Genomic DNA, 60,948 nt, shown 5'->3' on the forward strand with positions numbered 1-60,948 from the left:
ATGTTGTCACCTGCAGAGAGACCTTTCGGATGTGCACACTTTAAAAAGCTTTTCTGAACTTGCACCAATCGCCATAGTAGCACAAGCGCTCTCTATCCTTCACTGAAGTATCAGACACATCATGCCAGGTAGGCACTGGATGAAGATGGATATTACATTACATTAACGACGTTTCTTATCCAGAGCGACGAACAGGATACTAAGCAGGAGACAATCCCCCCCTGGAGCAATGCGGGGTTAAGGCCCAACCATAACCACTACGCTACAGGCCACTATGCCACAGAGAGAATACACTCTCGTGGTGCTGTTCTTGTACCTCAATCGTACCACAATGATCAGAAAAGAACAGCTATTTATTAAAACACATAGTTAATAATCTATCAATCACCCGCTTTCTCATTGGAGGAAGGTCTTTGAGAGCCACAGGGGGGACTGCTGGACAATCCAACCGCTTCTGACATGCTTATCCCCCCCCCTTCCCCCCCACCCTCTCTCTCTCTCTCTCTCTCTCTCTCTCTCCTGCTGCACACATTTATAACTCTGCAAAATCCCAGCTGTCAAAAATGTCTTCATGTTTGTTTGGGTGGTGATGGACCCTGAGCAGGAGGCTTGGCCGTGCAGAATAAGTGCCTCCTCTATAGCTGTCCTCTGCTCTTGGACAGCACAGCATCCGTCCATGAGGTCAAAACCATGCGAACCAATTAAGTAATTAATGTCGTTTCACAAGAGCTCTCAAGCCACAACGGCTGCATCATCTGCACGTGTCATAAGTTTGCATCACTCACAGGGACTTCATCTGAGGCCTTCAGCACTGCTAACTCCACCAGACTGATTTCTCCTAAGGGTAACGGACACAGAAGCGTGTCGCCGTGCGGATGGAATCAGTCAGAACTCGTACGCATGTGTGCATGTGAGACCACACTACTGTGACATCATCGTCCACAGCGATCAATCAGCGGAGACTCATTTGCATATTCGGCCTGGGTGGCAACAAACAACATTTCGTTTGTCACTGTGTTGTTCCGTATACTGGCATACCAGGTAATATTCGTTCCTTGTCGGTTTTGCAGTATAAACCTGGAGAGTTCACGGTGGGGGGTTCGGTGGCGGATTTTGAAGGCTTGCACTTGCATGCAGGCAGACACCCAGCCGCTCGGCTGATTCCGCTTGATTTATGCATGTTCTTGGGGTGATGTCCTGCAAAAACTGACTTTTAGTCTTGTATTGAGACTTAAACTACTATCTTGTAGTAATGTAGGAAGTAACCAAAACACACCTAGCTTAAAAATGCCGACCATTCATGTATAATTAACTGGCAACATTGAGATGATTTGAATTAGGTTTACTTATTCATGTTAATGCAGTGTTGAAATGAACAGTCAGTTAGTGTTAGCATGGAAATAGGTTGTTAACCAGCAAGCTAAATATCCCGTTTTTTGTGCTTGGCTAGGCTACTCTGTCTGGTAAAAAATGAACTTGTTGAGGTGGTCGTCATTATTCCTTAGCCTGCATTTTAAAGTGTTGGCTACCTCTTTGAGTTACAAATGAAAAATGAGCAGTGGTTAATTTCTTTGAGAATAAATTATCCTTTATCGTATTGTATTTAATTTGCTCGCATGCAAAACACTGAGGAGAGCCATCTAATGAATGCTGGAGCTTGAGTATGTAATGTTGTCACAATCTACAGTAGTCCTGCTGTCTACCACATCTTCTGTATATTTCCCTATGAGATCATAACATTGAAGTACAGGGCATGCAGGGGCTGCAACTCAAATAACCGGAGGGAGTAGACGAATACCACTGCTAACGGATAAGTGAGCCTTTGGGTAAGAAATAAAATGCTTCCCATTTCTAAAAAGTAGACCAATCAGGCCTTCCTGTATGAGTAACGCCCTCTGGTTTTTGGTCCGATATGAAACAGAGGAAATGGAAGTCACCGTCGTGTATCTGCTGGCGGTTTCATCTGAAACGCATTCTGCCATTCTGCTGGAAACCACTCGCACGCTCAAAGGCGCGCGAAACCACTCGCATCGCACACGCGCAGGCGGGCGAGAAGCCGCGCGATTGCCCCGGTCGCATTTCACCATGAGGACTGTGGCCGCTGCCTGAGCCTATCACAGTCTGAGATTCCTGTGGTTTCCTGGTGTCCGCGGCTCTCTGAGGCTCACTGTTCCTTTCCCAGGCTGCCGGGAACGGGGTCGCGGACCAAAACAAACTCAGCAAAGCCATCAGAAGAGGTCACAGGCCTGACGGTGAGGGTTTAATGAGGCTCGGTCCCGGCCAATCCATCACGTCTTAACGTTTACTTTGACACACCGCTGCCTGACTCCACTCCCTTCCTACACGGCGCTAATTTATTTCATCTCCAAGGATACCGCGCCGGAATGCTCGACTGCAAACAGCTGATGTTTTACTGGTCATTCTTCTTTGCGGGGGATCGAACGTTGACACCGTGCGAGTCACCGCGGGCGTTTTTCTGAATCTCGTCCATCAGCGGGACGGTTTCTCTTCGTTGACGTTTTGGGAAGTTGGCGCGCGGCGGGACATCCCCGCAGCGGGGTTACGAGCGCCGGTCTTATTTTATTGTTCAATTGTGACGTGTCGCTGGGGCACTCGGCCGGTTTCGTTTCCCGCCCCCCGGTGCTGCGGAAACCCCCCTCCTTACACGGAAACAGATGCGGTATCTCAGCCTGAGCCATCCTGTGGAAACAGCGCTCGGGGGGTGAGAGGGAGTGCCCCAGCGTGGAGGGGACCGCAGCCGGGACCGGGCTCTCCCGCCCCGAGTGACCCCCGGCGAGAGAGCGCCACCCGGATCGGAGAGGAATCCTCACCTGCTGCCATTCCTGTTTTCGGGGCGTGCGTTTCCATTCCAGAGTACTTCGGGTCATCGGGGAGCTGTAGCGCTCGGCTCTGTTCAAGCATGCACTCTTCAGGCGTGTCCATACACCATCGGAACAGTTGGAGTGTTTAGGGAATATCTGGATTATTATGGAATATTATGGGACATTTTTATGGGACAGGACATTAGGCCACAGAAGGCCTTGGGGTGTACGTACATTTTGGGTGGCAGGACAGGGGTCCCTAGGCTTGTTCCTTTCCCTTTTCCTGCTTTTATTTACTTTCCCCGTAAGCGGTCCCTCTGCCTGGGAAAAAAAAGCATGGGCCCCCTGTGGGTAGTTCATGTCCCCCCTGGGAGTATTTCCCAAAAAAATACAACAACTGAGTTACCTCATAACCATTAGCCTGTGACATTTGTTTGCGTTAGCATGTGTCCCAGATAAAAGGCTTTAATTGGGAAGATAGGAGAGTTGCCATGGATACATATCACAGCTGCTGTTCCCGGACATTTATATTTAACATTCATTTATTTAATCTTTTGCAGAAGCGCACAATTCAGTTATACATAACTAATCAGTGTGCAGGAGAGGTTTGGAAACCCCAGGAGGCTTATGCTGGAACTATTTTATTTGAAGGATACAAAGAGAGGCATATGTATCTCGGTGGTTGTCCCTACATGAATAAGAACCCAAGGGAATGTAGTGAAACAAAATCATTGTTTGAATAATCAATCACCTGTGAGGAGTATTTGATTCATTACCATTGGTGGCCATTTGAAAGGTGTGGCCTCTGACCAGGTGTGGAATCTGAGATCTCGGTTGCACACGCAGCATAGCAGTGTCATTTTCTGACACAAGACATGATTTTCATTCCTGTGCAAACGATTCAGGATTCTCACTATAGGTGAGAAAGCTCAGTCAAGCTCTTATCAAGTATCCATTATGGTGCCACACAAACACACACATATACACACACACACACTTATTTCGCCATTGTTCTTTGAGATGTGTCTGCATTTGTAAATAATGTACATTTTGCACAGACCAGCACAATGGCTGAGATGCAGTGGGAAAATAACCAATCAGCTATGATCTCATGATCTTCTCAACTGTTTCTCCTTTCTTGGTGACTCCCTACCATCTCTCTCTATGTTTTCTCATCATCTCTTTCTCTCTCTCAGAGTGCATTTGATACAAAGTGTTATCAGCCGTTTCATCCCAACAGATCATTCAAGCTCAACCTGAAAAAAAACTACCTAAACCTCTTTTTTGTTTCACAAGCTCTGGTTGGAACTGTTTAACTGCAATTGCAATTAGCAATGTGTGTACACCACGTACACATTACATTTGATTTAAACAGCACCCTAAGCCACACCAAAGTGGGTTTATTTGTTTTGAGGGGTTTTTTCGGGGGGGAGTTCTATGTGTTGAAATGCTGTGTAAAAACCCTTCTGTCCTCCTGCATTGCCAGTACCAGTGTGTGACAGACGCAGAATGAGCCCTGCTGGCCGACAGGCCACCCACATGACGGCTGTCCACTCTGATCGAGACCAGCCCCCCGTGAGCCACTCCCCGAAAAAGCCCCAGGGTCACGGATGATAATATTTAATTGCCAATTTGCTTTCGTTCCGGGGGAATTAATCCGGCCTTTTATTTACATGACAATCTGTTGTTATTTTGTTTCTTTGATTTGCCCGTGGCCCGGAGCCACATCGCAGCGGGGGAGGAATTTGTGCGAAGCCCCGTTGCCAAACGGGTTTACAGGCTCTTTTTTCCCCCCCGCTTGCGAACCGTGCTCCGTCCAGCGAAAGACGTGTGCCGCCGCCGCACAGCACCAGCGAGGAAGCGTAATTACCTCCGAGAGCTCAAAGAGGTGTCAGCGCAGCGGGGCGACGAGGCTACGATAGCGCTCAGTTACATACCGCTATCGACGATTTGGGCCACAGCTAACAAATACCATTACTCTTGTGGGGACTGATGTGTTCATACTCCACCTAGGTGGTCCTGTTGCCATGGAGGCGACTCAAGCCCAGGAAACGTTCTACCAAGGCATGCGCGTGCAGAAACGCGGTGGCTCTTAACCCTTTGAAGTGCAGGGTATTTTTTTTTTTATCAAACATTCAGTCAGTGTTATATAATTCCTTTGCTTTCAGTTACCAGTAGTGATTGTTACATCAGCATTATAATGTTCAGTTAAAGGAATACACCATTTTTGGGGAATGTACTTTTTTTCCGACCTACCCAGACTTACACGAGATGTTTGATTTTATTTTCACCTTTGTGCATTCGCTGGCTCGGTTTCCATGTTAGCATAACATGTTAGCTCAGCATAAAGACTTGAAGCCTACAGGAGTCAGAAGCCTAGTACTGTCAAAGTGAAGAAATACAGCTTGCAGCAACTCAGGTATCATGTGTATTTGAAATACACGTGCGGGACATTTTTTTTAAATGAGAGATGTTGTTTTGGGAAAACTTAGACAGTTGGAACTATAACCGCTGAACACACATGTATCCTTCCGTCTTCCGCTGGTTGGGCGCAGTGATCCGCGAATCTTCTAAAGGTATAGCTAGATCCGGCACGAAATGTGCTCACTCACTCAGTGAATGTCAAAAAAGTATTTTGCACATTTAGAGATGTCTACAGGGATAGACCAACTGCATGTATAGCAATACAACACGATATACATAAATAAGAATTATTGTTGTTGTTGTTTGCTCATGCATAACGATAGTAATACTGTTTCATCCCTGCCCTGGGTGTGTCAAAGTGTCCCTGACCAAGACACCTGGTCGGTGCCTCGCATGGCAGCCAGTTGCCGTTGGTGTGCGTGTGCAGGGGTGAACGAAAGACACGTTGTAAAGCACGTCAGATTAAAGCGCTATATAAATGCAATCATTTTACCCTCACAAGCATTTATGTCGGGTGGCCCAGCCGGATTGCCGTATTTATGACATTTTGAACATTTTCTAATAATCCACTAATAATTTAGGGAACTAAAACTACTCCACCCACATTTATTTTTGATAGGAATACATCAACATTTATTTACAAGGAATTAGACCCACTCTACTTCTGTCTTCACCCTCCGTTTTACTCGGTTTCGGGGAGGTAGTTATTTTGCAGGAAACAAAGTACAACAATGCATTTCCCTGAAATGTGTCAAACCCAGGGATGCTTATGAAGTAACAGACTGACTGATTTCCTTCAGAGTTATACATTTGAGAGAAAAACAAGATTGCCTTCTGAACTTTCACCCCATCCAGCTGCTTGGGCCTTACTTGTCAGGATAAGATTCCACAGAAGATGGGATAGAATTTCTTTCTTTTTTTTTTTCCGGAAGACATTTTTCCCCCCTGCATGATGTTTGGATATGTGATAGGATCTTTGTGCACAGGTTGCCTTGAGAGCATGTCGGTGGATGCTCGATGTTACTGATGAATAATTCATATAAATGGTACGGTGTACGGTCTAGTGGGAGTTATCATCTGTGCGCATTGTGCCTTGTGTTTAGAATGCGATATGGGAAATCTTCAGGTCTAGTTTACTTTGGCAGGTGAGATCACATGGGGTTTGTCATCTTGAGTGACCTCATCTTAACCATAAAGCAGGAAGCCTGTAGCTGCACGCCATGTTTCCTGTGTGTGTGTGTGTGTGTGCATGTGTCTGTTTGTGTGTGTGTGTGTATGTGTCTGTCTGTCTGTGCATGTGTCTGGCTTTCTCTGTCTGTGTCTGTGAATGTGTTTGTCTGTGTTTGTCTGTGTTTGTGTGTCTGTCTGTCTGTGCATGTGTTTGTCTGTGTTTGTGTGTGTGTGTGTGTATGTCTGTGCATGTGTCTGTGTTTGTGTGTGTGTGTGTGTGTGTGTGTGTGAGTGTCTGTGCATGTGCTTACATGCATATGTGCGTATGCTGTTTTAATGCCTTGTTGTGCTTAATTCCTCCATATTGCTCCTCTCTCGCCTCCTTACCATGGCCTCGTGGTTATACAGACATGGAACCGCACCAGCCATCAAAACACATTAACAACACAATTCATCAATTCATTATGAAAACATTTTCCCTGCCCATACCACTCTCCAAAGATAGGCCGCTCTGTATTATCAACTCTTAGAACATACCGGAAACAGGTATGGATGAGGGAAAAGCCTAGTGGTAACACTTCACAATAAAGAACAAACGGGCCAGTATCAGATGATGAACTAAGATTATGGCTGATTGGAAGGGGTTATATGATGAAGCAGCCTACATGCAGCAGAGAGGAGGCAGGTGGTGTGCCTCTGGTACAGTCAATTAAATTAAAATTTCATAGCCAAAAATTGCCCAATCATAGTCATCTATTATCATTATCTATTTTTATTTAATTGATCTTTTTACCAGCCAAACCCAAGCCTATACAGACCGGGAAACTACCCAGACTCTGCTTCGTATTTTGACAAACAAATAAAATTGGAACATTTCCCCGAATTTTTCCTCACATTTTTACAAAGTTGATGTTCCTATGCATCCACTTCTTCCGCTCCCTTTGAAACAGGGAAGTATCGGCCATCAGCCAAAATGGCCAAATATTAATTATTGATATTGGCCGCAGATAGTCCATAGCGTACGCCCCCGCTCTTAACAGCTGACCATCGTGTTTGGCTGCCGTCCCTCGGCTGTGCGATACAGGGACGCTGCAGAGCTGGGTTACAGAAACGCTGGTGGGTCAGCAGCTGTGCTAACAGCAGGCTGCTAGCGATCCGCTACTGGGCCCCCGCAAAGGCCACACAAACAGCAACTCAGTGTGGTTCTGTGGACTGTGTGAGCTGGAGGTGTGGTTCTGTGGACTGTGTTGAGCTGGGAGTGTAGTTCTGAGGACCATTTGAGCTGGAAGTGCGGTTCTGAGGACCATTTGAGCTGGAAGTGCGGTTCGGAGGACCATTTGAGCTGGAAGTGCGGTTCTGAGGACCATTTGAGCTGGAAGTGCGGTTCCGAGGATCATTTGAGCCGGAAATATGGTTGTGAGGACTGTGTGAGCTGACTGAATGAATGAATGTCAAATGAGCACAAAACTGAGCAAATGAATGTTAAATGAGAACAAAATGGCGGATGTTCCTTAAAAAAATGAAAGGACCTCCTTTCAAAACTGCATCCACCGCAAAAACAATTTTGAAGATTTGTATCCCTGCAAGCTGAAACAATAGGCTTAATTTTGAGCCCCTGTAGGTCAAGTCTGCATTGAATTATGATTCTAAACTTCGCCAGCAAACAAAACAATAACTACAAAAAAAAAAATCTTCTGCCCAGGGCTGGGATGGGGGGGGTGCAGTGGACTGGATACCACAAGTTTAGGTTTTGATGATGGTAAAAATGCTCCAAACAGATTAGTAACTTTTCCTCATTACCCCATTACCCGCCCCATCGTGATTAAACATTGTGATTTAACGGAAGTTATAACAAATTCATAGAAGCAATGTAATGTGGGGCGCATGGAATATCACTACCCTCGATTTCCGTTAGTGAAGCGGTTTACAGAGTTCATTAACGCATTGTACGGTGCTGACACATCTGTTGTGGTAATAACACTGCTCGCATAGCTGTCATCTGTACTGGCAGTTGGCTGGCACTGGCTCAGAGCCTCTTCAGACACCGGGGGGTTAGCGTAACCCACTGTTATGACGGCACCGGTTTTCCTGTCCTCAGTGTCAATCTGTCACACTCTTTAAACAGTCGACTTTCAGGAAACACTATTACTAAATTGAAAGAAATTATCAGGTGCCTGGAATGAGGCCATTCAGATGTATGCAGATGTTTCTATGGTGACACAATTGTAGAGTAGCAAGGATGGGCAGGATTTCTCAATAGCCAGGCATGAATCCATATGGCAACAATCATCATTGATAAGTACTTCTGAAGTGGCACACTGTATGTACTTGTAACCCCCCCCCCCCCCCCCCAAGGCACAACAGTTAAGAACGTAATGTAATGTAATGTAATGGAACAAACATCATCAGAATGCCGCAGCCCCAGTACCAAGAGCATTAACTGTTTAAGGTGTAAGATCTCACACACCGTACGCGATTAGGATGTTCTTAACTCAACACTCTAATGCTGATGTAACAGTCACTGCTGTTCGTCGAATGCAATGCAGTTCCAGAACGCCCTCCGCTTCCAGAAAGAACATTGCGAAAAGAAAAAAACGACTCTTTAAGGACAATAAACAATAAAGAAGATCAAAGAGAGAAAAAGAATAAACAGGAAAACACTGCATTCAAACCATTGTAGTTTGTTTGGATGCAGGCATGGTTGCAGTGGAAAAAAAACTAGGCGGTGACTTCATTCACTCATTCATGTTTTAATGCACTCTCTGAATGGTCTCACGGGCCGTGATCGGGCCTAAACGATCTGCAGATGGGGACCAAGTCCAATGAAGGCCAGCAGCGTTCACCTTGAATGTTCTGCAGAGCAGATGTACTGAGACCAGGCTCTCGCTGCAGCACTCTGGCTACAGCATGACTTCAGGAGCCTTTCCTGGCCTTTTCTGGGCAACCGTTGCCTGCAGATCCAGGAAGCAGGTCTGTTCAAAGACCGACTGTCTCCGTGACTCAGCTCTCCCCAGTCACCGCATCAATAATGCCTCAGAAGCCGGACAAGCAAGGCAGAGCTACGGGCTCACAGTCAAGGCTGGGCTCAGTGCATTAGTTTGGTGGTGAAGGCCTTGAGCTCCGAGCCTGCCAAACAAAACCACTGAAACGACCATCCACCACTGAGCTCCTTTCAAAATGAAAGTTCGACATATGGAAATCGGGAGTTTGAATAATGCATGAAACAAAGTGACATTTCCGTTTCTTCAATTTCAACCCTTAAATTGTTCACATGAGCTGTGCGCTTTAGTATGACTTTCTTGGCAGTCCCAGCTTGGTTGTCTAAAAAGGACAGAGGACCCGCGCCCAGTTAACAACGTTTTGTGTTAATCCTACACTGTCGACCACTCAAGGGAACATTATGGCCAATAGGATTCCTATGCCTGTGATTCTTAGTCCTTTCGAGGGTGGCCTAGTGACAACCTCCAAATTTGGCAATCATTGGTTATTACCAGATGTGCAGCTCGCCATCCTGTCTGCAGCATGACCCTTGTATAATTAACTTTATGGTGTGAGGTCACAAATATGTGATTAGAATGCTCTTAACTGAACATTCTAATGCTGATGAAACTGTCACTACTGGTAACTGAATGCAGTGGAGTTCTAGAGCACCGACTTTTACATTTAAAAAAAAAAACAATCCAAAAATGTCCTGGTCTGGTCTTCAAAGGGTTAAGGCTGGTGGTGGATGTATCCCCCTGAACCAAGTCCAGTGTCCCTGTTTTTTTCCGAAGCTGCCAAAGTGTTTCCCAGGCTTTAAAAAACAGCGCTGATAAGCTGGCCTGAGAAACATCCGCTTTGTGGGACGTCCCTGCAAGGGGGGCGCAAGGCCTCACCCCGTACGAAGCTGCAGACACGTTCCATCCACCACCCCATCTCTCCCTTCTCTCCTTCGCCACACAAAACGGTTTAACACGTTATTTTGAGGGTGAAGGAATCTGCTTCACACAACGCCTTGGTTTTGGCTAGCACTGCACGTGTCAAACATTAACCAGACCCCCGACAACATCTCCACCAGCTCCAGCAACTGATACAAGAAAATCAAATGACAGAAATGTTATGATCGTTCATCGGCACAGGGCACAGGACTGGGCCCTGTGTTCTGTGCCCTGTGCCATGGTGTTGACTGGGCCCCCCATTGGCCGGGGGGGGGGGGGGGGAAAGGCGATCGCCCAGGTGCGCAATGAGGCCCACAGCCTGATGCTCCTTGCACAGGTGCAGGTAACACAGCAGCAGCAGGAAGGGGGTTCACTAGTGGAACACTCCAGCTGTGTGCCTGTCTGGCTCGCTCCTGTACCAGATGACCACAGGGTTTTCACCAAGGACACATGCACCATCTGCAGCTTGTGACCATCACACATGTTGCGTCACATAAATAACTGATTCACAAATTAAGCGATGAAAGAAAATCCCCAAATAGCACAGCTCCTCGTTGGGCACCCCGGGCAAAGAATCTATGTAGTCCCGCGAGCGCTGGTGCGAGTCAGTTCCGAACAAAGAACTGTGTACATGCAGTACTGTGAAAAATGCACGAAAAGTATGCCAGAATTTGAATGCTCAGTGGAAAAGCAACTCCTGACTGAACATTCTAATGCTGGTGTACTGTAACAGTCACCGCTGGTAGCTCACAGCAACAGAGTTCTAGAACACTGACTTGATTAAAAAAACTTTCCAGGAACACCTACTCTTCAACGGGTTAATACTGGAACTGCTGCTGTGTATTGGCTTGGCACAGGTAGCCTGTGGCCTCATGGGAGATCCCCAACCAACCCGAGGAGTCACCAAGAATTCACTATTCATCTCAATGCTGTTCTCCTTTAAACAGGCCCTGGCAGGGAAAACAAGAACACGGACAGAAATCCACAAACGTAACTGATATAGCAAATACCACTAAGCCAGAGCCATTTGACTATGCTGTTCCTCACCCCAGCGTATGCCCCTTTCTCCTCCTGCTATTTTTGGAAGTGTAGTTTCATGGACGGGTCAGCGCCGGACTGGACAGGAGTCAAAAAAGGAGGCAGGCTGGACCTGAGTTGTGTTTCTACTGGGATGGAAGCTCCGTGCATCTTGGGATAAATTATTTATCGAGGCCTGTGCAACTCCTCTGCCAGTCCAATCTCTCTCGAGGAGTTAGGGGAGTCACGAGTCCGAAAACCCACAATTAATGGCTGTGTTTTATGCCTCTGTGCTAATTTGCTGAAAAAGTTTGGGCCTGGTCCCTCTGTCTCTCCCAGGGCAAGCTTGCGGAATGTGTGTAGACAGATGTGCAGCATTCGTGTGTTTTTTATATTTTTATGAGAAGTGGAAAGATTCACAGCATATTAAAATCCAAATCACTAAGGTACCTAAGAGGATGTTCACTGGGGCTAATGATCAAGATTGCCCGATAAATGCTTATGATACCCTGTGAAAAATCACGTGTGGTTAAAGTGCACATTGTCAGATGGCATTTTTATACATTTTGGTTTCACCAGAAATGACCACGGTGTTCATACATAGTCCCCCCCCCCCCCATTTCAGGGTACCATAATGTTTGGGACACAGCAATGTTATTCATTCATTCATTATCCTAGCCCACTTATCCTGAACAGGGTCGCAGGGGGGCTGGAGCCTATCCCAGCATACATTGGGTGAAAGGCAGGAATACACCCTGGACAGGTCGCCAGGCCATCGCAGGGCACACAAACCATTCATTCACACACTCATACCCTCGATCAATTTAGACTCTCCAATCAGCGTAACCTGCATGTCTTTGGACTGTGGGAGGAAACCGGAGTACCCGGAGGAAACCCACACAGACACGGGGAGAACATGCAAACTCCGCACAGAGAGGTCCCGGCCGACGGGGATTCGAACCCAGGACCTCCTTGCTGTGAGGCGGCAGTGCTACCCACTGCACCATCCGTGCCGCCCAGCAATGTTATGTAAAGAGAAAATAGTTTTAAATTCAGCTGTAAATTATGCTGATACAGTATGGAATACATTTGTTGGCTAAATGGTTTTAAGTCATCAAGGGTCGAAGGTATCAAATGAGCATCAAACCACTATATATGCAGTAGATACGGAAATAATTGTCTCTCCTAAATATTTCTTAACCTGAGTTTGTTTACGGTACTAATTCTTGGTTTGTTCTGTTGCTTTTTCATCAAACAATGGGCCTTCTTTGAGAATTGTGAGATTTGTATTCCTGAGACCAACACTGATGTTCTCCATTTGTATAAGTCACTGTGGATAAGAGTGGCAGCAATGTAATGTGCTATTCCGAGATTTTCTCTCTGCTTTCAGTCAAAGTCTGACTTTGAGTTACAATCTATTTTGAAAAACTAGGTATTAATACTTGACATCCCTCAGCCGAGTGTGATGCAATCGCGTATTTTCCTCAAATGCACATAGCCGCTCCGTCTGGACCAAGGCGGCTCCAGGAATAGGCGAAGATTGGCAGCAGAGTCCCAGGACACAACAAAATACCAAAGGGCAGCCCCACAGTCAAAGATGGCTCACCCCCACACAGAAATGTCAGACGGCCCCTTTCTTCCGCCTCCCCAAAGCCCCGTGCTCATTCTCGCTTTCATTTCCATGTCTTGTCCGACGAGGACATCGCGGATAAAAAAAAAAAAACGGAGGATGGAATGCGCTTCGAAAAGGGCGGCCTCACTGACAACATGATGAATGCGACAAGCGACCGTCCTTTATCCCGCAGAGAAAACACACGCACTGCTGGTCCGCCCCAACTGGCGAGGGTATAGCCTCCAGGGGAACGATTCACCCCCGCCCGTCTCAACGGAACATGACATCAGTGTCAGGACTTGTGTCTTTTCTTTCACCAGCATGTGCGCGCCATTGTCTCGCTGACAAACGCGGTGACAAGAGAGAGACAGAGAACAGAGACCTCCGTGTTTATTGGATAAAAGAGAGGAACGTCGCCAAGACAGTTTGCTGATTCGTTTACACATAAAAAGGGTCTAAAAGCGAAACAAACTGGGTTTAGTAAGAGTATCAGCGGTAAAATGGGACCGTCACAGAGAGCGTTATTTTGACTACAGCTCCCCGGTAGTCTTATATGTCTGTGTGGGGTCCCTTCTAAACGTCTGAAGATTAATTGGCCTAGTTTAGAGATTCCCAAACGCTCCGTGCTCGCAAACCCCACTTGAGTGATCCTGCGATCCAACCTCAAACTGAGTTATATTTTAACAGTTGTTATATGGACTAGTGAATCTAGAATAATTATTATTATAACAATAGCATGTGGGCTACTCCAGCCAATACCGCATTTACGTATGCGGATATAGGAATGTCTGCAGAAGGATGAATTAATTAATTCAGTCCTTCATTCAGTGACATGTAGCCTGTGTCAAACCATGACACACCAGTAGATCTCTCCTCTGGTGTTAATTGGTGAATTTGTCCATTGTGTGTCCCCTGTGGCAGTCCAGGGCGCAGTCCTGTGTTTGACCTGATGTCTGTAAGATTCAAATCCACACTCAACGGTCCAAAACTAAACTGGAGTTACGGGACCCCTGCAGGTCAGCAAGGGAGACCCATGGGACTTCACAAAAATGTCAAAAATGTGTTCCCCATTCGACGATTCGAAGTTTAATAAATTACACAGTTTTAGAATTTAATATCAAATCATTATAATCTACTGGTACTCAGTACATGTCAGTACATCCATAATATGAGATGTTCAGTTCAAAAATTGTTTAAAAGGATTGTGCGGATTAAATAGCTACTGTTTTGAAATCAGTGAAACCCAATGTACAGGGTCAACAGTGAACCATTTTATGAGATGAGGGTCCTCCTCAGCCAGACTGGGGATTACAAGTCGTTTTAGAGGACCTTGAGATGAAATGTTTAAACGTCCTGTTGCATCATATAAAATCGGATGGTTGGGTTGTATAGCATTATATTGTATATCACCTTTTGTCTCATGGGCATTACTGTCTCTGCATAAGATTATTTGACATTCATTCCCTAATATAGCAGCGGCATAAGAACAGATATATGCGTCTGTTTGCTTCGTTCCGCAGGGAAAGCTTGATACCCTTCAGTGTCACGAACTCTGAAATCGTATCGAAGAGCGTATGATCAAATAGCAAATACTTTCTAGCGCTGCAAAAACAAAAACTACTCCTTTCTCATCAGAGTTTGTATTCATGTATTTTATGTAAATACAAAACCCCAAGATAGCTTAGCTTTCTGTGTGATTTGTGTGGTGACACACAATGTTTATTCTTCCTCCAGGAAAGCCACGACGGTGCGCTTACGGCCATACATAGGGTAGCCTACGGAACAGCAGCTATGCAATACGCGTCAAGGAAAGACCGAAGCGTATTTTGACGTTATTAATTATGTACCTATTATTATAAAACTCTAGCAATTTTATAATAAGATAAATTGAATGTTGTTGTTTTTGTCCTGAAATAACGCGAATGTAATCATTTTAATTTCTGAAAAATAAATAGTAGGTTTGTAGTTTTGCCATTAATACCACCTTCTCTTGATCCTAACAATAATCATATAGTAATCATTAAAACAATGTTATACGTTTTGCTGTTTGGTTTGTTGCCAAAATATTGTTGATGTTCTTTTCAACAACATTAGTTAGAAAATAATGTCAGGCTCGTGTTCTACCTTTATTCACCAGTTGCAATCGATTTACAGGCGGTTCAAAGCACTCCACGTTATGAATGAACCACTTCGTCATTTTCCCTTTTTGTGCTTTGGAACGGAAGTAGCGCAGGAACATTTTAGAAGTAGGCTAAACCTCTCTCTATGTTTGCAAGTAAATCAATTTCAATCATACCTTGATTTTTAAAATTGCACTCTTTTTAACTGTATTTCAAATTGGTTTTCATCATTTATTTACAATTGTCTGATATTGTAAGGTGATATATGATCAGCGTTCGCACATTTGATTCAAGTGATTAATTGCAATTTATTTGATTATAATTATAACACTTCTCATATTTATATTGGGTAATAGACAGAATTAATAATTCCATTGCCTTTTTGATCTTATATATTTGCAAACAGATGCATTTAATGGAGGAATAAATGCATCTCCGTGTTTCTCCTTGTTTAGAAATCTAAGGCAGTTTAAAACCTAGCATAGCCAATTCTAACCAATTAATGGAAAAACGTGTTTATTCGTGATGTCGTGAGTCTAGAACAAAGGACAATCTGTCACATACCAAAAAAAATTCTACTTAAGTTAACGCACTACATTTCGGTAAACGAGATATTTGTTTTGTATCATATTTCCTATATGGGGACTTTATAGCTTACCACATAAATATTTTGCATTGTTCAACTGTAATTACGTTTGTCTGGAAAATGTTGCGAAGCGCTTTTTGAAGACCCACCAAAGGCATGGGCCCTGCACCAATTGCCAATTAAAAACAAATGTTATTTTACAAAATTGTTTGAATGGAACAACCATTATTGTTTTGTTGTGGGCAGTGTGGAAAGACTCAATGACAGCCGTTTAGCGAGTTATTTTATCGTATTATGTTTCTTTCTTTTAATTTGTTGGTAGGTTTGGTTATAGACATTGAATGAAGAGGGTCCCCACAAAAGGTTATGTAACTACAACATAGGCATATACTATAACTACATAATGAAAGCAAATTTCTCTGTTACACTGAGAATAATGATAATCTTAGATCATATTACTTGGAAACCTGATATCCACCATGCGTGCAATAGGCTATAAATGTATTTACTCCACCAGTGGTGAAAAACCTCTCGTCTTTCGCGTATTGTGTTTGTGTTGTATTGTTTAGTTTGTGTGGCTTCTAGTTTTTCGCGATAACCTCTGGAAGGAAAAAATCAAATCAGGATTGTAGGTCATACAATAAAAATGAATAGACTTACCGACACATTCGTTCGCTTCTCTTGCGGTTGCGCGCTGCCAAGGTCGGTCATAATGAAACGGTTTGCATCTGTCGCACTCCGGACCGGCTGTATTATGCTTGCACTCGCAAACAACGTTTCCATCCCGGTCCTTCACGCACCTTGAAGCGTGGCCGTTGCACTTGCACCGGCCGCCGACCTGCAGGTCCGAGACGGCGTAGTAATACGAGTCTCGGGCCAACTCCGAGTCATCCTCGTTCTCGTCCCCGAAGGTGTGCAATCGGCTGAATATCACCTTGATGTCGGTGGCCGTCACCCAGTCCTGAAGCACGGGTGAGTTGTCAAAGTCGTGCGCCGATGGTCTACCATCCAATGTGCTGAACGCAATGAGACCCCCGGAGAGAGGGTGCATGTCCGTGTGAGAATCGGTGCAGATGGCTTCTTGTTCGTTTTGCTTTGTGATTGTAGCCTTGTTTGGTTTGTTGTACATCTTTTTGCAGTGCGTTGAATAGAACTGGAAAGGCACCCATGACTTTCCATAGTCCATTGACTTATAGATAGCCATGGACTCCGGGCGCGGCGAGCAGAACTGTAGGCTCACATAGGTGACTTCAAATTTTTTTCCCAAAGACAACGTCAAGGTGACGTTCTGCGGGTACTGTATGTAATTTTCTGACTGCCAACATGTGAGGTTATGGGGGTTGTTTAGGTCTGTCAGATACGCCGGCGGGTGAGACTTCTTTGGGTCTCCGGCGTCGCACGTGTGGCAGTTCCTGCTCCTCTCTTCTCCCTTCTCGGTGACGACGCAGTACCTCCCGGCTGGTTTCCCACAGGTGCTCGTCACGCGCACTTCCTTGCCGAAAGCGGAGTTCACGAAATCGGGAATGCATCTTCTCGGGTTACCGTTCTCGTCATAGCAGGGGTCGGGCGGCGAGGTCTGCGCCGCAAACATGCTCATCCCGTAACCAGCGAACGCACCGTGTGCCATTAAACACGCGGCCCCGAAAGTGAGCCAAGCCTCAGGAATCGTCAACATTGTAATCCGTGCTCTTCCAGTGTCTCGTGCGCTGAAATATACAACCGTGGAGGGGGGAATATGCTTTATATATTATTATTTTTTATTCAACAAAAAACATCAATCTCAGTTAAATGCATCGCATTCCATAAGCAAAATATACGACAAGATGACATTAAGAAGCAACACCTGTTGGTATGTTTATGTCTGGAATAATACACAAAGAAATAAGAATAACCAAACATGTATCGATAGTTTTAGCAATTAAATATACATACAGTTACATTAATTATGCAATTATATCTGATATACCAATGCGTATCATTATCCTTAAGGTGGTTTGTATAGGCTACACAAACCTTAGATCTTTAACACGTGTTATCGCCATGCATACAGTATGCGAATTGAAACTTCTTACGAGGTAAAGAAATCTCCAGGACACTGTACCTCGGAATAACAGCTCAGCTTGGCAGTGAAAGTACAAATTTTAAATTATGCTGAAGCCAATAACGCTGTCTCCTTCTGTTTTTGCGCGAGCTCTTTTTCGTAGTTCTTTCTTTCTTTTTAATTCTCTTGTTTCTTGGAACCTAGAGGCAAAACACTATAGAAGACCCGAAGTTTCTCTGTCCCGGTCTCAAACTCAGTGCCCCCCTTGTCTCTTTCTCCCACTCTTTCTATGTGTCTGGAACACTCACTATCTGTATTGAAGAGCCAGCCGAGCCTCTACGGTGCTCGAGGTCACCTAGTGGGGTAACGTTCCGCGCGCAAAAGGAGCGAACAACGACACCCACTGGTTGTTAATCCATGGACATGACAGGAACGCCGAGGTGACGTGAAATTCCGCACGGGAGGGAGCATCTGTAGTTGGCATTCCTTAGTGGGATCGTCGGCTTTATGTCAATTTGATATTAATTTAGTTTAGCTAACTACTTAGGAACTAAGAGCCTATTCTTAATAACCCTAAACACGATGCAAAGTATACGCAATCAATCATAGAGGTTATCACACGGTTTGTCTCAAAGTAGTACTTTTAATCGAACATGCGATTTTGTCATTTCAATTGTTATTTAGTTGTTCTTGAACTACACTGTCTTATATTTAATTATAATAATGCACGTATAGATGTAATGCGTTTCATGTACAGTGTGTGTTTACCAGCCGTGCACGACGCACGAATTTGCATTCATAATTCTAATTAAACAATGTTTATTTATTTATTTATTCAACTTCCCAAGGAAAACCACGGTTACAAATGCGAATTTAATATTTATTATTTAACAGTATGACAATATTTTCCTTTATATTGTACAGCTTTTTGTTCATGATACGTTTCTTTTTTATTAATTCTACTTTCCGCATAAATGTCATATGTTCAGCCAGTTGCAATTTTCAAAATGAAATTTGAGTAGGCCCACTTGTCCTTCCATCTTGTCTTTAAACGAATGATGGTGTCTATTGTCTACACATTGGCACGTGTACGAATGCGTCTATTGTAGTTTTTATATGTAAAGACATGCCATCTTTGATATTCAGTCTCTTGCGTATTTGTAGTAAACAAATGACACATTGATTTGTTTATTTCAGAGTGCACAAGCACGTAAGGGTAGCTTTTCTTGCTGTGGAAATCAACCCGGGTTAGAGGCTCTGTTCCTGTAGTAGGCTAATGAGAGCGCTAAAGTCTGGTCTTAAATGATGACTGTCCTCCCATTGCTGTCCTGCCGTAGAACCTTCCTCTGAAATTACACTGGGCCTCAATTCATTAATCCTTTAAATCGTATTTAAAAAAAAACAATTGTTTTTGTTTTTTTCGGTTTGCACTGCTCTTAAATAAAGCAGTAGACTATTGGATGATGGCAGTATTTGAAGGGCACATGTGTACTATCAAGACCAAAGTATTAAAACCTATGAAACCTGGGGAATTATTCATGGTACACACAGAATACTTAAACATGTAACAAAAAGCGCTTTTTAAGTGCTCTGGGCTTTTTATCTCTTAATTTGTCAACCATGACTCGCAACCTGATCAAGAACAGTAGTCGACAAAAAGAGTCATATATCTTGATGATTATTAGGCGACGATGTTCGTTAGACATGGTGGTTTCTTTGTGTTTTGTGACGGAGGAGCTATGTGTTAACAGCCCCGCGATGTAGCACACCAAGCGACAGGTTGAGCCTTTTTAAATTCTTCTTTTCACCAAATCCGTCACACTCGAGGCCCGAGGAACGAGGCTCTATGCAAATACTCCCCCGCTGAATGTCGCTGGAACATGCGACGTAAAGGTCCGCCATAAATCGAATTAGAGCTTGATTAATCTGTTCCAGGCCGTAGTCTCCCAGCGGGGAGTCTCTGGCATGGCGAGCCGCAGTCTACTTCGGGCAGCTGGGTGTCGACTGCATGCGCTCTGCCCGCTTTCACCAACCCTGTTCCCTCATTGACAGCCTCGTAATGGGGGAATTGTTAACCGTTAACCGTGAAATAGCCCCCACCCCTCCAAATCCTTTCTCAATTGATTTTCACAATCCATTTAATTAGAAGAGTGAAAGGTCAGCAGTAACGATACCAATTACGCACACCAATCCGAATGAAAGAGCGCACAGCAGGACAGGTTGAGATTAAGCGGTTTCACTCAAGTAATTTATGAATACTGTTGATGCTAAGAAGAATGTGGTCAGTTGCGTAAAATATGTTCCAAAACTATATAAGTAATCCTAACCCCGAAGTTTAACCAAAGGAAAATATAGGCATACTATGGGCCTCAATGTGCCATTGTAAAATATATATTGGACCCCCTGGTTGCATGATGTCATACGTGCTGACGTTCAGGACTGCAATAAGGATAATGCCTCCCCCTCCAGCACAAATAAATAAACAAACCTACGAAGGTGCGCGTGGTCTCAATAGTCATATTTAGCCTCTTGTATATAATGATAAAACTATAAAGGGCAACTGAATTATTTTCAAATAGCCTACATACGAGCCTCTGATATTTAAGTTTTTAGTTTAGGCTACTCCATACTCTATAATGCATATTAACGAATAATGGTGGCGTGAGCAGTTAAAATGGTCAAATGTATTGCAGCTTCCATATTGAAATTTAGACTATATGCTGTTGACAGGCATGCCTTGTTAAATCTTGTTAAAGGTTATCTTTTGTAAATGAATATAGGCCCACCGATTTATTCAGTTGTTCTAGTTTAAAAGTTTAAAATACCGTCTTTAAATCATTGCTGATGACTGAGTAACCCCATGGCCCTTATTGTACTCTTAGTTGTTTTTGCACCCATTGATCCGTCTAGTCCGTTCACTTTCATGTTTTCAGTTAATCGACTTACATTGCGGGAGACACAGCCTACTTACAGGGTTTCTCTGACATTTCGTACGAACAAAAGGTAACGCACCAGTTGGACGATAATATGAGATCGAACGTTCTATAATCCATGAGCGGCTATCTAAAAAATAGACACATCATTTACATCTAGAGATATCATATACATCTAAGCACTCCACTAATTGCCGGAAAGCAACATATAAAAGGGGGAATTCCGAAATTAGCCCTGCTTTGCACAAACATGGTTCATGCAGCTGTTCTAGGTTGCTTCATAATTGTGTATCAGTTGTAGGCCGAAAGTCCGTTCTGTGTTTCTTACTGATTTTAATAGAATTATTTTCTTTCGTTGGTTTGAATCGATGTGAAATTTGATTGGCGTAACTGGATGGGCCTAATGATGAAACGTAGAAGAGATATTAATTTTATCGTTAGCGGTTTTGAATTGCGCAAGATGGTAAGTTCTTTGAAACAATAGCTAAAATTGCATTATCTTGCGTCCGGCAAGCTTTTCTTTTAATTCCAGTTTGAGACAGGGTGAACGCCGGTGCTATGCAGGGCGTCAGGGGGTTCCTCTAAAGCAAAGCAATTAAACTGGACTGATCTATACTGATATATATATATTTTCACAGGCCTACATACTGGATATTTGAATAGCCTATACAAGCCTAATGTGGCCACCGCCTTACTGGCGGTGACAAGTTACTTGTGCTATTAGGCTTCGATATCCGTTTTTCATTATCGCGTGCGTGATTCAGCATCTATACGTTGTAATTCACGCTTCGAAATATGCCATACGCTGAACATTAAATTAATATGTGTGTAAATTCCAAGTTTGTCTTCTGACCTCCTGAGTGAGTGAGTGAGTGAGTGAAGTGGTGGTTTGGGCGCAGTTATCTCAAAGGCATGCGTTTTCGTATAGCCTATCAATCTGACTCGCATTTTACGGATAGCCTATAGCACAGCTCAGTATAGCCTTAGGTCAGTTTGAAACTAGGCTATGTGCCTCGTAGCCTACAATGTGATCAGGATCAGTCAATTGAGTACATACGAGTGTGCATACGTGAATGGTTCCGTGTTTCCACAAATTAAAATTCATAATGCGTCCAAAATAGTTCATAATAAAAATGTTACAGCATTGATTAAAAATGCATAAACTGTGTCGGTAATCATGTAGGCCTACGTTTCATTCACTATAGAAAAAGCATTTGGTTGGGGATTGCAGAGATTGAATGCTTAAAGATAGGCCTACCTTTTATTTCCACGGCATTTTTGCCACGGGTCGGTTTACGAACCTACAAAAAGAATTAAAGTGCAAATGATAAAAGTGGAAATAGCATGCCTGCAATAGAAAATTCTTCTTATTATTATTTTTCTTGTTCTTCTTCTTGTTCTTCTTCTTGTTCTTCTTCTTCTTGTTCTTCTTATTATTATTATTATTATTGTTATTATTATTACTATTATTATTATTATTATTGGTGTTGTTGTTGTTGTTGTTGTTGTAGTTGTTGTTGTTATATATATGTATATATAATGCCTGGTATTATATAGGCTACGCTTTTAGGTATCAGACCAACTTGACGTTATTGAGCAATTGTGTCATTCTGTATTAGGTGTTAGATTATATTGTCGCCTTAAACGCCATAAAGCCTATTAATCATATTCTAATTGTCAGCGTTTGACAAATTATGTCTTAAGCAGGGAAGAAAATTTATACAGGAAACAAACATGATAGCTTGAGTAGAGCCTCCACGTGGTTCTGCGTTTTCGCATAAGTGAGCACTTTATTAGGTTTTTATGAGACTTATTTTTTAGACGTATTGGTCTTCCGCTTCTGTGTTCAGAGATACTCTTCTGCATACAAGTGGAATGCGTGGGTTTTTGCGTCACTGTCCCCTTCCTGTCAGCTTCGACCAGTCTGACCCCTGTCCTCTGACTTCTCTCATTGACAATTCGTTTTTGACCGCAGAACTGCTGCTCACTGGATGTTTTTTGTTTTAGCACCATTAGAGAGTTCAGCAGTTTCTGAAATAGTCAAATCACCATGTCTGGCACCAACAATCATTCCATGGTCAAAGTCACTTAGATCATATTTCTCCCCGCTTCTGACATTTTGTCTGAACAACAGCTGAACCTCTTGACAACATCTGCATGATGAAATATTTGCATTGACAAGCTGATGCAGTGCAGGTCTACCTAATAAATCGTTCAGTGAGTGTATATAATGGACTCTGTATAGTGTAGTGTATTGAACATGGCACACACTATTCCATAATAACCCAGGGGACCTTTTAATATTTAAAGGTGTTTAAGCAAAACCAACCCATGAAAGTGTTCAATTCAATGGGTGATAATATGGAAAATGTTGGCCTAAATATTGTAAAGATCTTGTAAATTCCATAGATAGTAGTGGGAAGCAAACTCAATAAGCTAGTCTATAAGTGTGAGAACAGTTGGTCTCATCCACATAATTCTACACAATCATACATAGCAATAGTAGGCCTATTTCTTATTACATTCATTTAATAGACGCTGTTTTCGAAAGCAAATTAAATTCACAGTAGTCTACCTTTCAATTAACTTACATTAAAATCCAAATTAATGAAATAGAAAAATACTAAAAGAAAGCTTCTGTATATTCTGTATATCAAGATTTTACCATGTTTCACAGTCTTAGCCCAACAGTAATGCATATCAATATAATATATCCACGTAATCATTAGAATGAAGAACAGCAGCATTCATTTGGAATGCTGAAGTTGTAACTCGCTTAGCCAGACTAAGTAAGTCTCAGCGGTGTGTAGAACCGTACAGGTGAAAACTAAAACTCTGGAGTCACCTTGTGATGGTAAAGTGAATTGCAAGTAGACAGCTTTTCCAGTTTGACAGTTGTATGGCCCAATGGTTTTAGTTATACATAATTAAATTATATTACACTGTAAGAACCAAAGAACTGTAAGTAACTTTGGATAAAGGCATCAGCTAATTAACAAATGTATTATTAAATTGAATTACTGTGTAGCTGAACGGCTATATCTAGTACTAGCCTTCTATGAAAATGTAAGAGGAAGAAAGGAGATAGCTAAAGATGGTCAGGCAGCCATGGTGCAGCCTGGAGAGGTGGGTTTTCAGTCTGCATGGGAAAACAGAAAGGGCCTCAACTGTCCAGCAACAAGGTTTTTGTGTTGATATCCAGTAATTATGAATATGAATATGAACGTTTTTATTGAGTTAAGTGCATATTATGAACACCAGAGCATGGCATTCATGTCACACAATGACACTGTTCGTGTAATGCCTGCAATAGTTGGATGTGCTTGAAAAATTATGTACAACAATAATGAAACATTTCTTACATGCAACAGAGGATGTGGCTTTGTGCTTCCAAAAAGATAGTTCAGCATGATGCAGCTGAAATCAGTTCATTTAAGAGCATCGTGTGTTATCCATTGGGTTTCATATATTTTGCACCTTACGGTTGGAACAATCTTAAACTTGACAAATAATTAAATTGCTTGCTGATTATAAATGTGTAAGTCATGATTTAGTGACTGAATACGCTCCTGCTTTTAACATCTTCTCTGCATTCGATCATAAATGAATTGTCAGTCTTGTTGCAAAAATTTGTTTCATGTTTCCCCTTGCAATGGAGTTTCTTGTCTCAATGGGGTTAAATAAAGGTTGAACAAAATAAATAAATAACATTATTATTAGGGGTTCAAGCCGCGTACAAAGACTTCTGTTTCAAGACAGAAGGGCGTCATGGCGTATTAGTATTTGTGTCTCGTTATTTAAAACTTTTGTTATTCAAATACCTTTAAATATGAATTGCCTGGCCTCAAAGAACTTATCATTGCTGACAGAAAATGTCTAATATCTAATCGGATACGTTACACAAGTTCGGCGAGGGAACACCCTCACCCTCCACCATATTATGTTGTCCCAGTTGTCCCATTAGTTCCCCTCGTCAGGACTCTCCTCATACATACAGCTTCCTGTTTTACGTTCGGTCAGCTGATTCGAAAGTCATGTGACTCGACCAAGCCGTGTGTGCCGCTCCTCAGTAAATCTGGGTTGTATTATTCCAGAACATGGAGCATTTAAAGGTAGTCACGGGACTCCTCCTTTTCATTGCCATTTCTCCAGGTCAGTATATGTTTTATTAAGCTTGCTAACCACGTTTAAACTGTGGACCCATGTTCCAGCGCTCTAAGTTACACATGTCTTTAGCTAGAATACACTGCAAAACCGTCGTAAACCTAGCTAGTTTCACACTTCACGTGTCTTCTTAAATAGCAGGTGGTGGTCTACAAGGAAAATGAGATGTGTATCTATCTGAGCTGTGGTGTGTCCGTACTGTAGCTGTCTACTATTAGCCAGTTTTTATATATGACTGAAACCGAAAGCAGAGGCACCTTAGGTGTTATTTATTTTTTGCATCTTGGATTTCAGGGCACGAAATTGGACGCTAGACTTAGCAAACTAGTTATCCATGAAACTAAAAAGTGAAGAGTTGTTTATGCTTCATTGCTATTGTTAGGTTACAGCTAACGGTATCTTTGTCACTTTGGAAAGGGGGAAGTTAGTTTGCTGATAGTTGCTAGCCACATAGCTAGTTGTCCTGCGTGTGGTGCTAAGCTGAGCTGAAATTAAAGAGTCTGGAGAACTAAAGAACTTTCAGGCCTTATTTTTCCATTTAAAAGAAGACGTGATGAGTTTTTACAATTCCGAAATGTCGACGTCTTTCTGTAGGTTCTCCGGGCACAGTGCCAGCTAAAGAATCATGGGGGTATGTGGATGTCCGCGAGGGGGCGCACATGTTCTGGTGGCTGTATTATGCCAACGACGCGACAAGGAGCTACGAGGAGCTGCCACTCGTGATGTGGCTGCAGGTAAACAACTCGAGGAAATTAAATGCTGAATTGCTGAAAAAAGTCTGGGGCTGGTTGAATATTAAACTCCTGGCTTACCATACTTGAAAGAACAACTTGCAAAGCCAAGCTCAGTTTATATGGTCGTTTGTTGTGGAATTGATTTTACAATTATTTTCCACTGGGTGTCTCCCTACCCTATCGATCAGCCTGGCCTGTTTTGAAGTGTCTAATAACAGGACTCAGTGATTAATTGAACAGAAAAAAACTGCCATGTTATTCTGCTATCTTCCAGGGAGTTATTTCTTAAAGTCTAAATTACTTTCTTTTAAAAAACAACCTCTTTGATATGTAACATTAGCAAATTAATACACTGCTGTTACTATTAAGGGTGGTCCTGGAGGATCTGGCTGCGGCTTTGGGAACTTTGAGGAGATTGGACCCCTGGACAGAGACCTGGCCCCTAGAAACACCACCTGGGTAAATTTATGTATTTATAAATCAATACGTGTTTGTGTAATGTATATTTTAAAAGTGATTAGCTGTATCCTTTTGCATTTACTCTTTTTCCTCATTTAAGATCTGGGTCTGCAAGGTCCCTCTATATATATATATATATATATATATATATATATATATATTATTATATATATTATTTCGGTTAGCGGTTGGAACAGGTGATATGCTTTCAATATGCAGCACGGGTTGACAGTTGCAAAATGAATACTGTGGATTTCGAGAGAGTCCAGTAAAACATGGAATGGAATTTCCCTGTACAGACACAATGGTAAAACAAGATGGAATAATGTTCACGACTTTACAGTGGTGAAAAGGAACATGTGGTCGTGATTAGGGCGAGTCTTAGTGTGGCAGGTGAGCACATCAGAGAATTGTTATGAAAACGCACCTTTTGTGCCCTTCTCAGATAAAGGCCGCTAGCGTGCTGTTTGTAGACAACCCCGTGGGCACGGGCTACAGCTACACGGACAGCGAGGAGGCCTTGACCACGGATGTTGCCATGATCGCGGCGGACATGATGGTCCTGCTCAAAACCTTCTTTTCAGGAAAAGCGGAGTTCCAGGTACGCCGGTGTTCTAAGCGCGCCAACCCATGTTCCCCATTCACAAGCATTAGAACAGGGATCATCAGATCCAAATCCAGCCTGGGTTTTATTTTCTCCCGGGTAATTAACGGAACAATTAGGGCGGCCTGTAGCTTAGTGGTTAAGGTAAATGACTGGGACACGCAAGGTTGGTGGTTCTAATCCCGGTGTAGCCAAAATAAGATCCGCACAGCCGTTGAGCCCTTGAGCAAGGCCCTTAACCCTGCATTGCTCCAGGGGAGGATTGTCTCCTGCTTAGTCTAATCAACTGTACGTCGCTCTGGATAAGAGCATCTGCCAAAATGCCATTAATATAATGTAATTAGTGCTACGGGTTGGCCAAACCGTCTTCACATCTGATGCCCAGGTACATGCCACTTTCTTAACTTGTTGTATTCTCCCTTTTGCAGAGCATTCCCTTTTACATCTTCTCAGAGTCCTATGGTGGGAAAATGGCAGCAGCCATTGCGCTGGAGCTGACCAAGGTATGGCCGTACACTCTGGAACTGAAGAGGGAGTTAAGGTGGAGGGAGGCATGTATACGTGTATATATAAGACAAAAACATTTATACAAGTGAGCACTTATTGGCAGAAGAAGCTCAATAGATGTGTATTTATTGTGACTCAGGGCTAAAGTCTATTCAACTCAGATATATTTCCTTAAGAAAGTTGTTCTATAAAGATCGGGGGGTGGGGGGTACTACTCTTACTTGGATCTGGACATAAGTGGAAATTAGGAATTATTTGTACAACCGGGCATTGTTGTATGAACATTAGTAGGTGAATGGTGTGTGTTTGGTTGGGTGTGATTTCAATGTTCCTTGTTTTGTACCAGGCCATTGAACAGAGGGCAGTTAAATGCAACTTTGCGGGGGTCGCTCTGGGAGACTCATGGATTTCCCCTACGGGTCAGTTTTTACTCTCAGTCATGCATTAATACACGTTTATTCATTCTTACTTGTAACAAATAACCAATCCAATGAATGGAACCGGTTAGCGCCAGCGACCACACCAGCTGTCACCCATAACTGTGCCCATCATTTCTGTACATATATTTCTGGATCTTGATTTTGTAGTTCATTACCATGTTTCTTGTGATCGTGACTCACTTCTGACTTCTTCACTGACTTAGCTTCAGGACTTAGCCATCGCTTTACTGTATGTACTAGACTCGATGTTCATGGCTATAGATAGCTGCTACGTTACAGTCGAACTGTACTTAACCTGATCTTTGTTTGTTCCGGTGTCCTTCGGTGCACACTTATTTTATGCCGCTTTGGATAAACCAAATGAATGTGATGTAGTGTAATGCAGTTCCCTCCTGGCTCTTGGTGGTTCCTGCTGTGACTGTAGACCACAGTGTGTGTTTCTCACCATCTACCGTTCCTCCACAGACTCAGTGCTCACCTGGGGCCCATACCTGTACAGTACAGTAAGTGTCAACACCCCGTCTACAAGCGGCCGACTTTGTGGTGACAGGCCAAAGCTTCTCAGTTGATTAAATGCTTCATTTTATTATTATTGTAATCTGATTCATTATATAGCAGAGGGATCGTTGGTACACTCTGAAGTGCACCTTGATCCATGTTCAGAAAACATCTCAGAACTTTTTATTCACAAACAATGAAGTTTGTTGCTAAACTCACCAAACCAATTGGGGGGGGTGGGGGGTGGGGGGTTGAATTAGTTTTAAATTGTGAGTCAGTGTTAAAGGCAGTTGTTGGTTGAATCCAGGCCCCTGTTCCCTGTTGAATGTGCTGTCTTGTCTGTGGTCTCCAGTCCCTGCTGGACGACCTTGGTCTGGTGGAGGTGAGCAGAGCTGCCAAGGCTGTGCAGCTGGCAGTGGAGCAGGGTCAGTTCCAGAGGGCCACCGAGCTGTGGTCCATCACGGAGTCCGTGGTGGAGGAGGTCAGTCAGTGTCCATGACCCTCACGTTATGACCTGAGCCTGCTGCTGTACATCCACACTTATTCTGTTCTCAATGCAAAAAATATGTCTTAAGTCTTTTTTTTAAGTCTTGTAATTAGACTTTTTTTTATTTCAATGAGAAAATACTTGCTTGTTTTAAGTTACTTATTGCGTGTCAAGTGAAATTGAATCAAACTGTCTAATTGGCAATCTTTTTGATTTATTTCGCCAAAAAAAAAATGTCACATGCATTTATGGTCCAGTCGCTAATTCTGATTACATTTGCACTTTCTTTAGTACAGGGGTTCCCAAACATTTTTCAGATGTGACCCCAAGTTAGTGTTCACAAACTTACACGACCCTGAACACCCCACCCACATCTTGTGCCTAACAACACCCTTTAGCCATGACTATACTGGAAATATACCACAACCTCTCCTGCCTCATTGCTTTATTTTAATTAAGTTCAGGTGACCGTATCTTGAAATCAAGCGACCCAACATGGGGGCCCGACCCAACATGGGGGCCCGACCCAACATAGGGGCCCGGCCCACAGTTTGGGATCCCCTGCTTTAGTACATAGAGAATAATTCACACAACTTGCATGACTGAGGTCCTGAAAGTAGATGGCATCAGCCGTTGCTGTGACCTCCCTCCTTGATTTTCTGAGCTGTATCCAGTTTATATTATGATCCAGATAACAAGAGGTAAGCGACCTGTCTCCACAGAACACCAATGGAGTAAATTTCTATAACATCCTAACCCCTGACCCTGATGAGAAGGTCAAGCTGACAGCAGAGACAGGATATTTGGGTAAGAGTGAACTCCACTGCGTACAGTGCCCTCTGTGATGTTTGGGACAAAGACCCATCATTCATTTATTTGTCTCTGTACTTCACAATTTGAGATTTGTAATGCATTAAAAAAAAAATCATGTGTGGTTAAAGTGCGCATTGTCAAATGTGAATAAAGGGCATTTCTATACATTTTGGTTTCACCGTGTAGGAATTACATCAGTGTTTATACATTGTCCCCCCCATACTGGGTACCATCATTTTTATGAAACAGCAATGTTATGTAAATGAAAGTTGTCATATTTAGTAATCTGTTGCATGTCCTTTGTATGCCATGACTTCCTGATGTCTGTGACCTATCAACATCATCAGAGTCTGGATATCTTATTTTCAGGTTGCCCTACAAGAGATACTAAAACTCTTTGCATTTTAATGGATTTCTGTGGGAATTGGGGTTTGGGACTAGATTCAGCTGTAAATTATGCTAATACAGTATGGAACACATTTGTTGGCTAAATGGCTTTAAGTCATCAAGGGTCCAAGGTATCAAATGAGTCTCAAACCACCGTGCTGCTGCCAGGTATGCAGTAGATGTCTCTTGACAAATCTTTCTGTTGAACTCAATGGGAAAAATATTCAGAAGATTGTTTTTTTTTTTTTACACATTTTTATTTAATTCAAATTGTCGAGTTCAGAGGCAAGCAAATAAATGATGGGTTTTTGTCCTAAACGTTATGGAGGGCACTGGATATGAACATGAATACACTTGCTCTGTTTTCAGCACAGATCGTGGTGGTAATGACAGATTCAGTAGTTATCATTTTATGATGCTCTGTAGGATATGCTATGAAATACTCGGGGATGATTTAGGATGAATTCTGTGGCATATGACATAAATGCTCAGCAGAATTTGTCATGATGAAACTGTAGGACGTGTATTGAATGGCTCGGTTTGGTGCTCTTTCCTGCAGCCGCACTGAAGCGCCGTCACGTCCAGCCTCTAAACAGACGCTCCCTCAGCCAGCTGATGAACGGAATAATCCGGAAGAAGCTGGGCGTCATTCCTAAGAATGTAACCTGGGGAGGTATAACCGAGTGATGCCCCCTCCCCTGCTCCACCCTGCCTTGTCCCACGTCCCCCTGCCTTGTCCCACGTCCCCCTGCCTTGTCCCACATCCCCCTGCCTTGTCCCACATCCCCCTGCCTTGTCCCACATCCCCCTGCCCCAGCCCAGCCGTAGCCTCCCCCCCCATGCCTCTCCTTCTCCATCTCTGTGCTCTGCTATATCATAGGCTATTCCAGGTGTTCCTGTGGCCCCAGCTAATGCTGTGGTGTTTCTATAGCTCCAGCTAATTTGGCATGTGGTCCTACAGGCCTGGCTAGGTTTACGGTGTGTATATATCCATATAGGCCAGGCTAACCCTGTGTAATTTCCTGTAGGCATGGATAATGCTGTGACATTTCTTCAGCCAGCTAATATGGCACTGTAGGCCAGGCTACTGCTGGGGTGTTTCAGTACACTATGCTAAAGCTGTGTGTACCCATATAGGCCTGGCTAACCCTGTGTCACCCTGTGTCATTTCCTCTAGGCCAGGCTAATGCTGGGGTGTTTCTAAAAAATATAACAATGTGCAATAAGAAATGTCTCCTTTTTAGTTTTTAATTTTTTTAATTTTTATTTTACTTACTCTTGTCTTATATATGATTGTATTGTATTGTATTGTATTGTTTTGTATGTACATCTGCACTGTTTTTACTTGCACTAGCCTCACCTTTATTATTTATTATTTATGTGTATTTTTTACTTGCCTGACTGGAAGAGAACGCACAAGAATTCCAATGTACCTGTACTGTATTGTACCTGTGCAAATGGCAATAAAACTCTATTCTATTCTATTCTATTCTATTCTATAGATAGACTATGCTAAAGCTGTGTTTACCTGTATAGGCCTGGCTAACCCTGTGTGACTTCCTGTAGGCCAGGCTGGGGAAGTCTTCACAAGCATGGAAGGTGACTTCATGAAGCCAGTGGTGGACATTGTGGACCAGCTGCTGGCAGCGGGAGTCAATGTGACCGTCTACAATGGACAGCTGGACTTAATCGTAGACACGATAGGTACATTTTACACTGTAAAAATGTGTCATTTGTAATAATGTGCCACCAGACGACTGAATTTGAATTGAGTAAATCTGAATTTTTTCCTTATCGGAAATGTATGGTTTTAAAACCAAATGCTGTGATTTGAATCACGTTTTCAGACACTTGGTTGCCCTTGAAAAAAATTCAATTTTTTCATTATTCCATTTCAGTTCAATTAACTCAACTCTTGAAAAAGCCACAATTTCTAATTTGACTCTCCAGTAGCTTTCAGTTTGTGAACATCCGGGCATTTGGACAGTTGTTTGCAGATATCATTAGTCACTTCTCATTTGCCATTTCTGAGGGTTGGAGGTTGTTCAAGCTCTGCAAACTCCCATCAGCTGTGTAATGTTGCGACTGCAGTTGAAAGTCATTGGAACAAATTATTGTCTTTCTGGCATTAGCCAACAGTCATCTGAGCTGCTACTGTATTGTGTGTGTGTGTGTGTGTGTGTGTGTGTGTGTGTGTGTGTGTGTACAGGTCAGGAGCTGTGGGTAAAGAAGCTGAATTGGGCAGGGCTCCCCGTTTTCTCCCAGGAGAGATGGACAGCGCTGCAGGACCCGGCCGCCCCTGAACAAACGGGCGCCTTCTACAAGGCCTACAAGAACTTCTCCTTCTACTGGATCCTGAAGGCGGGCCACATGGTACGTCCTCCAGGGTTTCGGCTGTGCTCGGCTTCGCCTTCCTCGAATGAGGGCACATGCTGGTCTGCCCTCTCCCTGATTGAAGTCCAGAGGTCGGAGCAGTTTGCGGTGTAATTGATATGATATGATATTTGTGTTGTATTATGTTATACAGTATGTGTGTGTGCACACGCATTAAAATTGGAGAGGAAATAAATAAATAGAGGGGGGGGGGGGGGGGGCTTGCTGTGGAATGGTAGTATTCACTTTGAAAAGCTGCAGGGTGTGTAGGATTTTCTAGTAACTCAGCACTTAATTGATAAATTAAAGCACACTTGATTACACAGTAGATGCACCTCGGCTGGTTTCTATGGCCCGACTCTTGTTGCTGATATTTAGGGAGAAAGCGAAAACCAGCCACCCTGCAGCTCTCCAAAGGTTGAGAGTGAATGCGACGAGTGTAGAGGCCCCGCGGGTACCCATAATGCCTCTGTCTCTTTCAGATACCCTCCGATCAGGGGGCCATGGCCTTGAAAATGCTGAGGATGGTGACCCAGCAGGAATGACCCCCCCCCTCCTCCCCCCCCCTCCCCACCCCCCACCCCACCCCTTTCAAAGACGCCATCTGGAATGGCCTGCAAACACTTGAAGACAATCAACTCCGCTGCACTAATTACCAAAAATCACAAACCGTTTGCAATGTGCATGGCTCGCAGTCCCTCCTGTTGGTTTTATGTGTTTTTTTTTATGATAATTGGGGATTTGTTTTTTTAAGTTGACAATCTTTATTTTTAACTATCATTGTGATGTCTTCGTTAATCTGCCTTGGTACTATGAGGAATAAATCTCTTTTTTCTATATCAGCGTGTGAGCTTGTGGGTTGTTGAACTCTGCTATGCAGACAGGTAGCCGGTGTGACTAACCAACCCTACGAAATTACGTATGTCATTAGAATTTAAGGATCGTTCTAACACATCTGTTTAGAGCATGTAAAAATGCTTGTGTGGCCCTTGTTAGAGTATGGTCTTTGACAAACCATGTGTTTGTCGAAGGCTGTGGAAAATTAAGTGAAAATATACTAAATATACTTTCAATCAAATCATTATTTTTAAAAAATATATCTATCTAGATGTGAAAAGGGCATTACTTTCCCCCATTCTGTACCTCTCCTGTGTAGTCTATTTTTTTTTAATGTGTGTTATACAATGAATCCACAGCATCTTGGAAGGAATAATCATTGGCAGGTGAAAACCTCCTTTGCAATGTTACCCCTATTGCAAGCTGAGTAATAACTATTGATCAAAGTGATGTACATATCAAAGCTAAGCAACAACAGCCTTAGAGATTATGACCTAGATTATGGCATACACCCCAAGACTGCATGAAGTTAGTCTATTGCGAAGTTCTTTTTATCCAATTATCACGGAAGCAGAAGAATATTAAAATGTAGATTGTGTTTTTATTGACTTTACAGTGTTACCAGAAATCATTGTATTGTTGCTTTAACTTAACAATTAAGGACAACAAAGGGATCACGCATAGATTTCAACAAGCAACATCTGTCCATGGATGATTTTCTCCATTTCCTCTTCTGTTTACAGGAAAATAACCAAACTGTAATTACCTATAGTTAGACAGTTTCTGAAAAGAAATCTGTAAATTCTGAAAAAGTATATATATATTATAAATATTGAGTCCATTGGATGTGGTTTCCAGCACAACACTCAGAGGGTCTGGGTAAAATCATGCATTTTATTCATTTTAATCCAGTTACTATTAGAAAGTGCAGACGATGATTCATAGTTCACGTCCCTGTCGTCCATTGAACTTCTCACAAATATTACAAATGTTCATTTTCATTTGCAAAGCCTCTGGACTTTAGGATAATTGAGTTTTCATAATTGTGTAAGTAAATGTGATTCATCCATTTTTATTATCATTGGATATGCGGTTAAATGATGAGTGGGGGAAACAGGCCTTCATAAATAAATCTTCATAAATCTTAATTTAGAAATCCTTTGGAGTCATAGCCTGACACACAAGATGTGTTGTGTATTGCAATTTTGATGTGACCATATGAAACCGGCCAATGCACATTTTCAGTCGAATGAATGAGTCGTTCATTCAGGCTCAATTTGTGCTGGTTTTGCCAGGTCACAAAAGCACTGTGGAATAGCATCGCTCTGAAATTGAATTCACAAGCAGGTGTAAGGACCAGCTGTATTCCCTCTGTGCCTGGCAAATCTCCTCAGTTCATCACCCTTCTGAATTGCCCCATGTTTTTTTGAAAAACGGGAGACTGATGTGTATGCGCATCTAGGCTCTTGTGTCTCTCGGGATCGTTTCTCATATGTATTAGGTGAAAGAAGAGGTAGCGTTGTGGGTCTCATGCTGTTTCACATTGTGGACAGCGCTACATACGCACAGCAGTGTTCCACATGGGAAAGCGCTACAGGCGCCGTTTTAAACCAATTACCCCCCAATGTCTGCGGACTCCCGGCGGCGCACAAGGGGTACCGGTCTATTGGGATTCCTGGTCCGTTCTCTGAGAACCCGCTGGCCGGAGGCCGGGAGGGGGTGGGGACGGGGGGTAGATGAGGGACGGGATGGGGGAAATCTGGGGCGTATGAACAGCAGTCTTTCGTCTGAAAGCCGTTAACACTGCTTCCTGCTCAATCGACGTTGTCTTATACTAGCCCTACCTGTGTTACAACGAATTATATAGGCCTAGCTAATTATAGGCTACTCAAACTTTCTGCGTCAAGAATTACATCCTTAATCCCCAGCTAGCACCTCATACTGCATTTAACTTTATGTTGTAGGCTAGGTTTATGTACGAACGACTTATCAGTTGTGACGGCATGACCTCTGCTTGTTGTTTAAACCTTTATTTATGTAAGTGCTACAGACTTCGCCAACATAATTTATTATCTACTGACTTTAAGCACAACTTTGAGGTTACCACCCCCAGTGAAATAATGTGGAATTGGATTGAATTCGTTGACTCTTATAATTAGGCTTCAGCTAGAACTAGAATATTTTGTTATACCATTAGCCATGCACAACCCTTTTTAATATTGCAAGTAATCATGTAGGCTATTAGCTACCGATAGACATCACATAATTTAACATTGTCAAAGAGATACAATTATAAAATGTACTACATATTTGGCGCAAATATACAGATAGGAAACGTTTAGTCTCCAGGCTAAAACACTTGTATTGTTTGTAAACGTGTGGCAGCGATTTTTACATTACAGTACAAAATCCTTGAGAAGTAAAGTGCTATTTCCAAGTGCTATTTGAAATTAATTCCAGCGTTTATTGTCTGATAGTTGGAATAGCCTATTTTACTTTGTCACCATCTCCAACCAGTGTACATTTCCTACGTTACCCAGAACTACTTTCGTCGCCCCTTCATGAGAATGTTGTTTGATTTATCTGTCGGATACACTGAACGCTATGCAATTGCAGAAAGTTAATACGCGGGGATTCAAGGTAAAACCCCTGACTTGTTGTCCCTAATGTGCTTAAATTAGTACACAAATTACAGTTAGTGCTATAGCGACTTGACACATGGTTCCTGCAGTGCCAATAGTACCGCGTGACCTCATGTCTAGTATTACAGAAATCTAACAATTCAACTTGATTGACGTGGAAAAACCCTATTAGCCAACGATGTAGTGGAAGGTAGCCTAGTCCCTAAAGTAGGATAGCTAACGTTACAGCAAATCTAACCAATGAGGCGTAAGATTTGAGGTGATGTGGTTGACTAACGTTAGGCCTATGACATGAATGATGGACAAGAAACCAGTTTTACCATTTTGGCTTTCAAGGTCCGGGAAAAGATTAATACGAGGATTAACGGGGATCCGCAAGAGATTGGGATGTGGCCTGAGGATTTGACAGTGAGTGATCCAACAGTTGACATTAATATACATAACCGTGATGCTCGCTAACATTCTCAGACAGCCTAATTTAGATTTACCTGCACATGGGAAACCCGGCAGAATATAATGCAACTTTAGCGGAACTAGCTACATTTTGAAACTGTGAAGCAAGATGGCTAACGTTGCTAGCTAGGTTGGTATGAAGCTAGTTACCCATCCATACATTATTTATGTTGAGAGAGGTGGAAATTCCTGCCCAACATATTCTAATCACCTGGATTCGCTAATTAGCACAATTATTCAGCCAGGAGAGAATTTATTAGTAAATGGGTGGAGAAACGCACGGCTGGACTTTCCACCTATTAGATTGCTGTAATGGGGATTCTGAATTTGCATTTTGTCTTGTAGGATAAATGTCATCTAGTTAGCTAAGGTTATGTCGGCAGCTAAGAAGAGGGCCTTCTGTCTGCATCTGCGTATTATTATTTTTGTCCATTTTAGATGCAGTAATTTTCACAGTTTCTCTAAACTGGGATTACTGCTGTTGCTAGCTGTTCTGTTGTTACAAGTGCAAAGTGTATTAGTGCAGTGGTAACCAACCCTGTTCCTATAGATCTACCAGCCTGTAGGTTTTCTTTGCAACCCTAATTTGGCATACCTGCCTCTACTAATTAGCAGCTCAACAAGCAGGCTTTAAACCTATAGGAAGGTAGCCCTGGAGTATATTAAAGACAAAAAAAAAAAAAAAAAACGTCATTGTACTTATCATGCCATTCGTTTTTTGCCACTATTTTTCTTAAACTAAAACATCAAAAATGTCAGTGTTATATAATACCTTTATTAATGCAATGCTCAGAAAATAACATTTTTGAAATGGACATTTTTGTTGGTGTGGAGATGTGTTGATTCCAAACATTACTGCATTTCACCATTGTAATCCATACATTACTGATTAAACAGATGCAAAGTAGACACATTTTTATAGCCACCCAACTGACCTACATCTCTTTTTATGTTTTCAAATGTAACTGCTGCATTTTAACTAATCGCCTCTCCAGGATGCAGCAGATAAGATGTGGATTATAGCTAGTAGCTATAACCAGGGATGAACATGGTGCTAATGGGCTACTTCAGATTAGTTTATAGAATATTTAAGGGCAGTATGGTGGCTCTTTGTGCCCTAAAACTTGTTGGAATATGCCAAAAGTTATCAAATGGAAACAGTGGGCCTCGTTATTGGTAATTTGTCATTTCAGTTAGCCTATAAAGGCAAATGAGGATTATCTGATAAAATGAAAGACTTGGAAGATGCAGTAGAAATAACTTGGTGATGTTCAGTTAGCTTATTTCTTCTTCTTCATCAGAAGAGAGAAAGGGGGGATGAGGAACAATGGTTCCATGGCGGGATGCTTTTTGTGTGTGTGTGTGTGTGTGAGGGGGTGAATCTACCCCTAAAGATTCATGAGCCCCTGCGCTCACTCAGTGACAGTGATCATTATGTCGGCGGAGGGCTTGTCACGCTGGGGCTATTGTCCATGCTCCATTCACTCCAGAGTCATTTACACTTTCATTGGCAGCTATTTAGTCCCAATAAAAAGTTCAAGACAGCAATTTGTGAATCCTGCCCAGCCGAGTAGAAGTGTGGAGAGGGAGAAAAAGGAGTCGTTTTAAAAGTCAATTAATGCCGCTCTATTGGGGGAGTCGCCAGCCCACGACCCCCAAAAGTCTGGGCCCCGGCCGCCCCACATCTGCCAGCGCCTTTTTCCCAGGGCCACAAACCCCGGCTGCCCCGCCCCCGAAGAATGGCCGATTCCCCCCGCCTCCTCCGGGGGGCCCTTTCGGGGGGCCTCCGAGGTGCATTTGTGTGTCATTTTACGGTACAGCTCTCCCGTTTGCGGCCAGACGCGCGCCATAATGGACGGGGGCTGGCGGGGCGAGCGTGTCCGCGCGGCGCGGGGCTGAAAACGCCGCCATTATGCGCGCTGTGCCAGAGAGGCCTCGCGCCCCCATTAAAGCCTCTTTCAGAGCAGATCTATCAAAAGGGACAAAGGCCTGGCACTTTATATCCCCTGCGTCTTTTAGCAGCCCCGGCGTCTCTTCATCACGTTTATTGGCGTGGTTTTGTTGGTAAAACGCGTACATGGCGCTCACCTATGCGTGGTGGGCCATTCTGCTGACTTTGCAGCTAAAAGACCCATTCAGAGTCTCTGTGGCATAGGCTAAATGTGTTGTTTTCCTAGTTCTGGATGTGATGCTTTGACTTATGGTAGAACCTATGCACTTGTAAGTCGCTTTGGATTAAAAGCGTCTGCCAAATGACAAAAATGTAAATGTAAATGTCTTCGGATGATTGAAAAAAACCAAAATCTGCTTAGTTCTAAGACACACTTTCCACCTCTTTACTGTTAACAGGGCTCTATGCCAGCCATGTGCTCCTAAGTTGAAAAATGTAGGTGCACATTAATGCGTAAGTAGAACGCATCAATTTTAAGGAGCCAATGCTCGTAAAATGGGAGCATTTTTTTCATTTATTTTTTTATTTTATGTTTCAGCTTTGCTTTTCCTGCATTACCACAGATTACACTGCCCATTGGATGGGGACGCTGAGCAGTGATCGGTAGCAGGAGGTCTGGTGTATCCCAGCTAACACAAAACACTCAAAATGTTGCTGAAATGTAGTGGCAATGTTATAACATTTTGTGTTTGGGACTCGGGATTGTCAATCACAGGGAAGCAGAGAGAGAACATTCTCGCTGAGCCCAGACCCTAAGGCATCTCTCTGCCGGAAGAAGATCACAAATATGTGATTAGAATGTTCTTAACTGAACATTGGATATTTGTGGTATGTGGATGTTTGTGGTCACATCAAGTAGCCCAAAAATGTTTTCCACCAAAAACAAATCTAAATATAACCCAAATTGAAATGTTGCGCATTTTGAAGTGAAGTGTGAATGCATAGCCTATCTCAAGTGTGTATTTATATTTAATTAGTGATTATACCTCATATTTTCATATGAGTATAGATTTTATTAATATATATTTTCAATATATTTTGAAATATTTTCAGTACCTGAAGACAACACCATAGTTTAACCTTATCTTTGGACATTTGTACCCAAATAAGCTGAACCAATTGAGCTAACTTGAGTGCAAACCGCATTTTCATTTAGCAGCTTCTTGAGTGAGCGCTTACTTTCTCAAATTAACTAAAACAGACATTTCACAAAAGGTTTACGGATCTGTTTTTATGTAGCACTGGTATAAATACAACTCATAAATGAAGACACATGATCAAACAGATGCATTTATGTGAACATATGGATGACAGTTACAGGAGAAAGGTAAAAAGTGCTGCATTTTCCTCAACCATCTCTGAACTGAATAAAAATAGTCATTTTTAATTGTGCTATCATCATGCATACCCTGTATTGAACCAAACATATACATCTACACACTAAAAATAACATTTGGCTGTGCTCTATACAACATACACAATGAAAACATTGACTCATAAAAAGTTAGTCTTCCTTTTGTTTCTTGGTTATGGTAAAAGCAATTAACACATTTAAGTCTTAAAAAAATAGGAGTCTATTCCATATACCCTCTGTATGTTTTGTCAGCTTCAAGCAGTTAATTTGAAATAGCTTAGCTTTTTGGGCTCTCTCACATTTCTGTCTATAAAAAGGACTTCACTTAATCTTTGTCATAAAGATTTTACTTTTACTAAAGAATATATCTTTGAAGGGCCATAATTCTGGAGAGAATACCTGAAATTATACTTTTATAAACTTTTTACAACAATGTCCTTCCAGTAAGTTCCATGTTTTCACCGAAACCCCTGACAGTGTAATACAGGTCTGCCTAAACCTGTTCCTGGAGATCTAGCCTCCTGTAGGTTCGCTCCAACCCCTGGGGTGTGTCCCAACACTAAAAAATACTCAGACTCCTTTCCTCCACTCATTTTGTTCTCCTTTCTGGTTGTATGGGGGGAGGAATGTGTCCCTATGTCCCCTGCATAGCAGTAGGCTGTGCTGAAGGCTTGCACCTTTATTGCAGGTACAAAACAACGGCAAATTCGGTAATGGCCGGAGCCAACAGTGTTGCTCTTTCAGTTCTGGGTTACAGTGGGAGGAGCATAATAAGTAGGTGGAGCCTCTCAGCAGCATACGTTGCCATGGAGATGAGGGGCAGTGTTGCGGTCAGTCCAGTGGGAACTCGCAGGGGTTCTGCCGATCCCGCCGGGCCGCTCGGTACACAGACAGGAAGTCCTTGTACCGCGGGGCACAGCCCAGCCAGGCTTCCCCAAAATGCTCCGTGCCCGTGAAGAGGAAGTCGCCCGGCCCCGCCCGTGCCTGGCACTGCAGCAGCGTCCGGATGGGGCCCCGCCACGCGCCCGGGGCCCCCCTCCCACGCGAGAAAGCCCTGCTGCGCTGCCGGTACACTCTTCCCTCAGACACATACACCAGTGACGTCTGCCGCTCGGCATCATGGGACACATTCCTGATGAAGCCCCGGACCACTGGGAGGACAGAACAAGAAATGTTTTGTTTTTTTAAAAATCTGCATTTTTTCAATAATTTTTACATCTATTGTTTTTTAAAATTCTAGCTCAGACCTTCAGTTCAGGGGTCTTTCACAATCACATTACTTTACAACAAAAATATTATTTACAACAAAATTTGTGAGAATAATTTCATGTAGAAACAGGCAGAGACCATAAGATGTTGTTATCAGTAATCTTCCTGTGAGACACTCAAGATTGCATTGTACAAAACCAAAAACCTTTTTTATAAACGTTCTAGTGTGTTGTAACAGCAATTCAAAGCGACACGCTTTTTAAAACATAGTGTCCTCCTTTACGTCCCTCCAGGAGAATGTCAGACTCATCACCCTAGCTTTGCCCCCCACCCCCCTCCCCATGAGCAGTTACACTTTCATTAGCCATCGATGTTCTCTCATTTAAAAGCCTGTGACTTTGGTTTCGGGGGGGATTAAGGCCACTGAAATGAGGCCATAAATGGAGGCATTTCAAAGGGGCCATTGCTTCTGGTCTGTTGCTGTCTTTTGGCCTGTGTGCCCCCTATTGTGAAGGAGGGGACCCCACATCTGTCAGACCCCTCTGCTGCCCCGACGGGGCGGGACCCCGGCCCTCCAGGCCCTCTGTGCTGGGCCGGGGCTATAAGGGAAGGGGGGGGGGGGGGGGGGTCCATGCTCACCCCACCCTAATGAGACCCAGGGGAGGTTTTCAGTGAGGCTGGCGCTGTGAGCAGGACATGGTCTTCTAATATTCAAATCAAATGCAGTACCTCGCCCATTGAATTGCTGCGTGTTTGGAGCGCGGAATGTCAAAATCTGCGTTTTTACAACAATTCACTTGAGTTCTGAAAATGGCAACTCACAATAATATAACACACTAAATGTATGCCGTTAATTATTTTATCAAACGATGTGCCTGCTCTTGCAATCTTGCAGTGCTAGTAAGGGCTGTGTAAATAAATTGACCAATAAAAAACGCAGATGCCCGGAAAAAGAAGCGGGAGTAATCAGTTTGTTGTGGTTCAAGGTTTCCCCTCCATTTCATCTCTTTTTGCTGCTTACAAAATGCAGAAAGTTGACCTGACCAATGAGCTGCAGGCGTCCACTTCTTTTGAGCACACCGTGTCCTTGCTCTCTGGCAGGAAGTGTACAGAGCGATGGAGGGCTAGAGTTTTGTGAGGCGGCGTGGGTTTGAGAGGGGTAACGTACCGAAATCACTGCTGCAGACGGCCAGGAGCAGCTCCGTGTCATTACAGGGCCTGCACACGGCTGGAGAGGGGGAGAGGGAGTGAGAGAGGGGGAGATGGAGTGAGAGAGGGGGAGAGAGCGAGAGAGGGGGAGAGAGCGAGAGAGGGGGAGACGGAGTGAGAGAGGGGGAGAGGGAGAGAGAGGGGGAGACGGAGCGAGAGGGAGAGAGGGGGAGACGGAGCGAGAGAGGGGGAGAGAGGGAGCGAGAGAGGGGGAGACAGAGGGAGAGAGGGAGAGAGAGGGGGAGACGGAGCGAGAGAGGGGGAGAGAGGGAGAGGGAAAGAGGGAGAAAGAAGGCAGGGGCAATCAGATTCAGGGCAGGTATACATGCGTTTGCATTCGTGAATCGTAGTATGCATATGCGTGTGTTTGTGCATGCACTGTCTTTTGCATTCTGGATACACCACCCCTAGGTGGGGGGGTTTCCATGCACATTACCGTAAATGCACAGCTACAACTATCCAAGAGGGAGGAACAGTCAGGTCTTGAATTATTGGCACACTTGATAAAAATGCACAAAGAATATTGTAAACTAAAAAAAATGTATTATAGACATAAACATTATTTTCCAAAATGTGTAAAGCAGTGTGCTTTGTTAATAATTCAATGGAATCAACCGAAGTCGAAACCGTAATTTTTCACAAAAAAAGCCAAAAAACAGGTTTCACAACGATTGGCACCCCTGATTTAGGAGCCTTTGTGCAAACACCCCAGGCAAAGATGACAGCTGTGAGTCTTTTCCTGTAATTTGTGGTATGGCCAGGGAGGGATTTTTGACCATTTCCTCCATGCAGAACTTTTCAAGATCATTGACATTTATTGAGTTTCAGTTCTTTGACCGCAGGTATTTGATGGGAGACTGGAGACTGAGCTGGTCATTGCAGAACACTGCTTTTACTTATCCATCAAAATGCACACAGATGTGGTTGTTTGGAGTCATTGTCCTGCTGGAAAATCCACCTATGACCAAGTCCCAGCTTCCTAGCAGAGACAACCAAATCTTCTGCTACTTGGAAGTTATTATGCCATTAATCTTAAATAGTGCCCCTGGATCACTGGCAGCAAAAACATCCCCAGAACATCATTTTCCCACCCCCATATTTGACTGTAGGTATGAGTGTGCCTCTTCTTCCACCAAACATGGTGGCGTGTATGGCCGAAAATTTCAATTTCGGTATCATCTTCGGTATCAGCACTCTCTCTTCCAATCTTAATTGCAGTGCATCTTGAGGGAATGAGAGAGTATGTTCTCTTCTCTACACCTGATTACTAGGCAGAGCTCAGATCCTTGCGAATATCAATGAGCTAAACCTGCTTTCAGTCGCCACCAGTTTAAAGACAAAACCATGGACGCACTTCCAAGCTGGTGTTCAGTAAGCCTGGTGAAGGAGGAGACTGTCTGGAACAAAAGTTTAAATATTGAGGAGGCACCAAGACCGACTGAAGGACTCCTGAGGCAGTTGGGAACTCTGTCCGTTTATACAGCGCCTTTATCCAAAGCGCTGTATAATTGATGCTTCTCATTCACCCATTCATACACACACTCACACACCAACGGTGATTGGCTGCCATGCAAGGCACCGACCAGCTCGTCAGGAGCATTTGGGGGTTAGGTGTCTTGCTCGGGGACACTTCGACACACCCAGGGCGGGATTCGAACCGGCAACCCTCCAACTGCCAGAAGACTTCTCTCACCTACTGAGCTAATGTCAGAATAATGGAGGACGTTTGCTGGCAGGGGCATAACTAGGAATTCTTGGCCCTCTGAAAGAATACTGCACCCCCCTCTCCAGCCTTGGGCCCCTAGAATCGTCACCCCCTTTCACCCCACTAGCGAGGGTAGGCATGGGCGGCTCATCCATCTCTCCTCTCTGCCAGGGGTGCTACGGAGGAATGCGTTGTGTGACATACACCCTGTAGCCATGTCAGCCACCGCACCCAGCAAGCCAGTCAGAAGTTCTGACCCCCCTTTTAGACAGGGTCATTGTCCAAAACCCTGTGCCGTGACCTCCCCCAGGCGATCGGTATGCCTGTCGCTTCATGCCTGTCATTGTCTCCTGACGCTTCTGAGGTTGTTTTGAATAAAGAGGGGGAATCTGCCATTGCCCATTCTTGCGACCTGTGCATGACATCATCGCACCTGCTCCAGACAAACAAACACTAGGCTCCGGAATTCTCGGAATGCTTGGAATGCCACGGCTCTCCTCTCCCGCCCCCCCTCTGCTGTGCAACCCGGACCCTACAGCTACCCAACCGCACCCACCGACCTTCACCCCTTGCTCATACCACACAGTGCTCTGCTCATGCCATTCCAGATAAGGATGGTCCGGAATCACTTTTCCCCCGCTTTTCCTGTGATCTTATGCTTAACTTAACATTGCCACAACAATGCCACACAGCCATACACCCCCCCCCCCCCCCCCCCCCATCTAAAAGTAGGTGAGTGTAAAGTAGGCTATAGGTGCGATAGATATTCCTTGAGATATTCCAAGAGGCCTTCACACATACGTATTCGCATCAATCCACAAACTTTCATGCAATTAATTATTTATTTCATCCGCATTCGGAAAGTGTCGGACTCTTACCTTGTAGAACAGTGTCGCGAAAGTCAGGCGATGCACTCTGATTAGCCAGCAGCTCGTAGCGGAAACCCACTGCGCGCCGGCTGATGTCCCCCTGAGGGCTAGCCTGCAGGAATATCGCGGGTGTCTGCCGGCCCTCGATGCGAAAGCAGTGCACCTGCTCTGGCCGCCCTCCCTCCGTCATCAGCAGGCTGAGCTCTCCCGCGCGCTCGATGTACACGCTCGCGCCGCGGAAGCTGCGGAAGGGCTTGATGCAGATGGTGGTGTGGCGCGTGGAGGACAGGTTGGGCTCCAGGACGACCCGCAGCGCCTGGCTGGGGTAGACCCACTCCACGGCACCCTCGGTGCAACGCAGCCGTACCTGCTGCACTGTCCGCGTGTGAGGCTCCCGCACCAGCCCACTGAGGGAGAAGACGGGGGGAATTAGGGGATTCTAAATGTGAAGATACAACGGCTACACATAAATCTAAGGGTATAAAACGGGCGCGTGTGTAATAGTCTTTTGTTCTTATGCACGGAATTCATCAAGAGTGACTCGACGCGCGGGATCATCAATGTATAGCCTATCTGGGTTTTATGGCGATACATAGGCTACGGCAACAAACATTCAGGGTAGGCTAGCCTATAGGCTATGTGATGTCATTATTTTTTTATTTATTAATTTCCTCTCCTCTACAGTTGAGAATAAGGTGAATTAAATCAGGATTGGCAATTGCGAAATAAAGCTATACATTGGGGCCATTCAGCATCAACAATAGCCATTTCAAAAGTTCTGATGTTAACTTTTAAATAATGTTGTTGTTCAGTAGACGTATGTGGGAGAAATTGAGACGTCCCGATGCAATAAAACATGTAATCCGCATAAGATTGTGTCAAATAAAAGGGACGCATGGAATGGGCTCTATGCAATGCATTTTATAGCCTACTGGTTTAAAAGACATTGCGATTTTTTAATTTAATTTAATTTTTTAAGAAGACTACTCATTTATACAATCTTTTTTCGTTTGATTTGAGGAATAATATTAATTTCAATCTCACCTTCCGCGCCAGTTGCACAAATCTGCAGCGCAGGTCACAGAACAGACGAGAAGCAGATAGCCCAGTCCCGCGTAGTCGTTCACCGCCGATGACATTGCTGCTGCCACCGCTGGTGATGCCCGTACTAACTAAATTTCACTTGTTGGCCAAACATAACCGACGGCACGGACGGCCGAGACGTTTTCCGTTGGTAGTCTTGAAGTGCTGAAACACTGAAAAAGGGTGCCACACACCGAGACCTGTGATCCGTGACCCAGACGCCGGACTACACGCACATTAGACTGCGGAACTGGATAATCGTGTTCAGCCCTTTTGACTCGGCCAATGGTTTCTCGAAAGTTACTGATATCCCGCGTAGAGGAGGGGTGTGTGTGTAAAAGAGAGAGGGAGAGACTGTGTGTGTATGTGTGTGTGTGACAGAGAGAGAGAGAGAGAGAGAGAGAGAGAGAGAGAGAGAGAGAGAGATTTCAAAATGTAGCCTTCACTTGCTTCACTTTATGGCTAACATTTAGAAAATGTAAGCCTATATTTTTATTATAGAACAAAAATAAAACAAGGTTGTCACATTTGTGTCACGTTTGAGCATAAAATAGGCTGCAGTTATGATGTGTGCCCATTTCTTAAAATGTGTACAATAACTTCAGCAGCATTAACTGAATAGAGGCAACTGAACTTATATACATTGGCTGCAAAAGGTATAAGCCTATATTTTGGCCATATAGTATAGGCTTTGGCGTATTGAGGTAGTGCTTAAAAAGACGATAAAGCTCTTTTGTATGCACCCAATTCGGCGTTCACAAAAGTAGTAGGCTAATGATATCATCAAATCATTGTAACCTAAAGTGATGTCGAAGTTGATGGATGGCAAGTGAATGGGGGACTCGTTCGACCCCTATTGTTTAGTTTCACCGGTTGACTGAGTGCCAGAACCTTCACGGCTGAACTTCCTAGAGCTGCCCTTGAAATAGCTTTTGTATATGCATTACCTATTTTCCATATTTCAGCGCATACAATATTGCCATTTTGTATGTGGATTTGGATGTGGGGTGTTTCTCACAAAAGACACCGTGTAATTCAGATTTCGCGCTGAAGAAATGACGATTATACCGACGCTCATGGACACTATACACTCGGCCTGGCCGCGCGCCATTCTGCCTCACGAGACTATGAAAAGACAATCCGGCCCACGGTTCCGGCCATCTGTTACCTTTAGGTAAAACGCAGAGTTGCACATTGTCCACATCTGCACTCTGTTGAAGGAACACAGCCCAAATTTTGGTGTTAAGTAAACTCCGGTAGAGCAGGATATTATTGACAGACTACTCGTGATTCCAGCTGGACTCAACCCCGATAAAGAGATGAATTAACACTGGACGTGTCTACACTATACCTTGCACTAAATCGCAATAAAACTAGACTAAATCGCAATAAAAACTATAAAATATATAGCCTAGCTATAAGAAATACATAGCCATAACAACGAATCAAGGGCGAAAACTCTATCACTAAGTCTCTTCATTTCTCTATATACAAAAGGTGTTGCATGTGAAAATTACCACAAGCCACTAATACATTTTAAGATCTTTATTAAGTCACAAAACCAAAAATGATAGCATGTAAACCATCTCAATATCTATTTTACGCAAAATATGTTGAAAACGTACTTGTGTAGGCAATAAGTTACACAATCTGAAAATATTTCTTATATACAATTAATGTATTGGCTTGTTTCCAAAACCGTGTTTGTGTTACATTCAATTAGCCAACATCTCCATTGCTTAACGGAATACTTTTTTTTTTTTTTTCGAATTTCTCCATGCATTTTCCTCCAACACACATTACGCCTATATAAATATCATAACGGAACTTTAATATCTGAAATTTTTAATGGACAGTCGAATGTTAGTTGCCGTTAACCCTGAAGTTGAACTAAGCTCATGTAGAATGGCGGGACGTTATGAAGGGTTTTTAAAATGTGTAATGTGTACCAGTTTATTTCCCTGCAGTGTTCATCTCTGCAAAATTGTTGTGTCTTTTTCCATTCGTGTAAATTCGGAAAAATTATAACATCGAATCATTCAAGACATCTTGAAAAGGATTAGATTAATATTTTCAAGTTAAAAGAAAAATCATATAATTCTTTTCAACATTTGTGTTAATTTAAGACAACCAATACCTCAAAATTGGTTATATTTCAGTGGCACATGCATTGCAATTAAAATATTCTGTTGATGACCAATGAAAAAACGGTTTCGTTTGTGCGCTGTCAAAACAAATTCACATTTAACCATCCAGTGCTTCAAAACAGTGTATTGAAAAGGGTTCAACAAAAACTTTAAGGTTTGACTAATGGAAATAATACAGTGGGATAAGAGAGGACGAATGTAACGAGAATAAAGTGTACAAATATTCCGAGATACGATCAGTTAAAGTTCACAAATATTTTTAGGCAGACAAAACAATTAGTTGGCAACATCAACTGTGAAGTTCCACTACAAAAATTTAAGCGTGAGGATAGAAATCCAGGCCCATATACGATTTACAGTGATAAACAAGTGTCATGTTATTCCGCTTTACTAAGGCTAACAATCCGCTCCAAGTTATATTTGTGGCCGGGCGACTTTTGCGAAGCAAAAATAACAGCTTTTTGGTACAAAAAAACAGCAACAGCAGTTTGCTCTGACCTTGTTTACTGTCTTTACTTATCTATATTATTTAATTAATTTGATATGCCACGATTTCCTATGTCGGTCCACAATTTTGTGCGTTACCATTTTGTCTGTGATCGACCTTGTAAACGATTCTCTGGAAAACCGAGGACGAAGTATGATAACTCCGTGGATTAACACTGATTCTGTGTGAATTCTTAAGTCCACAAACAAGGAAATTCCAGACCGTGCCAGTGCATTCGCCAAGGAATTCGGTAAACACAACACTGAGCAGCTTCGCTGGCCATCACCTAATAAAACAAAATAAAACAAAAGTCTCATCTCCAGTGTTCTACAGTAGTTCCGCTTGTTATCTTTTAACATTCGGCAAATTGCGACTTTTGGCCTGATGTAAATCATACACAAAGAATTCAAAGATTAAGTTAATCATTTTCTACTGAGCATAGACGTAACGTATACATATATATACGAGTTCCACAACGCAACCCCCCTCCTCCTTGCGGAAAACTTTTAAACATTTAACATACGCATTCAGATTACCTGTATGTTTCCTACCGCATACTTGGGGTTGGTAAGGTACCGTAAGGTACATCCCATTTCACTTCACATCTAATGTTGTGATGGAAGGATTTGATGCTTACGCCAACACATACCTAGCCAGATTGTTGATGGCTTCTCTCCTTTAACAAAAATGCTCACATCTAACTCCTAAATTTAATTGTCTCAGTCCAAAACGGTACTAAAAAGTTCAGCAAAAAACGTTAACTTGTGAAACTGTTTACGACGAAAAAAAAACCACCAGTTTTTTTATTGTTGGGGCCATCGATCTGAGCGTGTTTCAGGACCTGCGTTTCCACAGTGCTGTCCGAGTTCGCCCTCTGCTGGCCGTGATGTGCACACACACGCTGCTACCATGGCAACAGACATTCAGGCCACAAGGGTTAGGCCACTGCTCATTTTCATCTCTCTGGCTTGCATGTTAACAGACATATTAGGGCACCAGTAAACTTCCTGCAAAATTTTACAGGCAATGAAAGAGTAAAAAGTATTTCAAAAAGAGGGATTTGACCCAGGTCTGCATGCATTCCCGCTAGCTATCAGTGGGATGCCATTGGCGGTGTTTGGGGAAAGGACGGCGTGTGAGAAAGGGGGGGGGGGTGTGGAGTCTGGAGGATAAGGGGTCGAGCGATGTTCGGCAGAGCTAATGCGGCTTCATATGCAGGATGGCGCGGGAGGGGCCTGGGGGTGGGACTCTAGGGGGCGCTGTGGCTGTTTGGCACGGCTGGCTTGAGCGCGGCTTCGGTGTCGGTGCTGCTGGAGTCGTCGTCGTCGTCGGTCTGCTCGGCGCTATGGTACAGCATCAGCGCCTGGGTCTTGTGGGTGATGGTGATGGTGCAGGGCCCCTGGGCCCACGGCTCCCCGTCCACCTGCATGGGCATGCGCGAGCTCTTCAGCACCATCTGCAGGGAGACAGAGGAACAGCACGCACGCGCACGCGCACAAACACACACACGCACACAAATCAGGATTAGGATTAGTAGTAGAGTTATAATTATTCACAATTATAATTAACCCCCTATAATTAAACGTATTGTGATTCATGTTATTAATCAAAACGAATACAAAAACGCTAATAGAACAAACTCGAAAAAAAAAAAAAAAAAAAACTCAAACCACTACTAAGACTAACAATAATAGCAGTATTATTGCTTTACAAACCCTCATTCTCCAGTTAGGCAAACATAACTGAAATTATCTTTTGAAGTAATGAAAAGGGTGGGGTCTCTCAATGGAGGGACGGGACCTTTTTCGTTTTGCCCTCCCATTCTCTGCAGTGGGGCACTGGGCTTTATGGGGTTCTGAGGGCAGACTGCCCCTGTTGCCTGAGCAACGTACTACATGTACTAACCAAGCCCAGCTCTGCTCAGTCTCAGCTGTTGGATTACTGTTAAAACTTGAATTAAATCTTGGAATTAAATAAACCCCACAGCGCTGCAGTGGTGGGATCCGCAGCTGTGCAGGCGAAACCAGTACAGAACCCACCCGGACCGTGTGGGCCTGGCCGAGGCGCACTGGGTTGGCCAGTTTCACTTGGATTTGGGCGCAGTGGAACGACCCGAAAACACCCAGAACCTCCAATAGCCCATCATCCAGCCTGCAGGGAAAACAGCAAACACCTCATCAGCTCCTCCAATCGCAGGGCCGACAAGACATGACACCTGATCAGCTCCTCCAATCACAGGGCAGAATACTTCCTGGTCTCTATCGGCAACCCTGGTCCTAGAGAGCCACAGGGTGTGCCGTTCCCCCCACCTTAAATTAAGCAATCGATTTAGCCCCAAGAAACAAGGTGATGCGGGTTAACTGTGTGATCACCTGCTTTCATTCATCAATAGGAATGACACTTCACTTGTGGCATGGATCTTCTCCATACAAAACTGAATTTACATTACAGTCATTTAGCAGATGCCCTGATCCAGAGCGATGTACAATGAAGTGCAAATTAGAACCAGGGACAAGTGCATTGTACGTTTGAGCTCGTACAGACAACTTTGTTGTACGTCGCTCTGGATAAGAGCGTCTGCTAAATGCTTTGTAACGTAATGTTATGTAATACATTGAAGACCCAAGAGGAAAGTACAGCTCCAAGTCCTTGAGTGATCACATAGATACAGCTTGAACCCTTGAAGAGTACATCAACTTTCCAACTAGCATACCACGGTTGACAGCTAGAATACCCCGAATGCTGAGCTAATTATACACAATTGCAATTATAACCTATGCCATACACATGGCTAATTATAGCAGTGAGGTAGGGAGGGAAAACGTGCAGCCTGAAGAGGTGAGTTTTCAGTCTGAATTTAGTCCCAGGTTAAGCCTAAACCAGTCTTAACCTTACAGACAGTAGAAGAAGTAAAAGTTTAAGGACGGTATTGACAAATGACGTATGGAGAAGGGAGCCTGATAAGGGTCACCCACCTGGTGGGGGGGCAGGGCTCGTCCCCCATGCCATCCCACAGCCGGCAGCCCCCGCCCCAGTAGCGGATGTTACACACGATGATGCCCTCCAGACTGGGCAGGGCCACCCTCTCCCCGTCCAGCTCCAGCTGTGAACAGACCACTGCCCTGTTACACACGCTATACACTATACACCCCATACACTATACACTATACACACACCATACACTATACACTATACACCCCCCCATACACTATACACTCCCCATACACCATACACTATACACCCCATACACTATACACTATACACACACCATACACTATACACTATACACCCCCCCATACACTATACACTCCCCATACACCATACACTATACACACCCCATACACTATACACTATACACACCCCATACACTATACACTATACACACCCCATACACTATACACTATACACCCATACACTATACACTATACACACCCCATACACCCATACACTATACACACCCCATACACTATACACTATACACACCCCATACACTATACACTATACACACCCCATACACCCATACACTATACACACCCCATACACTATACACTATACACACCCCATACACTATACACTATACACACCCCATACACTATACACTATACACACACTATACACTATACACCCCCCCATACACTATACACTCCCCATACACCATACACTATACACACCCCATACACTATACACAGACTCTATATACACCCCATACACTATACACAGACTCTATACACACCCCATACACTATACACAGACTCTATACACACCCCATACACTATACACACCCCATACACTACACACACCCCATACACTATACACACCCTGCTGCCAACTCTGTCACGCCCCGTCAGACTCTACACAGACTCTATACACACCCCATACACTCTACACAGACTATATACACACCCCAATACACTCTACACAGACTATACACACACCCCATACACTATACACAGACTCTATACACACCCCATACACTCTACACAGACTATATACACACCCCATACACTATACACAGACGCTATACACACCCAGTACACTATACACAGTCTATATACACACCCCAATACACTCTACACAGACTCTATACACACCCCAATACACTCTACACAGACTCTATACACACCCCATACACTATACACACACTACCACCACTGTAAACACACCACAACACCTGCCTCCCTGGGAAAGGGAGGGTCCCCAAGGGCCATGAGTTGCTAATCCTGGCTCTACATGCACTGCACACGCCCCAACACACACCCTACCACCACACAGTATCGGGAGATTGTGTAGTTATTTATAATCATATTATATGAGAATTATAGTATGGTGGAGGCAGAGCGGATTAACAACGCATAGTACAAACAGGCACCGTACCTCAATCCTCTTGTCCAGATCTTTGCATTCTTGAACTAAGCAGTCTTTGGTTCCGTAGAAAAAATACACAGCCTAGAATACAGAGAGAAATAAAGATGTGGCAGGTGACCAATGACATCTGCAGTTTGCACTGATTGGGTAACCGCAGCAGAAGTCGGGCTGCAGAGATCGCTCGTGTCCCTCGAGATTTCACACTTTCACCCACTGTAGGCCTTTCTCCTCACTGTAGCGTGTGGTACCTTTTCTACACATACTGAGAATTGTTACAGAAATGTCCCTGCTGAAAATTCCAGCTGAATCCAGCCTACGCTGCTCATGCTGGTTGAAACTGTTCACCAGCTGACCAGTCTATATCGTCAGCTAGTTCACCAGCCTGACCACCAGCTTACTCTACCATCTTAACCAGCTTAACCAGCTTTGTCCAGCCACAAGACCAGCTCTGATCAGCTAGAAGTGTCAAAATCACATCTTAAACCAGCTTAGAAACCCGGCTGGTTTTACCCGTAATTTCCAGCTGGGGTATTGCTTTTGCTCAGGCTTCAGCATGTTTATACTGTTAACCTTGTTGATGATCCGGCTGGAGAAGAGCGATGGGGTCTTCTCCCGATGGGTGTGGAAATTCAGCGCCATCAGGGCGTCCGGACCCACCGAAAAATAGTTGTTCATGGACAGAACCTGTGGCGTCACGAGCAGGACGATTGCGTAAAAAAAAACAAAAAAACATTATAAACCAGGGATCATCAAACCTAGCCCTTGAATCTAGAATCTTTCCTCTCAGGTAATTAACTGAACAATTAGTGCTGCTGATTGGCCTGTGACTATCTTCACACCTGACTCCCCGGTAAAGGGAGGCTGGAAAACTAGCAGTTCTCAGCCCCTCGAGGACCATGATTCGATGATCAAATTAGCATTATACACTTTATGTACATTACAATATTATTATTTACAAAAATATTCTCATTTATACTGTGTGTAGTTGTGTGGAACGTGGGGACCGCCCGTTACCTCACCTTGGGTTTGCGAAAGTAATATCCTTTAGAAGCGATCTGTACTTTCCACCTGGGGATGGAGATGGAGATAGAGATGGTTTATTGTGTGGATACTGCAGAGGGCTGAGGTCTAAAGCATCATCGCCATTTTAACTTTTTACATAAATGCCAGATATCAATAGATACCCGATTAAATTAAATTGGAAACCGTTCTAAAGGACCAAATCACTCCCACTTTAATAAGATACAGGTGGGGCGATGGGGCGGCCTGTAGCGTAGTGGTTAAGGTGAACGAATGGGACACCCAAGATCGGTGGTTCTAATCCCGGTGTAGCTACAATAAGATCCGCACAGCTGTTGGGCCCTTGAGCAAGGCCCTTAACCCTGCATTGCTCCAGGGGAGGACTGTCTCCTGCTTAGTCTAATCAACTGTACGTCGCTCTGGATAAGAGCGTCTGCCAAATGCCAATAATGTAATGTAATGTAATGTAATACAGGTGCTGCCCTTTAATGCTATTGGTAATACAGGGCCTAGCCAGGTGTCTGCGTTGGGATACATCTCTGGAGGTGTCACAGTGTAGCGTAGCTAATAACGTTTGGGTAAGCCCCTCCCCCCTGCTCACTGATTGGATGTGGAGGGTGCCTCACCTGTCCATCTTCACCACCTCTGCGTCCATGATGTTCCGCAGCACCTGCTCCACGGGTATCTCCCCTGCGTACCCCGCCCCCCAGCCCAGCGTGTTCGACAGGTCATTTCCTGTTCCCAGAGGCAGGATGGTCACCTGAGGGGCGAACTGATCCTGGCCCTATGAACCAGGCGCAAGCACACACACGCATACACACGCAGAGACACATAGACACATAGAGACACACACACAGACAGACAGACACATCCACACACACACACAGACAGACATCCACACACACACAGACAGACAGACAGACACATCCACACACACACACACACACACACACACTGAGATTAAAAAGCAGCGGTGTCTCAGCAGCACAGGGCAGTGCTACGCCACATCCCTCCCCACCCCCCACCTGTGTGCTCACCCCACCCCCCACCTGCTCTGCTGCGTGCTCTCCCCACCCCCCCACCTGCCCTGCTGCGTGCCACCCTCACCCCCCCACCCGGCACTCTCCCTGTGCAGCATGCGGTAATCTGCTTACACTTTAATTTTAGAAATAATCTAGGACCTGCCAGCTCCATGTGCTTAAAGACCAGTTGGGGGGGGCGGCTGATGGGTGCTCACCCATCTCTCTCTACCAAACAGGCCTGTGCATATTTAAAGGTACAATAGGAATGATTTTTGTGTTAAAATATTGTTACAAAACCATTGTAAATCCCTACCTATCACTGTAAAAAGGCTCACTGACATTTTGACTCACCGTCTACCTGTGTTTATAGTCCTTACATTCAAAATATTTCAAAATATGCAGTTGACGGGCCGGCACTCTACCAAGACATTGCATAGCTGTACAATAATTCAAGCTCATTGGTTGAAAATTGGTTCTAATTGCCACAGCCAATGGCGTTTCAACTTCAGCGCGTTCAGAGAAGGGGGAGGAATAAACAGTGTTGTGGTTTGAACGTACTTGTTGCTGCAATTCCTCTCTTGAATTGCAGCAACAAAGACGAAATACGAAATGACCTATTGTACCTTTAATTTAGGGGAAGTTGTGAAACGCAGTTACTGAGGTTTTCCACTGCTGACATGCAGCAAAGCTGCAGCTTGGGTCAGCTGAGCCTGGTGCATTGTGGGTAATGTTCAGACTGTGAGATACAGGGTCATAAACAGCAAGGTGTCATGCGTGATCTGCTCGCGGAGGTGATGCGCTGTGGGTAACGTGTTGAGCATGCTGTAGGACTGAGATACGGGGTCAGAAACGGCAGCACACAAGAGTGTGCGATCCGCTCCTGTGAGCAGTGCATGGTGGGCGCGGTTTACCTTGAGCTTCATGGTGTCGATGGCGTCCAGCACCCAGCCGACCGTGCCGTCCCCTCCGCAGACGAGCACACGCACACTCCCGGCGGGCAGGAGCACGCACAGCTGCAGGGCCTTAGCTGGCGGCAGCACCGACAGGTCAAACACCTGGGCCACACAGAGAAGTCACATCAGAACTACATTTCCCAGGGTGCAACTTTCCTTCTTAATCAGGAAGTAGTGCTCTTCACACCCTTAATGTGGGAGGCTACTAGATTTGTTGTATTCTTGAGAATAACACTGGTGCTCTCCACTACTGTCCATCTCTCTGGAATAGAGCATCTGCCAAATGACTGTAATATGCTGTAATCTCTGGATTTATTTCTAAGCATTCTCCCCTGCTTTCAGCTATTAAAATATTGGTTGTGTAATTCAAACAGCGTGCTTTTAACATACCCAAGATAGAAAAATAAATAAAAAAAACATCACTTTCGCTTTTCTGCTTCTCACAACTGGATAATTCTGAGTAAAGTAAACTTGAGGCTGGCGAAACCACAGTTAAGGAGCGATCGGAAGACACGACCCTGTCTTTACACTCCGCTCGGGTATTCTGTGAAATACCCGACACCGTCATGTGGAAATCTAAGTGGGGAACGTTTGCTCTTCATGCAGGAACGGACGACGCGCTGGTCTGTGTGCAGCAGTGACTCATCTCGGGAGCGACACCACAGCGCCGTCCAAACGCAAAGGGAAGGGCGGATCGAGACGCACGCCAAGAATCCTAAACGTTGGAAGGGGTTCTCTGAGGATACGGGCCTCGGCTGATCACACGCTGCTGCCAAACGGTAACCGTGCCAACACTCGCACGTGCCAGAGCACGACAGCTGCAGCCGATGCCCTCAGCCAATGGGCTGCACTCTGCCAGCACCCAGAAGGAGGTGCAGCCGTTTCCGTTCGGCGGCATCCAACTTAAAGTGTCGTCGCGTTTGATTCCAGTTACATCACATCACATCACATCACAAAGCATTTAGCAGACGCTCTTATCCAGAGCGACGTACAACGAAGTGCAGCTCGAACACAGGAGCAAGTGTGAAGAGGACCCTAGAGGACAGTACGGTTCCGAGTCCTAGCGTGACCATACAGATACAATTACGAACTAGCATACCACGGTTGGCAGCTAGAATACCCCAAGTACGACAATATAATTTCTAATATCTAATACAACACAATACGGTTCATTTGTAACTGAGAGCCAGGTGGCACACAGGGGAACAAAGGGGGCTTATTTAACCGCTGGGCCTTTGGATAATTGGACAGAAAGCTCCCTCTGAGAGGTTGGAGATGTTTTGCAGTGTTCCTCTGGACATGGTTGTTGGGCAGGTTGTCAGGTTAGGGAACGCTTTAGGTTGGAGTTGTGATGATGGATCACAGCGACTTAAAGAATGTCACTGGCTACAGCAGTGATCATCAACTCTGGCTCTGGTTTTCCTTTCTCCCCTGGGTAATTAGTGCCACTGTTTGGCCAGACTGTCTTCGCGCCTGACTCCCAGGTAAAGGGAGAGTGGAAAAGCAGCAGTTCTCAGCCCTCAGGGACCGTGAATAGCTCATCCCTGGGCAATGGTGTGAAGATCAGAGGACAACAACCCACAACCACCATCTCATCCGTGACCTCTATGTTTTGAAAATGGATGTTGTCATTTTCTTTTTTCTTTGGGCATTTTGGGGGTCGGTACCGACCTGGACGGGGTTGAGGAGGGAGCGGAACTCCCCCAGCAGGGCCTCCCCCATGTTGTTCCCGCTGCGGGTGTTGGCCAGGACCAGCACAGGGCTCCAGCCACTCCCGCAGATTTCCGCCAACTGCCAAAAAATGGGAAAAGGAACTGTGTCACACCACATGCTGCCACCAATACTGGGTCTGGGTGGGGTGCATAGTACACCTTACCTTGCTGTACTGGGTTTGGGGTGGTAGGGCTATACACCTTACCTTGCTGTACTGGGTTTGGGGTGGTAGGGCTATACACCTTACCTTGCTGTACTGGGTTTGGGGTGGTAGGGGTATACCCCTTCCTTGCTGTACTCCTGGGTTTGGGGTGGGGCGGGGGCATTACCCCTTACCTTGCTGATGCTGTACTGGGTTTGGGGGGGAACAGTAACCCTTACCTTGCTGATGCTGTACTGGGTTTGGGGGGGAACAGTAACCCTTACCTTGCTGATGCTGTACTGGGTTTGGGGTGGGGCAGGGGCACTACCCCTTACCTTGCTGATGCTGTACTGGGTGTGCGGGGAACAGTACCCCTTGCTGATGCTGTACTGGGTTTATAGGGAACAGTACCCCTTGCTGATGCTGTACTGGGTTTGGGGGGAACAGTACCCCTTGCTGATGCTGTACTGGGTTTGGGGGGAACAGTACCCCTTGCTGATGCTGTACTGGGTTTGTGGGGGAACAGTACCCCTTGCTGATGCTGTACTGGGTTTGTGGGGGAACAGTACCCCTTGCTGATGCTGTACTGGGTTTGTGGGGGAACAGTACCCCTTGCTGATGCTGTACTGGGTTTGTGGGGGAACAGTACCCCTTGCTGATGCTGTACTGGGTTTGTGGGGGAACAGTACCCCTTGCTGATGCTGTACTGGGTTTGGGGGGAACAGTACCCCTTGCTGATGCTGTACTGGGTTTGGGGGGAACAGTACCCCTTGCTGATGCTGTACTGGGTTTGTGGGGGAACAGTACCCCTTGCTGATGCTGTACTGGGTTTGTGGGGGAACAGTACCCCTTGCTGATGCTGTACTGGGTTTGTGGGGGAACAGTACCCCTTGCTGATGCTGTACTGGGTTTGTGGGGGAACAGTACCCCTTGCTGATGCTGTACTGGGTTTGTGGGGGAACAGTACCCCTTGCTGATGCTGTACTGGGTTTGTGGGGGAACAGTACCCCTTGCTGATGCTGTACTGGGTTTGTGGGGGAACAGTACCCCTTGCTGATGCTGTACTGGGTTTGTGGGGGAACAGTATCCCTTACCTTGCTGTACTCGTCGGTGTTTGTGCGGCGTAGTTTGTTGACGCGGTGCAGGTAGTGAGGTGGAACAATGAGGCTGCGGAACTCGCCCAGATCACAGTGCCCGCCATCCCCCAGCCCGGCCTTACAGTCATCGTGCACCGTGGTCTGGCACCACACACACCTGCACCACACACAGAGGAGCTGCGTCACACACACACACACCTGGCAAAGAGCTGTGTCACATACATACATACCATACATACATACATACACACACACACCTGCTACAGAGGAGCCGCATCACACACACACACACACACAACACACACACCTGCCAAAGAGCTGTGTCTCACACACACACACACACACACACACACACAAACGAGCCGCGTCTTACACACACACACACACACACACACACACCTGCCAAAGAGGAGCCGCGTCACACACACACACACACCTGCCAAAGAGGAGCTGCGTCACATATACACACACACACCTACATCAACTCCTCTCCTGCTTAACATTACATGCACATTGTCACCCCAAGGCCAACATATTTGTGGGTGTATTTTATCATTCTAACGGCTATGGCAAATCGCAATAGATAATCATATACAGTCATTCAAATCCTATGATCTTCTTGGTATATAGCCTGTCATTGTCCCTTTATAAAGCCGAATCCAGAAATTGAAAAATACTCCCAGAGACCTTTGCGGCACAGCAGTGCCGGTGAAGCGTTTACCTATTCGTTATACAAGATGAGTACACGTTATTATGATTCTTTTTGCGTAGTTTTATTTATCAAGTAAAATGCATTGGCCATGTATTGTTTCTCCAAATCGATTAAACTAGTCCACTAATTAAAAGCTAGTTATTTCAGGCCAGCATTAAATGTTCCTACTTAATGTTAATCCATTTCATCTGTAAACCCCACTATACCGGGCTGGCTACGTGTGTATGAAAACAGCAGATGGGGTATGTGAACAGTGTGGCGTTGAAGAGATTAAAATATAATTTCAAGTACAGTAAACCATGCTAACAACTGGGCTTTACAGTTTACAGGGCTGTAACGCACCAACACTACCGAGAAACAATAACGTACAAGTCGCCTGTATCAGTTTAACGGAGGAGTGTACAGGTGTGTTTGCTTTACCTGTAGTCGCACAACTTGGGCTGCGTGCCACACTGTTGTTTGCATACCGCGCAGTAGCTGCAGAGTGGAACGTTTCCGCGTGTCCAGCGATGCGCCAGGGTTCCATCCGCCTGGGCCGGAGCCACGATTTCCTTACATGGCAGACTGCGGTCGGCCCGGCGCAGGCACTGCTCGTCGGCGCACACGCCGCAGCAGTCGCAGAAAGCTCCCTGTATAATGTGCTGGGAGCAGACGCAGCAGTAGGTGGGCTTGTTGAAAAGGTCGGTGTAGTGCCAACCGTGCTTGCTTCTGCGAAAGATGTTCTTTATTAGCAGTTTCCGTTTGGAGCGCTGCACGCTGCACCACAGCGTAAGAATCACGGGTACCGCTACGGCCAAAGCGGTCCAGGCCAGGAGTGTCCACTCGTCCCTGGAGTCCACGGCGGACTCGCCGATTACTTCGTCCGCTTCCATGTACCTCAAGTGTTTAAGACAGACAGTGTGATTACAGGCTAATGCATACAATAACCTGTATTTCAAAAGGTGCACGCCCTCTCCGAGCCTGTTTAGAGATGAATGTTACTGTCACACTCTCTCTTTTCCGCATGACTCTTTATTTATGTCACTGGATATGTATTTCCACTGACAGTCAAAAATCCATAAAACTGCTATTGTTTTCGCGATTGTCACAGCAGAAACCAAAGCGTCGCGTTCAATGTAGTCTCTTCATCGAGCTGCTTGTCTTGTGTCGACTACTGCGCATATTAAATTCGCCGCATGTTTAACAGGATACGTTCTTGAAAAAGACCACAGAGCAAAATAATCTCCCATAATCTCATAGGACAATCTACTGAAATCCATCTCATCGGTTGACGGCAAGCGCTGCACCGCTCATGCCAAAACTGACACAAATAAACTGAGATAATAGACCAATAGACGGAAACGGAAATCGTGACGTATCGGTTTTCGATCTCTGCAGTGGTGCTTCGCGCAGGCACTCCTCCGGATGTCAAAGAGCGCGAGGCTGGGCCAGTGCTGCCTTTTCTGAGAATTATCCTGAGTGTAGGCTATGCCGTCTCTAGGGGCAGCACTGACTCACGTGACATTTAGTTAGACTACATGCAAATATGTCTGTGCGCAAATGTAGGCTATCAAAACCAGTTTAACCAAATTAGCTCTCGAATCTCAAATGATAAACAGTATAGGCATATTACTAATAAAGAATGCACTGTAAATAATTGGGATGTATTAAGTTCCATGTTATATGTCAGTGTTTGCCTTTTTGACATTCGTCAATAAGGCTATTCTAAAATATGTCGTAGGCTATACGGTATTTGCTTTTTTGCGTAGCACAAAGTCATGTCGCGACATTAAATTATGCTAAATGACTCATTTCATGCTCGGAAGGTACCTACTGGAAAATTACCTACGGGAAAAGTCCAAAAAGTCTGCCGAGGGCGACACCCAGTGGA

At 44.4% G+C, this 60,948-nt stretch overlaps 4 protein-coding genes across 5 annotated transcripts in view; 1 reads left to right on the top strand and 3 right to left on the bottom strand.

The window, feature by feature from the left end:
• Nucleotides 1-17,879, bottom strand: part of LOC133115210 (netrin-1-like) — a 51,409-nt gene extending 33,530 nt beyond the window's left edge. The window contains exons 1-2 of one of the 2 annotated variants that reach the window (XM_061225004.1): nucleotides 17,770-17,879; nucleotides 16,329-17,374 (exon numbers count right to left, since the gene is read on the bottom strand). In XM_061225004.1, coding sequence (XP_061080988.1) covers nucleotides 16,329-17,343 — 1,015 coding nt within the window. In that variant the 5' untranslated portion in view covers nucleotides 17,344-17,374; nucleotides 17,770-17,879. The other variant, XM_061225005.1, reaches the window with a different exon arrangement.
• A 6,782-nt stretch (nucleotides 17,880-24,661) lies between these two features.
• scpep1 (serine carboxypeptidase 1) lies at nucleotides 24,662-32,947 on the top strand. The gene is made up of 13 exons (XM_061225006.1): nucleotides 24,662-24,794; nucleotides 25,401-25,540; nucleotides 25,910-25,999; nucleotides 26,445-26,600; nucleotides 27,032-27,106; nucleotides 27,457-27,529; nucleotides 28,016-28,053; nucleotides 28,401-28,529; nucleotides 29,258-29,342; nucleotides 30,295-30,408; nucleotides 31,302-31,439; nucleotides 31,945-32,108; nucleotides 32,591-32,947. The coding sequence occupies exons 1-13, from the start codon at nucleotides 24,740-24,742 to the stop codon at nucleotides 32,651-32,653; spliced, it is 1,320 nt and encodes a 439-aa protein (XP_061080990.1). The 5' UTR covers nucleotides 24,662-24,739; the 3' UTR covers nucleotides 32,654-32,947.
• Nucleotides 32,948-39,207: 6,260 nt separating this feature from the next.
• Nucleotides 39,208-45,488, bottom strand: LOC133115246 (meteorin-like protein). Its single transcript, XM_061225058.1, has 4 exons — nucleotides 45,382-45,488; nucleotides 44,347-44,744; nucleotides 41,723-41,782; nucleotides 39,208-40,496 (listed from the first exon to the last, which is right to left on the bottom strand). The coding sequence occupies exons 1-4, from the start codon at nucleotides 45,474-45,476 to the stop codon at nucleotides 40,177-40,179; spliced, it is 873 nt and encodes a 290-aa protein (XP_061081042.1). The 5' UTR covers nucleotides 45,477-45,488; the 3' UTR covers nucleotides 39,208-40,176.
• Nucleotides 45,489-46,950: 1,462 nt separating this feature from the next.
• On the bottom strand, nucleotides 46,951-60,469 carry dgke (diacylglycerol kinase, epsilon). The gene is made up of 11 exons (XM_061223723.1): nucleotides 59,499-60,469; nucleotides 58,364-58,523; nucleotides 57,086-57,205; nucleotides 55,373-55,516; nucleotides 54,066-54,223; nucleotides 53,439-53,487; nucleotides 52,990-53,103; nucleotides 52,429-52,500; nucleotides 51,030-51,157; nucleotides 50,094-50,205; nucleotides 46,951-49,510 (listed from the first exon to the last, which is right to left on the bottom strand). The coding sequence occupies exons 1-11, from the start codon at nucleotides 59,948-59,950 to the stop codon at nucleotides 49,304-49,306; spliced, it is 1,716 nt and encodes a 571-aa protein (XP_061079707.1). The 5' UTR covers nucleotides 59,951-60,469; the 3' UTR covers nucleotides 46,951-49,303.
• Nucleotides 60,470-60,948: the final 479 nt, after the last annotated feature.

This window comes from Conger conger, chromosome 16 (genome assembly GCF_963514075.1).
Source record: "Conger conger chromosome 16, fConCon1.1, whole genome shotgun sequence".
Taxonomy (NCBI): domain Eukaryota; kingdom Metazoa; phylum Chordata; class Actinopteri; order Anguilliformes; family Congridae; genus Conger; species Conger conger.

Bases quoted from the DNA above. Each gene is read 5' to 3' on its own strand.
- LOC133115246 (XM_061225058.1), bottom strand. From the start codon at position 45,476: ATGTCATCGGCGGTGAACGACTACGCGGGACTGGGCTATCTGCTTCTC. The intron at 41,783-44,346 runs GTAAGAGTCCGA...CCCCCTCTCCAG, and splicing joins TCGCGACACTGTTCTACAAG to CCGTGTGCAGGCCCTGTAAT. The intron at 40,497-41,722 runs GTACGTTACCCC...CTGTCCTCCCAG, and splicing joins CGTCTGCAGCAGTGATTTCG to TGGTCCGGGGCTTCATCAGG.
- dgke (XM_061223723.1), bottom strand. From the start codon at position 59,950: ATGGAAGCGGACGAAGTAATCGGCGAGTCCGCCGTGGACTCCAGGGAC. The intron at 52,501-52,989 runs GTTAACAGTATA...TCTGTATTCTAG, and splicing joins CCAGCCGGATCATCAACAAG to GCTGTGTATTTTTTCTACGG. The intron at 50,206-51,029 runs GTGGGTGACCCT...TTTTCCCTGCAG, and splicing joins GAGCCCTGCCCCCCCACCAG to GCTGGATGATGGGCTATTGG.
- scpep1 (XM_061225006.1), top strand. From the start codon at position 24,740: ATGGAGCATTTAAAGGTAGTCACGGGACTCCTCCTTTTCATTGCCATT. The intron at 27,107-27,456 runs GTATGGCCGTAC...GTTTTGTACCAG, and splicing joins TTGCGCTGGAGCTGACCAAG to GCCATTGAACAGAGGGCAGT. The intron at 28,054-28,400 runs GTAAGTGTCAAC...TGTGGTCTCCAG, and splicing joins GCCCATACCTGTACAGTACA to TCCCTGCTGGACGACCTTGG.